The following is a 71,482-nucleotide window of genomic DNA, read 5'->3' on the forward strand; positions in this document are numbered from 1 at the left end:
TGGGAATAAACCTAACCAAAGAGGTAAGGGATCTGTACTCGAGGAACTACAGAACACTCATGAAAGAAATTGAAGAAGACACAAAAAGATGGAAAAGCATTCCATGCTCATGGATCGGAAGAATAAACATTGTTAAAATGTCTATACTGCCTAGAGCAATCTATACTTTCCATGCCATCCTGATCAAAATTTCACCAGAATTTTTCATAGGTCTAGAACAAACAATCCTAAAATTTGTATGGAACCAGAAGGGACCCCGAATTGCTAAGGAAATGCTGAAAAAGAGAAACAAAACTGGGGGCATCACGTTGCCTGATTTCAAGCTTTACTACAAAGCCGTGATCACCAAGACAGCATGGTACTGGCACAAAAACAGACACATAGACCAGTGGCACAGAGTAGAGAGCCCAGATATGGACCCGCAACTTTATGGTCAAATAATCTTTGACAACGCAGGAAAAAATTTCCCATGGAGAAAAGACAGTCCCTTCCTCTTAATCTCACAAAACAAACAGGGTTTTCAGGGGGAAGGGGATAGGGAGAGGGTGGTTGGGTTATGGACATTGGGTAGGGTATATGCTATGGTGAGTGCTGTGAAGTGTGTAAGCCTGACGATTCACAGACCTGTACCCCTGGAGCTAATAATACATTATTTGTTAAAAAAAAATTTTTTAAGATAGTCTCTTCAATAAATGGTGTTGGGAAAATTGGACAGCTATGTATAGAACAATGAAACTTGACCATTCTCTTACACCATACACAAAGATAAACTCGAAATGGACAAAAGACCTCAACGTGAGACAGGAATCTATCGAAATCCTACAGGAAAACATAGGGAGTAACTTTTTCCACATCGCCCATAGCAACTTCTTTCAAGATATGTCTCCAAAGCAAAGGAAACAAAAGTGAAAATGAACTTTTGGGATTTTGTCAAGATCAAAAGCTTCTGCACAGCAAAGGAAAGAGTCAACAAAACAAAGAGGCAAGCCACAGAACAGGAGAAGATATTAGCAAATGACATTACAGACAAAGGGCTGATATCCAAGATCTATAAAGAACTCCTCAAACTTAACACTCAAAAAACAGATAATCACGTCAAAAAAATGGGCAGAAGGGGTGCCTGGGTGGCTCAGTGGGTTAGGCCTCTGTCTTCGGCTCAGGTCATGATCTCGGAATCCTGGGATCGAGCCCCACATTGGGCTCTCTGCTCAGCAGGAAGCCTGCTTCCTCCCTCTCTCTCTGCCTGCCTCTCTGCCTGCTTCTGATCTCTGTCTGTCAAAATAATAAATAAAATCTTTTAAAAAAAATGGGCAGAAGACATGAACAGACACTTCTCAAAAGAGGACACACAAACGGCTAACAGACACATGAAAAAATTTTCATCATCATTAGCCATCAGGGAGATTCAAATCAAAACCACATTGAGATACCACCTTACACCAGTTAGAATGGCCAAAATTAACAAGACAGTAAACAACAAGTGTTGGGGAGGATGTGGAGAAAGAGGAACCCTCTTACACTGTTGGGGGGAATGCAAGTTGGTGTAGCCACTTTGGAAAACAGTGTGCAGATTCCTCAAGAAATTAAAAATAGAGCTTCCCTATGGCCCTGCAATTGCACTACTGGATATTTACCCCAAAGATACAGATGCAGTGAAAAGAATGGCCATCTGTACCCCAATGTTCATAGCAGCAATGGCTACAGTCACCAAACTGTGGAAAGAGCTGAGATCCCCTTCAACAGATGGAGGGATAAACAAGATGTGGCCCATATATATAATGAAATATTACTCAGCCATCAGAAAGGATGAATACCCAACTTTTGCATCAGCATGGATGGGACTAGTTAATTATCAGATGGTTTCACTTATTGGGGGAACATAAGGAATGGCATGGAGGACATTGGGTGAAGGAAGGGAAAAATCAAGGAGGAGAATCAGAGGGGGAGATGAACCATGAGAGACTCATGGCTCCAAGAAACAAACTGAGGGTTTTAGACAGAAGAAGGTGGGGGGAACCTGGTGATGGGTATTAAGGAGGGCACATATTGCATGGAGAACTGGGTGGAGAACAAAAACAATGAATCATGGAACACTATATCAAAAAGTAATGATGTGCTATATGGTGACTAACATAACTTAATTTAAAAAAAGAAAAGAAAACAAAGGAAACAAAATTAGTATCTTGAAGAGATATCTATACTCCCATGTTCATTACAACATTATTCTCAGTAGCAAACATGGAAACAACCTAAGGGTCCATCAATGGATGAATGGATACAGATGTGATCATATACATATATATATTTGCATGCAATGGAATATATGCCATGAGAAAGGAGATCCTGCCATTTGGGAAAAGGATCTCCACTTAGCAGGGAATCTGCTTGTCCCTCTTCCTCATCCCCCCATCCAGGCTAGTGCACTCAAGTGAACTTGCTCGCTTGCTCTCTCTCAAATAAATAAATAAAATCTTTTTTTTTTTAAATTCTACCTCTGAAACTAGTTTTTAAAATGTGTTTTCTATTGGGAATCAGGAGTGATTCAACATCAAAATTCAACTTCCCACATTTACAAAATAATGGAGAAACTCAGATGATTGCCTTAATAGATTAATAAAATATACAAAATAAAATTCAACATCCTGTAATGATTTTTTAAAACTATTAAACTGGATTAAAAGCTCTTTTTTTAAAGTGAAGTATTTTAGTATGTATACAACTGATGGTGATGGTTTTATTTTTTTTAATATTTTATTTATTTGACAGACAGAGATCACAAGTAGGCAGAGAGGCAGGCAGAGAGAGAGGAGGAAGCAGGCTCCCCGCTGAGCAGAGAGCCCGATGTGGGGCTCGATCCCAGAACCCTGGGATCATGACCTGAGCCGAAGGCAGAGGCTTTAACCCGCTGAGCCACCCAGGCGCCCCAAATGGATTAAAAGCTCTTAAAAGAAAGTTTTCTTAATCAGATGAGGGGCACATTAATATTTAATGATTAAAAAGTTAAGGGACTCCATGGAAGGGAGAACAGCAAATACACAGCTGCTCAAGGAGTTAAATAGAACAATCTTCCACATTAGTCCATCTGATAGTTAACCCAATCACCCAGAACACTACTTACTCTTGTTATAGCCACATTTCTTGGGGTCCCAACTAAATTATCACTATGGTGCAGGTGGCCTCTGTTGACCATATATCAGGAAGTCAAAGGAGACCTTTCAATGGCCAATGTGGCAGGCAGAAATAATAAAAGCCAACCTCCTCTGGGCAAAAGGAAGTTTTCCCTCACATTTTTCATGTGTGTACTTTTGGAAAATGGAGGGCTAGCCATGAATGCAGAGGATGTGACTTTTCTGGAGAGTTAAGAAAGAAAAATTAGAATGGGAAAGCAGCAATTTGTGGTTATACTCTCCAGAGAATCAGAAGTGATTAAGATTTTTGTTATCAAAATGACCTGTGAGCAATGGATCTCTTAGAAAAAAATCTCCCCAAAACAAATGCTGAAAAAGGAGTGTAAGTAGTTGGGGAGCCTAGATGGCTCAGTCAGTTAAGCATGTGCCTTTAGTTCAGGTCATGATCTCAGGATCCTGGGATGGAGCCCCTTGTTGGGCTCCCTGCTCAGTGGGGAGTCTGCTTCCCCCTCTGGCTCTCTGCCACTCATGCTCTCTATCTTACTCTCCCTCTGTCTCTCTCTAATAAAATAAAATCTTAAATAAAAAAGGAGTGTGTGACCCCAGGAAACACTAGTAGAGTGGGAAAGACAGGGACAGGGAGTAAGCCAGTATGGGTCATTGCTCTGGGCAACTGGGGCTCAATTCCACTGTACAACTTGCCAGAGTGTTGTTCTACTTGAGGTGCAAGGGAGGGAGAGGCAAACGATCCAGGGTATTCACACCTGTCATTGGCTAAGGGGAAGTATTAGCTCCCTGGAGCTTCCAGTTGTCGGGCATGCTTGGGCCAAAAGAAAGCAGTCATGGGGAGAATCATCAGTGATTGAAGTCGGAAGGATATGGGGCAAGGAGGGTGCTGGTACATTCTGCTACCAGGGCAGTGTGGAGTCCATGTTTTTCTATTTCATGTAACAGATCTGCAGATGTCCCCCTGGATTGATGTGAGTAGGTAGATAAATCTGAGCAAGCATCTGCACAAAATAATGGGCTTTTGCCACTCTGTCCTTAGTCACACTGGGTAAACTGAGGCAATTTAGTAACTCATTTACCTCTTCCAAAACTTCCTCACCTCCCAAAGGTAGGGCCAGTCATGCCTCCCTGCTGTCAGAGCACTTGCACACATTTTCTGCCATTCCATATCATTGGTATCTGTCCCATTTCCTGTATGTCCAGAACAGGTGCCACTTGGCTTCCACCATCTTTCACCTGAAGGACTGAGCTGCTGTTTCTTGGCTCAACAGTGAAAACTGCCAAAGCACTACAATTAATCTATGCATCCCTTCAACAAGTATTTATTGAGCATTGTCTTGGTTTGGGTTTCCCCAAAGGCACTCTGGACAAGAGCTTAGATCTAAGTAGTTTATTTGGGAAAGGGGGTCAAGGAAGAAGAAAAAGTCAACCCAAGGGGCTGGACATGACTGAGCTGGTTACCACTGTGGGAAACTCAGGCTCAATCCAATTCTCATGAAGCATGGAAGGCTGAAGCATTCAACCCCAATTAGTCAAGGGTTAACTTCCCTGAACTTCCAGATTATGTCTGCTCCCAGGGCTACCAGAGAAAGTTCTAAGGTAAGCTCTACAGTGGACAGCAAAGAGCTACTTAAGGTGACAGCATTCGTGGGAACTCTCCTCCACCACCGGAGAGTTGAAGTCAGAAGTGGACTGAGGGAATAAGGTAAAAATAGTGTCTGCTACAGGTACCTACCACATGCCAGGCAGAGTGCTAGGCGCTACCCATGCAACAACCATCAGGACAAACCACTTCCTCACTTCCATGGAATTCACCTTTCAGCTAAGGTATAAGGAATATACCAAAGTACGAATGAGCAAATAAATAATGATGGGTTTGAAAAGTACTATTAAGTAAATTTAAAAAAAAAAGATTATCGGGGGAGGGGGACAGAACCACTCTAGATAAAATGTTTTGATGACATTTGAGTTGAGTCTTAAAGGAGGAGAAAGAATCTATGTCTCAGTCCATTGGGACTCCTATATGACAAAAATATCATACAATAGGTGGTTTATAAATAGCAAACATGTATTTCCCACTGTTCTGGGGGCTTGGAAAGCTAAGATAAAGGCACTGGCAGATCCGGTTTCTAAGGGCTGGCTTCCTCAGAGGGCTGCCTTCTGGCTGTAACTGCACATTACAGAAGGGGCAAGGGAACTCTCTGGAGTCTCTTTCATAAAGGCATTAATCACATTCATCTCCCAAAAGCCCTAATACTATCACCTTCCAGGTTTATGATATGAACATATAAATTTGGGGAGTATACAAATATTCATACCATAGCAGTTTACTAAGCAAAGACCTGGGGTAAGAGCTTTCCAAGCAGTGAATGGCATATACAAAAGCGCATGTCAGTAAAATTGACAAATTCTAGAAATTCTAGGAGTGAAATATGGTGAAGGTGATGTTATGGGTGAGGTGGACAGAACCAAGGTCATCACGGTTTCGTGAACAGAAATTTCAAAATAATAGAATAAATGTAAATTTAAACTGTATGTGAGATAGAATTTTTCAAACAGTGGGTTGGCACAGATACAAAGGTTTGTAATGATTCCACTGGGGAAAAGTGGGGAAACCCACACTCCCATATATTATTGTGGGTATGTAAGTACAATCTCTAAGAAGCAATTTAGCCACATGTACCTTAATATTTAAAAGAAAAGGGGAAAGGAGGACATAGTCCTTACCATACCAATTCTAAAAATTTTTCCTATAGATATACCCACACATGCACACAAAAATAGTCCTCTAGGATCCTTGTAGCATTATTCATGACAGCAAGCACCTGGAACAAGGGACCATATGTGCTAACTGCTGTATAAACAACCAAGTCTCAGCAGTTTGACCTGGTAAAGAAGGGCAGAGCCCAAGCAGGTGCTCATGGTGATGACATGCCCCGCTCCAACTCCTGGTCTATGTATGTTGTCCCTATGTCCTGTCTGGTTAGCACCGACTCACTTTCAAAAGTGCCACCATCTCGACCACAGACCTAAGAGCACCATGTGCTTCTGGAATCCACTAAGGGCCCTCCCAGGGTCTCCCCCTTCCCCTGCCCCACACCACCTCGAGATGGGGGGGTTCCGAACCAGCTCCAGAGGAGGCACACACTTGGCTCGTTGGCCAGACGCTGTCACATGGGCAGCTCAGCCGCCAGGGAAGCTGGGAAGGCAGCTCCAGCACTGGGCTGAGCAAAAGGGGACTGACTAAGCAGACATCTGGCTGACCCTTCCACCACGATCCTTAAATAAACCGGGAGCCTGCGTGGATGCCTAACCGAACTCAGGAGCTCCAGCCAACCTTGGCAGCACCTGGGAAGTTAGGAAAATGGGGGTCAAGAACAGGAGAGATTCATCGAACTGCCTGTCGATGAATTGCATTTTCTGTCATGTACGACCTTCAAAAGAGAAGGCGGTGGGGTGGGGGGGGCTTTAGGTGTGGAGGGACCCAAGTTAAATTCAAAATTTCCTCAGGCTGGTCAAGGTCAAGGTTGTGAGGTTATGGCGGTAACTCCTTGGCCAGCACCACAGCCTGCCCTGCCGCCCAGAGGAACCCCTGCGAGCTGGGACAGGAGCCGAATCCGGCCGGCGAGGGCCGGACTGGCGCTCTGGAGGCCAGACGGGCCAAGACCCCGGCCAGGGCTGACACTAGGCAAACCTATTCTGATGGGAACCGCAACACCTACCGGCCAGAACACCCGGCCGCGTCTGCGCAGCGGGGCCCACCCCACCCCGACGGTCCGCCGCGCCTGCGCGCTGGGCCCCCAACTGCCCGCTCCGCCCGGCCGGTGACGCGACGCGCACGTGGGCGGGACTCCTGCTCCCGGGATCCGCCGGATCGCGGCCTGTGGGCGGAGGCCTCGGTAACGCCGGCCGCGAGCGAGAGCTGAGAATCTTACTCAGGCGCCCGCGCGCTCCCGGTAAACAGAACCTCCCTCGGTGGTAAGGCAGAGGGGACCCTGCCGGGTAAGGGCGGTCCGGGGACGCGCGTGGGGCTGGCGGAGTCCGCAGGGCCCGAGTAGTTGCACGTGGGCAGCCCGGCGTACTGCGCGCTGCAGGAGGGGGCCCGAGTGGAAGAGGGTCGGGGTCTTGGAGATCTAGACCCACACACCTGTCAGCTCCTTGGTCTCTAGCAGCGGCTCCAGCAGGCGGACTCAGGGTCATTCGCACACGGGTTTTCCCTCTTGCTGCCTTCCTGCCCTGGCTCCATTAGAACCCAGAACTCTGGGTTCGGCTGACCTGTGAGGGAAGCGATCCGTGTTCTGGATACTGGATGGGCCAGACAGCAAGGGTCTCTACCCCAAGGAAGCCTGGAGCTGCTGCGTTCATTCTTTCAGCGTTTGCTGACCCGCTTCCCAGCTCTGTGCCAGCTGCAGGAGATCCAACAGGGAAAGGACTGGCGAGGCCCCTTCCCGCCTGGGCCTCACAGCCCGGTTGGAAAGCCCAGGTAACAGGCAAGACCATGCCATTCTGACACTACTGCAGATGGGAGGACAGTAACTGACATTGCTGCGGTGACCAGAAGAGCTCAAGGCGGTTCTGCCTGAGCTGAGGCAGGAGCCAACAGTGCTCCAGGCTACCAGAAAGAGAGAGAAGGAGAAAGACACCGTGAGGTGGATGGAGCTGGACACCGGGCTCGACTCCCTTCAGTGGAAATCCTTGAGTCAGGAAAATGAAAGAGGAGGGAGAGATGGACAGGGGACCATGGAAGGAAAGAAGGGTGGCCGTTATCTTAAGTTCAGCTCAGAGCCATAGAATGGTTTTAAGGGTTGGGGAAAGCCTAACTTGTTTTTGTTGATTATGATGAGCACAGTGCTCCATATCCCAGGCGTCCATCCAACAGAATCAGACACCCAGAAGTGTCTGGGTAGCTCCACTTGTCCCTCCAGACACGTGCATTCCAGGATCATGCATACCAAGCCATACATTGTACATCCTTCAAGATCTTGTGGTGGTCCTAGCCCGTAGTCCTCCACCCCCCTCCCCACCCCCCACCCACCCACCCACCCCGTGAGGGAATCTGAAACTCTAGAAGGGAGATTCTTGGGGATAGGTAGATAGCAGCTGTGATTACAAGGGCTTTCTGACCCACTGTGCAAGAGCCATGATGGGTGGGGAATTCGGTTTTGTCTGGGGAGGTTCTCCTGTTGGTGTTACCAATACCTTAACAAGGTTCGTGGGGGGTAGGGTAGTGGGGGGCATAGCAGTATAAATCCAGAAATTGTTTTCTGTACCCCCATTCCTTCACTCGTGAGCATCAATTGGCTAATATGATGTGTGTCTCTCTCCCTTGTGGAACCTAATATGAAAAATCAGAGGTGGATAACCATGTAAAGAGATCTGGAAGAGCTTCCCTGCCCACTGTGTCTTGTGGAAAGGAAACAACCAGTGGTGTTAACAGGGCTGACTCATGTATGTATACTTTTTTTCAGAAAAGGAGAGAGAAGTCAGTTTAAACCTCCAGGAGAATAAGTAGTGGTTTGTTAATGTCGTTAAATTTTGGATAGGTTTTTAGCATATGTGGAAGTCATTTGTACACATGGCTCTTTTGTGTGCTTTAAAGGAAAACCTTGAAGAAACTGGCTAACAGATTGTGTGGCCACTGATCCATATCAGATAAAGCTTATATTTCTGAGAGCTCACCTGCCTTCCCCAGCTCCTAGAAAGCTAGCTGAGGGATGGGGCAGGCACCTGCCTCCGGTACCACTGTTCCACACCCAAATTCTCTCTGACCCCGACCTCCATCTGACAGAGGGTAGCCCGGGACAGGAGCCAGATGAGTACAAGGTTTGCTGAGCCAAACCTGTTTGCCTTTGTGCACCTTACATCATGCCCCACCCTACTCCCAACCTACTCCTTATTCCCCACCTGGCTTACCCTTCCTTATGGCCTTGTTCTAGACTCTCTCTCTCTTTTAAAGGACAAAACTAAAGCTGGGTCGTTTTCTTGAGTGGACCTCTAGAAAGGACCTGATTGACACATTTATGCTATGGTGTTAGTGGTGCCCATGGAAATGCAGTTTGCTCCTCTGGAAATTGTCTTAGAGTGCTTAATATTGCTGAACACCTTAACCCAACGGAGTGAAGCTGGCTTTTAGGTTTGCACCTCCACAACATGGAGGTGCCTTTGGGCCAGGCTGTTCCAGGCTCTGTGCTCCCTTAAATGTTTTCTGTTTGGACTCTGTTTATGTCGGGCTGAGCTTGTTGGTGTGTAACTGTAATGATTATATGCATGTAATTTCATGTGAGTATTTTTTGGTTGTCTAAAATAGAGTCTTAATGTTAATAGGGAAAGTGAAATGATGGAGCACATTTGATTTGGAGACAGAAGCCACAAAGTCTTGTCTGTGCCTCACCACATGCCAGCCGTGTGATTCCAGGCAAGTCTGTTTACAGATACTCCCTGGGTCTTGGCACTGTTATATGGAAATAAGTTGTCGTCTGTTGTGTGGTGTAAGTGCTGGCTTTGTGGGTCTCTGGCAACAGGATATAGCATATGTAAAGGGTATCTTTTTAGTGGGTAGACAAGTTAATTTATTTATTTTAAAAGATTTTATTTTTTTATTTATTAGAGACAGAGCATGAGAGGGGGAAAGGTCAGAGGGAGAAACAGGCTCCCCGTGGAGCTGGGAGCCCGATGTGGGGGGCAATCTCAGGACTCTGGGATCATGACCTGAGCCCAGTTGCTTAACCAACTGAGCACCCAGGCGCCCGTGGGTAGACAAGTTTAATAAAGAGCAACCTTTGCCTCAAAATTTGTTTTACCACCTATTAATCTGATCATGTAGGTCATGGTTCTTAGACTAACATAGGACATAATAAAAGTTGATTATGTAAAAGGGTCTTATACCGGTGCTGCACTGGCAGAGGAACAGGAGAGCAAGGAAAAAAAAAAGAAAAAGAAGAAGGATCTTTTAAAACATTGTCAGGTTATAAGATGTTAGTATTACTTTTGTGTCCTTATTGTTCATCCTTAGAAATAGCTGCTTTAGAACATTGTCTGTAAATATTTTTTGTTTAATGATCTCTTAGCAATGGAAAACTCTGGGTTACAGTAACCTAATGAAAGGAGGCCTGTGAGAAGTTTAGTTGTAGGGTGAGTGCTGGCTGCTTGGGAACAGGCATTCCCCAGGTCACATTTCAGCCTCTGCTCGTTCCTGGGTCTTCTTTTTCTCATTGATGTCTTCACTCCTGATCTTAGCTAACATCCTCTTGATGCAGATCATTCCCTAGGTCCCAACCCCAAACCTGCTGTCTCACAAGGGTCAGTTCCATTTCTGACCAATGTCCTGCTGTCATTTCAGATTTAACATATTGAAAACCTGGTCACAATCGTCTCCTGCCCAAATAGCCCCTTCCTAAATGGCCTACTTCTGTTGGTGGCCATCATCTGGGTCCTGAAGCATTGTTGATGGCTCCATCAGCTAGACTCTCCGAGAGCCTTCTTCACCAGCAAGTATTGACTGAATGGGTGCGGCTCTGGCCTTGTTTTGGGGTTGGAAGACCCAGGACGAGTGGGCTGGTCCCTGTTTCTAGAGAGGTACTCTAACCAGGGGAAAGAACGGCAAAATGAACAACTCCACATTCTGTTTACTCAGGGACACTGAAAAGCCCAAGAGAAAAGCCTCTAGCTGCCAAGGTTCAGAGTGGCAGTAAGCATCTTGGGTAGATTTTGTAGGAGTATGGAGAAAGGACCAAAGGAACAGATCTTTAAAAAAAAAGAAAAAATGCTGAAGGTAGAAAGAATCACATTAGGACATGACCTGCTGCTGTTGTTGAGAGAGTGAGGTGAGGCAGGATTGAAACTTTAAACATTTGATGCAATAAGCAGGCCCAGCCCTCTTCCTTCTCCCCCCACCACTGCCTTTAGTCCTGTGCCCACAGAACTCATTTTTGTTACCTGTCTGGCCTCAGAGTCATTAAAGGATTTTTTTTTCTTGTGAAAATATATATAACATAAAATTTACCCTTTCAGCTATTTTAAGTTTATAGTTAGTGGCATTCATTACATTTACATTGTTGTGCCCATCATAGCTATTCATCTCCAGAACTTTTTCATCATTTCAAACTGAGTCTATGCACTCATTAAACATTCCCTACCCTACCCCAGCCCCTGGAACCACTATTCTACACTCTGTCTCTGAATTAGACTACTCTAGATAATTGATGTAAGTGGACTATTAGTTCAGTTGTGACTGACTTATTTCATTTAGCATTGTGTCTTCAAGGTTCATCCATGTTGTAGCGTGTGTCAGTTTCCTTCCTTTTTAAGGCTGAATAATAATCCATTTTGTATGTACACTACATTTTCTTTATCCATTCATCTATCAGTGGATTTTTGGGCTGTTTCCATTTCTTGGCTATTGGGAATAATGTGGCAGTGAACATGGGTATGCAAGTTATCTCTTCAAGACCCTGCTTTCAATTCGTTTTCTGATACATACCCAGAAATAAGATTGTTGGATCTATATGGTGATTCTATTTTTAGTTTTTGGGGAACATCTGTACTATTCTCCACAGTGGTTCAACCATTTTATAATCCCACAGAGGGGGACATCTAGGTGTCTTGGTCAGTTAAGCATCTGCCATGGGCTCAGATCATGATCCCAGAGTCCTGGGATCAAGCCTGGCATTGTGCTCCTTGCTCAGCAGGAAGCCTGTTTCTCCCTCTCCCTCTGCCTGCCACTCCCCTTCTCTCACTGCTTATATGCACACACTCTCTGTCAAATAAATAAAATCTTTAAAAAATATATATAATCCCACAGAGGTTCTGATTTCTCCATCACCTTTCCAACACTTTAGTAGCTATCCTAATGGGTGTGAGATGATACGTCATTGTGGTTTTCACATCTAATGATTAGTGCTGTTGAGCATCTTTTCATATGCTTGTTCATCATTTATGTATCTTTTCCTTTTAAAGATTTTATTTACTTATTTATTTGACTGAGAGAGATCACAAATAGGCAGAGAGGCAGGCAGAGAGAGAAAAGCAGAGAGCCCGATATGGGGCTCAATCCCAGGACCCTGGGATCATGACCCGAGCCGAAGGCAGAGGCTTTAACCCACTGAGCCACCCAGGCGCCCCGGTCATTTATGTATCTTTAAAGAGGTGTGTATCCAGATGCTTTGCATGCATTCATGCTATGAATTAAGTTCAGTTTTTTTGTTGTCAAGTTTTAGTTCTCTATATTCCAGATATTAATCTCTGAGCAGATATGATTTGCAAATATGTCCTCCTATCCTGTGGCTTGCCTTTTCTCTCTGTGGTTAGTGCCCATTGATGCGTAGTTTTTTTAATTGTCACATTTGTCTTTTTGCTTTTGCTGTCCTGTTTTTGTTTCTGGTACTTATCCAAGAAATCATTGCCAAATTCAATGCTACAAAGCTTTTCTACTATATTTTCTTCTAGGAGTGTATATAGTTTTAGGTTTTATACTTAGATCTTCAATCCATTTTGGGTTAGTTTCTGCATATGCTGTAAGGTAAGGATCCAACTTCAGTCCTTTTTAGGTGCATATCCAGTTTTGCCAGTACCATTTGTTAAGGAGACTGTCCTTTCCCCTATTAATGGTCTTGGTACCCTTGTCAAAGATCATTTTATCATGTATGTGAAGGTTTATTTCTGGAGTTTCTGTTCTGTTCCATTTGTTTTTGTGTCTGTCTTTATACCACTACCACAAGTTGTTTATTAGTGTGGCTTTATAGTATGTTTTGAAATCAGGAAGTATGAGGCTTCCAACTTTGTTCTTTTTCAGGATTGTTTTGTGATTTGGGGTCCCTTGAGATTCCTTGTATCTCCTATGAATTTTAGGATTATTTTCCCTGTCTCTACAAAAAAAAAAAAATCATTTGGATTTTTATGGGGATTGCATTGAATCTGTGGACCACTATAGGTAGTTTTGATACCTTTATCAATATTAAGTCTTCTCATCCATGAACACAGGATATCTATTTATTTGACTCTTAATTTTCTTTCAGCTATGTTTTGTAGTGGTCAGGGTACAAGGCTTTCACTTCCTTGGTTAACTTTATTTTTAAGTATTTTATCCTTTTTGATGCTATTGTAAATAGAATTGTTTTCTTCCTTTTCAAATTGTTCACTATAAAGGATAGAAACAACTGATTTTTGTGTGTTGATATTATGTACTATTGAAATTATAAGTTCTAACAGTTATTTTCCTTCCCTGTGGAATCTTTAGGGCTTTCTGCATATAAGATCATGTAATCTATGAACAGGTAGTTTTACTTCTTCCTTCCCAATTTGGATGGCTTTTATTTCTTTTTCTTTCCTAATTGATTTGGCTAGAACTTCCAGTACTATGTTGAATGGAAGCGTTGGAAACAGACATTCTTTCTTGGTCCTGATTTTAAAGTAAAAGAGTTTTCAGTCTTTCACCACTGAGTATGATATTAGCTGTTGGATTTTCATATATGGTAGGTAGTTTATTATGTTGAGGTAGTTTCCTCCTATTCCTTTTTATTGGTTGTGTTCATTATGGAAAGGTATCAGGTTTTATTAAATGCTTTTTCTGCATCAATTGAGATGATCATATTGATTTTCCCCTTTATTCTGGGTGGTTTTTTTAAAGATTTTATTTTTACTTATTTATTTGAGAGAGAGAGTGTGTGTGTGTGTGTGTGAGAGAGAGAGAGAGAGAGAGAGAGAGCTGGAGAACAAGCAGAGGGAGACAGACAGGCAGACTCTGTGCTCAGCACAGAGTCCAGTGGGGCAGATCTCATGACCCCAAGATCATGACCTGAGTTGAAATCAAAAGTTGGACACTTAACCGACTGAGCCACTGAGGGCGCCCTCCCCCCTTTATTCTGTTAATGTGATATATTTGCCTTGATGGATTTTCAAATCTTGAACCATCCTTTATTCCAGGAAAAAATCCCACTTGGTCCCTTTGCTCTGTGGCTGAATTCAGTTTGCTGCCTTTTTTTTTTTTTTTTTTTTTTTTTGAGGATTTTTACATCACTATTCACAAGGAATGATGGTCTGTATCTTTTTGTAGTGTCTTTGTCTGGCTTTGGTATTAGGATAATGCTGGCCTCATAGAATGAGTTAAGAAGTGGTCCCTTCTCTTCATTTTTTGGGAAGATTTTGGAATTGTTCTTGAAATGTTTGGTAAAATAAGATGTGACCAACAAATCAGTATTCATTTGGGCCAGGGCTTTTCTTTGTTGGGAGATTTTTGAATACTGATTTGGTCTCCTTACTAGTTATGTGTCTTTAGATTTTTATTTCTTCGTAATTCATCTTGGTAGATTATATGTTTCTAGGAATTTGTTTATTTCATGTAGATTATCCAATTTATTAGTCTACAATGATTCATAATACTCTCATAAGCATTTTAATTCTATAAAATCAGTAGTAATGTTCCCTCTTTCATTTCTGATTTTAGTTATAATTTGAGTCTTCTCTCTTTATTCCTTAGTCAAGATAGCTAAAGCTTTCAGTTATGGTGATCTTTTCAAAGAACCAACTCTTGGTTTCATGGATATTTCTTTGTTGTTTTTCGATCCTCTATTTATCCTGCTTTAATTTTTATTGTTTCTTTTCTTCTAGCTTTGTGTTTAATTAATTCTTTTGGGGGGCACCTGTGTGGCTAAGCATGCAACTGAGCTTAACCATCCAACTGATGGTTAAGCATACAACTATTGATTTCTACTCAAGTCTTCATCTCAGGATCCTAAGTTCAAGCCCTGTATTGGGCTCCATGCTGGATGTGGACGCTACTTAAAAAAAATAAATAAAAATTAAAAATGTTTAAAAATAAGTGTGTGGGTGGGGGGGATGGGGTAACTTAGTAATGGCCATTAAGGAGGGCCTCTGATGTGATGAGCATGGGATGTTATATGCAACTGATAAATTACTGAACATTACATTTGAAACTAATGATGTACTGTGTTGGCTAATTTAATTTAAATTTTTAAAAAATGTTTAAAAATAAATAAGTTGTTCTTTTTCTAGTTTCTTAAGGTATACAGTTAGGTCGTTGGTTTGAAATCTTCTCTTTTAATGTAAGCATTTACAGGTATAATTTTCCCTATTGGTACTGCTTTAACTGCATTCCATAAGTTTTGTTATGTTGTGTTTTCATTTTCATTTGTCACAAGATACTTCCTGATTTCCCTTTTGATTTCTTTTATGACCCATTGGTTGTTTTAAGAGTGTGGTATTTAGGGGCACCTGGGTGGCTCATTTGGTTAAGTCTGCCTTTGGCTCAGGTCATGATCTCAGGGTCCTGGAGTCAAGCCCTGCATTGGGCTCCCTGCTCAACAGGGGAGTCTGTTTCTCTCTTTGCCCCATGCTCTCTCTCTTATCCTATCTCACATAGATCATTTCACTCTTGTTCTATCACAAATAAATAAAATGGTTTTTTAAAAAAGAGTGTGGTGTTTAGTTTCCAGGTATTTGGGAATTTTCTAGCTTTCCTTTTCCTGTTAACGTCTAGTTTCATTCCATTGTGATCAGAATATATACTTTGTGATCTTTTAAAATATATATCCTTGATGAACAAGGATGCAAAAATTCTCACCAAAATACTAGCCAATAGGATCCAACAGTACATTAAAAGGATTATTCACCACAACTAAGAGAGTTTTATTCCTGGGCTGCAAGGTTGGTTCAACATCCACAAATCAATCAATGTGATACAATACATTAATAAAGAACAAGTACCATATGATACTCTCAATAGATGCTGAAAAGCATTTGACAAAGTACAGCATCCTTTCATGATCAAAGCTCTTCAAAGTGTAGGGATAGAGGGTACATACCTTAATATCATAAAAGCCATCTATGAAAAACCCACAGTGAATATTATTCTCAATGGGGAAAAACTGAGAGCTTTTCCCCTAAGGTCAGGAACACAGCAGGGATATCCACTATCACCACTGCTATTCAACATAGTACTAGAAGTCCTAGCCTCAGCAATCAGACAAAAAGAAATTAAAGGCATGCGAATCAGCAAAGAAGTCAAACTTTCACTCTTTGCAGATGATATGATACTTTATTCTACATAAAACCCAAAAGACTCCACTCCAAAACTGCTAGAACTCATATAGGAATTCAGTAAAATGTCAGGATATAAAATCAATGCACAGAAATCAGTTGCATTTCTATACACCAACAAGACAGAAGAAAGAAAGTAAGGAGTCGATCCCATTTACAATTGCACCCAAAACCATAAGATACCTAGGAATAAACCTAACCAAAGAGGCAAAGAATCTATACTCAGGAAACTGTCAAGTACTCATGAAAGAAATTGAGGAAGACACAAAGAAATGGAAAAACGTTCTATGATCACGGATTGGAAGAACAAATATTGTGAAAATGTCTATGCTACCTAAAGCAATCTACACATTTAACACAATCTCTATCAAAATACCATCAATTTTTTTTCAAAGAAATGGAGCAAATAATGCTAAAATTTATATGGAACCAGAAAAGACCCCAAGTAGCCAGAGGAATGTTGAAAAAGAAAAACAAGTTGGTGGTATCACAATTCCAGACTTCAAGCCCTATTACAAAACTGTGATCAAGACAGTATGGTACTGGCACAAAAATAGACACATAGATCAGTGGAACAGAATAGAGAGCCCAGAAATAGACCCTCAACTCTATGGTCAACTAATCTTCGACAAAGCAGGAAAAATGCCCAATGGAAAAAAGACAGTCTCTTCAACAAATGATGTTGGGAAAATTGGACAGTCACATGCAGAAGAATGAAACTGGACCATTTCCTTACACCATACACAAAAATAGACTAAAATGGTTGAAAGACCTCATTGTGAGACAGGAATTCATCAAAATCCTTGAGGAGAACACAGCCAGCAATCTCTTCGACCTCAGCTACAGCAACTTCTTCCTAGAAACTTCGCCAAAGGCAAGGAAAGCAAGGCAAAAATGAACTATTAGGACTTCATCAAGATCAAAACCTTTTGCACAGCAAAGGAAACAGTCAACAAAACCAAAAGACAACTGACAGAATGGGAGAAGATACTCACAAATGACATATCAGATAAAGGGCTAGTATCCAAAATCTATAAAGAGCTTAGCAAACTCAACACCCAAAGAACAAATAATCCAATCAAGAAATGGGCAGAAAATATGAATAGACATTTCTGCAAAGAAGACATCCAAGTGGCCAACAGACACATGAAAAAGTGCTCTGCATTACTCAGCATCAGGGAAATACAAATCAAAACCACAATGAGATACCACCTCACACCAGTCAGAATGACTACAATTAACAAGTCAGGAAATGACAGATGCTGGTGAGGATGCGGAGAAAGGGGAACCCTCCTACACTGTTGGTGGAATGCAAGCTGGTGCAGGCACTGTGGAAAACAGTATGGAGTTTCCTCAAAAAGTTGAAAATAGAGCTACCCAATGACCCAGCAATGGCACTACTGGGTATTTACCCTAAATATACAAATGTCGTGATCCAAAGGGACACATGCACCCGAATGTTTATAGCAGCAATGTCCACAATCTCCAAACTATGGAAAGAGCCTAGGTGTTCAGCAACTGATGAATGGATAAAGAATATGTGGTATATATATACCATGGAATACTATGTAGCCATCAAAAGAAATGGGATCTTGGGGCGCCTGGGTGGCTCAGTGGGTTAAAGCCTCTGCCTTTGGCTCAGGTCATGATCCCAGGGTCCTGGGATTGAGCCCTGCATTGGGCTCTCTACTCAGCAGGGAGCCTACTTTCCTTCCTCTCTCTCTCTCTCTCTCTGCCTGCCTCTCTGCCTACTTGTGATCTCTGTCTGTCAAATAAGTAAATAAAATCTTAAAAAAAAAAAAAGAAATGAAATCTTGTCATTTGCAATAACTAGAGGGTATTGTGCTGAGTGAAATAAGTCAATCAGAGGAAGACAATTATCATGATCTCTGATGTGAGGAATTTGAGAGGCAGGGCAGGGGGCTGTCGGGGGTAGGGAAGGAAAAAATGAAGATGGGAGGGAGACAAACCATAAGAGACTCTTAATCTCATGAAACAAACTGGGTTGCTGGGGAGTGGAGAGGTAGGGATTGGGATTAGGTGACTGGGTTATTGGCATTGGGGAGGGCATGTGCTATGGTGAGTGCTGTGAAATGTGTAAGCCTGATGATTCACAGACCTGTACCCCTGGAGCAAATAATACATTATATGTTAATTAAAAATATATATTGAGACATGTTCTTTAGCCTGTCATTGGGGTACAGATGGCCCTTCTTTTCACTACATCTGTATCTTTGGGGTATATACCCAATAGTGCAATGAGCATGGAATGTTTTTCCATTTCTTTGTGTCCTCCTCAATTTCTTCCGTAAGTGTTCTATAGTTTTCAGAGTATAAGTCCTTTCTTCTTTCATTAGGTTTATTCCCAAGTATCTTACAGTTTTTGGTGCAATTAGAATTTGGATCAAGTCCTTAATTTCTCTTTGTTCTGTCTCATTGTTAGTCTATAGAAATGCAGCTGATTTGCTGAATTCCTGTATGAGTTATAGCAATTCTTGGTTAGAGTCTTTTGGGTTTTCCACATAGAATATCATGTCATCTGCAAAGAGCGAGAGTTTGACTTCTTTTCCAATTTGGATGCGTTTTGTTTCTTTTTATTTATGATTGCTGAGCCTAGGACTTCTAGCACTATGTTGAACAACAGTAGTTGAGAGTGGGCATCACTGTCATGTTCCTGACTTCAGGGGAAAGGCTCTCAGTTTTTCCCCATTGAGAATGATATTCTCTGTGGGCTTTTCATAAGTGGCTTTTATGATATTGAAGTATATTTCCTTTATCACTGTGGAGAGTTTTAAGAAAGGATGCTGTATTTTGTTTTGTTTTGTTTTTTGTTTTTTTAAAGATCTTTTTTATTTATTTATTTGACAGACAGAGATCACAAGTAGGCAGAGCAGCAGACACAGAGAGAGGAAGGGAAGCAGGCTCCATCGGGCTCGATCCCAGGACCCTGGAATCATGACCTGAGCCGAAGGCAGAGGCTTTAACCCACTGAGCCACCCAGGCGCACCAGGATGCTGTATTTTATCAAATGCTTTTTCTGCATCAATTGAGAGGATCGTATGGGTCTTATCCTTTCTTTTATTGTGATGTATCTTGATTGATTTGCGGATGTTGAACCACCTTGCAGCCCAGGAATAAATCTTACTTGGTTGCGGTGAACAGTCTTTTTGTGTGTGTGTGTGTGTGTGTGTGTGTGTGTGAACATTTCTTCTTAATGTAGTTGGATCTTTTTTTTATAATTTTTTTTATTTTTTTATAAACATATAATGTATTATTAGCCCCAGGGGTGCAGGTCTGTGAATCGCCAGGTTTACACACTTCATAGCACTCACCATAGCACATACCCTCCCCATGTCTATAACCTCACCACTCTCTCCCTGTATTGTTGGATCTTAATGTATTGTTGGATCCTATTGCCTAGTATCTTGGTGAGAATTTTTGCATCCATGTTTATCAGGGATATTGATCTGTTATGTGCCTTTCTTTCAACATGGCACTTTCCTGTCTCCTTACCTCTAGGAGTGTCCACTCCACTTGCCACAACTAACAGGAGTCAGGGATGGACACGGGTGGACATTCCCCAAGGGTAGGGGATCCCTGAGAATCAAGTACCCCACTTCTTGTCCTTTGAAGCCTCAGGTTGTCAGCATATAATCCTTTAATAGCCATATTCCAGTGTTTTCTCTCCAAACTTTGAAGCATGATGTCTTACACCAGAAGCTGCTAAGAAAGCCCAAACAAATGCATTCATTTGGGGGCACAGGGGGCATTGAGCCAAAGACAGTGGTGCTGAGTTAGTTTTGTTTTTTTTTTTTAAAGATTTTATTTATTTATTTGACAGACACAGATCACAGAGAAGCAGGCAGAGAGAGAGGAGGAAGCAGGCTCCCTGCTGAGCAGAGAGCCTGATGTGGGGCTCGATCCCAGGACCCTGGGATCATGACCTGAGCCGAAGGCAGAGGCTTTAACCCACTGAGCCACCCAGGTGCCCTGAGTTAGTTCTTTTGATACTCAGGTAGGATTTTCATAAGCTTGGAAAGCACACAGGCATTATTTCCTCCTTGGCAGAGTGTAGTACCTGAGTGAAAAGAGACATCTGTGAAACTTACAGGAAAATGAGCTGCGTTTCTCAGACATGGCTGGGGCTCTCTGTAGTTCCCAAGGGATGAGACTTTAAGCCTTCTAAGAATTGAATATCTGTATAGAAGAGGAAGTGAGAATTGAAAAAATGGATTGGACATGTGTTTGTGTACCTTGAAAAGTTTGGGGACACCATTTACATGTGGCTTTTTAAAGTGGCAACAAGTCCAAAAGCCAATAGTCTGGAACATTATTGGCTGGGGACCAGGCTCAGGCCTTAGAGCCAACAGTTGTGGGTCTGCCCCAAGTCAGACCCTCCGGGACCTGCTACCTCAAACAGGTTTTCTAGTCTTTGTAAACTCCAGTTTCTGTTCTCTTCTGTAAATTGGGCTCATACCTCTGGAAGCACTTTGAGGACTGAATGAAACTTCTGATTCCAGGGGGAAAATGCAGACCAGTTTCTGGCTGAACGTTTTGTCCCTAAGCACAGGGACTTCTGACTTGCCCCAGAAGCTTGTATCCTAACATGTCTTTCCTGCCTTCCCTTCAGCAGCTGCAGCACAGTCCTCAGCAGACAGAGAAATGAGAAAAATACCAAATAATGGGAACCTGAAGATGACAAAGGTGGCGTACCCCCTGGGGCTGTTCATATGCCTGTTCATCTATGTCGCCTACATCAAGTGGCACTGGGCCTCTGCCACCCAGGCCTTCTTTAGCATCACTGAGGTGGCATCAGGGGCCCGGAGGGGCCACCAGGCTCACAGTGCCCCAGGGACAGCTGCACATGGTCATGAAGTTTTCTACGGCATCATGTTTGATGCAGGAAGCACTGGAACCCGTGTCCACATCTTCCAGTTCAACCGGCAGCCTGGAGGTATGCTGGGTAGAGTGCCTTGGCCTCTCACTGCTAGGATCTCTTCACTCACAGCAGAGCTCTTGGCATCTCTTTCACTTACAGCACAGTGGTTAGGCTGGATGCCCTGCCTCGGACTCGCCTGGAAGTTTGTCAAAAATACAGGTTCCCAGAGAGGCTGGTTCAGGTGTGGGTTGGGGCCCAGGAATCTAAGTTTCCCAGGACTCCCTGACTGTCCTTACTCACAGTAGCTTCTGGTGACTACCTGAAGGCATCTGAGATCCCTGAGGGTGTTGGGTGGCCTGTCCAATCCCAGCATTCAGCAGCAGATCAGGTGGCCAGGATCGTGACTTAGGCCAGAAGCTGCATTGAGAGAGTTTAAGGCAGGAAGTTGCCCCTGACTTGGGCTAGTATGAGGCAGAGTCTGGGAAAGTCATGAACTAGCAAGGACCTGGGACCTAGGCTGACACGGTGCAGCCCAGTGGGTCCAGTCAGAGTGACAGATGAGAGTGACCTCAGCAGTGAGAAGGGAGCTGGAGCCTGAGCCCCATTATAACCCAAGGATGGGGGTCCGCAGGCTTCTGGCACTGGGGTGGAGGGAGTTTATGTGTGTTCTCCCCGTAGCTGCTTCTGTGGGGAGATCCAGTCCACTGTCCAGCTCCGTACTCTGTCCTTTCTCCCTTTGATCTCCTTTCCTGTCACCTCTTGTACCCTCCTGATCTGAGAGTCACCCTCTAGCTTCTAGCCAGTGAGTGTTTTCCCCCTGACTGCTCAGTAGGTCCATCGGCCACAGCTGGTTCTTTGCTGACCCTCAATACCTTTTGAGTGGACACTGTTCTGGGCATTTAACAGAGCTGGTGGCAACAGACACTGTTAGTAGCTCTCTCCAGAGCTGTCATGTTTTACTTTTCATCTGCTTTATCTTTTAACTCAGTTCAGTAGTTAAGTTTTTATCTGCCAGACCTACCTACCTCCAAAAATGGTTTTTAAGCTTTTAAGACAACTTGTCAGCATGTAATCCTTTAATAGCCATAGTCCAGTGTTTTATCTCTAAAGAGACCTCCTTTCAAAAAGTTCTGTCCCTGATTTTTCCTCCTGGGTCTTCATGTCCAAATTCAGGCCAACATCCCTTGGCCACCAGTGTTCCTATAAACAGTCCCTGCTGTGTGCACATGAATCCAGGGCCTTCATAATTTAGGACAACTGTTTTTTTAAACGAAGAGAAAAAAAATTTTCTTTAGAACCTACTACACCCATCCCAGGATAGAAAAATAACTTTTATATTTGCAGTTTAGAATCATCTGCCCTGTAACAAGAATTAACAAGATTAACAAGAATGTAACAAGAATTAACCACATTAAAATTCTTGTTGTAACAAGAATTAACCGTATTAAAATTCAGCAGTTTAGATGGATATAGTTTTATACGTAAATCATACCTCAGTAAAGTTGGGTTTTTTTTAAAAGTTCTGACCAAAGCATCAGGTAGAATGCTTATTTTGTTTATCTGGGCTAAAGAGGCAGTTTTCCAGTCACTTTGGAATTGGTCTGATTTCAGACATTTGCCTTTAAAAAGGGTGGCTAGCCATAATTGTATATATTCATATATTCATATATATGTTCACACTTGTACTTTTTTTTAAACATCTTTTCCTCTTAGAAACTCCCACTTTGACCCATGAGACATTCAAAGCACTGAAGCCAGGTCTTTCTGCTTATGCTGATGATGTTGAAAAGGTAATGATTTTCTCGCAGGTCTATTTGTTCTTCAAATTTGTTTTCCAACTTGGCAGTTTGTTAAAGCCAACTCCCTTTCTTTTGAGTGCGTTATCTTTGCAGAGGAAAGCGTCTGTGATGGTGCTGCCCTGAGACATTTCATGCTATTTAGGATAGTCAGATGGGGGAAACTGGTACAGTGCATGGGGCCAAAAGAGGACCATTACCCCTACCCCACCACCTTCCCCCACACTCCGGCTTCCCGGGCCCTTCCCCCAACCACCAGGCATGCCATCCAGAAGTCTTGGTGCAGTTCAAAAACACAAAGGCTACAAACTGACAAAAAAGCAGTGTTTTGAGGGTTTAATTGTTTTTGTTCCAGTTCCTCCAACTGAAGATGACAAAAGTTGACAAAAAAAATTGAACTTAAAATGTGTTTTGCAAAAATCCTCAAAACCAAATAAGTGTAAAAGTGATTTACTTAAACTGTCCAATAATGATTTTTGTAAATTTGTAACTTTTATACTTCTGAACTCCTTAAAGCTTACAGCTGCACTAATACAGGACACCTGTATTTCTGCTGATGAAATGGACTGGGTAGTAACATAGCTACAAGTTCCTTTTGAGTCAAGTATGTCTTCAAAGCTAATACATCAGGGCGCCTGAGTGGCTCAGTTCAGGGCATGATCCTGGGGTCCTGGGTTCAAGCCTCATGTCAGGCTCCCCACTCAGTGGGGAGCCTACTTCTCCCTCTGACTCTGCCCCTGCTTGTACTCTCTTTTTCAAATAAATAAATAAAATCTTACCAAAAAAAAGGTAGTACACATTCTTGCGCACAGGTCCATCTTGATCTCAGACAGTAAATTCATAGGCCTGCTTTCCTGTGGCTTGGTTAAAAAACAAGTTGAAAACAAAAATCAAAATGAGTGATGTTAGAGTAACTATAATATTACACATGAGTAAATTGGGTAGCTTTAGAATAAACTCATAAGGTTTTTAAAACCTTAGTTGTTTTAGGCAATGCACATTCAAGTGGGACATATTTCACAGCTTCACAGGGCAGGTGGTGAGAGTGCTCCTCCTGCTCCAGTCTTCCCTAGGAGGGCTGGTGATCCTGGTTTCTTATGTCTTTCAAGGGCTTGTTGACATACCTATAAGCAAATTCATCTGTATTCTTCCCCTTCCCGTGTTTATTTCACATGCACAATAGAATGGCATTCATGTTGTCACATACTTACTTTTGTCACTCAACAATATAACATAGAGAGTATTTACTATCAGGATGAAAAGAGCTTCCTTGATTTTTCTGGCAATGATATTGCAGTGTGTACGGGCACATTGAATTTATGGGAACCGGTCCTCCCCTGAAGGACATTCAGATAATGTCTGAGAAAGGCTACAGTTTGTCACCTTATTGAACTTCATTACCCACATATATAAGGGCATCAATCTCAGATGAATTCATAGAATGAGATTTCTGAGTAAGAGGAATGTACCCTTTCTACTTGGGCAGGCATTGCCAAATTGTTCCCTCAGCTTTGTAGCTGTTGGTAATATCAGTAAGTACTTTACCAAAGTTGTTTTCCCACCTTTGCACTGACACAGGGCCTTAGCCAATTTTGGATCTCAAGCATTCTGGCAGGTATTGATGATTCCTTTGGGGTTTTCAGCACCATGAGGAACCCCAGGATTCATTCATGATGTCCAGAGGAGTCACAGCTCATCTGAGATTGTCTGGTGAGGGTTGGTGATGGGGCTAGGCAGGGTTTTGGTTGCCAGAGTTTAGAATAGCAGGACCCTCTTATGTGTCTTCACCTCACCATGTGCCACTGCCAGGAGTGTTGCTTTGTACTCGCCTGGTCCCTATACCCCTCACACTCACGAGCACCACTTGAGTCATTTTCTGCCAATTTGGAAAGTTGGAAGAGGATGTGTTTGTAAGTTAATAAAGCCAAAAGGGTTGGAGGAGCATCTGTGACCCTGTATGCTGAGCTTTGACAGACCCTACTTTTACCACATTCACAGAGCACTTCAGGAATTCAGGAATTACTGGATGTTGCTAAACAGGATGTTCCTTTTGACTTCTGGAAGGCCACCCCCTTGGTCCTCAAGGCCACAGCTGGTTTACGTCTGTTACCAGGAGAAAAGGCTCAAAAGTTACTGCAAAAGGTAATTTCACCCATTTTCCCCAGTGGGGGGAGGAGGGGGTGGATAGCTTAAGATAACTGAAAACACCAGATACTCAGCCAGTGTCTGAGCAGTCAAATGGGCTATGTAGAAGCTTCCTGAAGAGGAAAACACATCAAAATGTTAACAGCATCACCTTTAGCTGTTCCTGTTTTCTATAATGAACCTTGTTATGTAATAACAGTAACTTTGTTTTAAGTATGTGTTGAGGCCTTTTGAAGGGCTTCTACCCATGCAGAGACTAGATCCTTGTAGAGGGCTATAGAGGCCTGAGTTCCTGACACTTCATTTCCAGGCTGCATGTTCTCGTAGTAACTGCCAGTTCTTCTCTTGGTCTGATCCACAGATGTAACTGCTGAGGAGGCCTTTACCCTTCCCCTGCCAGGATCTGACTCTCACATGGCCTAGATTGCCCCCAAGCCTAGCGGCAGCCCTGCAAAAAAACCATGAACCCTGTTTCTTACAAGTGCCTGGACAGTTCTTGTTGTCAGGCCCATTAGGGAAACTGCTTTTCATCCTTAGTACTGTTTCTAAACTATGCAGCTGCTAAATGATGAAATGTTGTACATTGGTCAGGGTCCCTTGTAAAAGTTACCTTTACATGCTCAAGTCTGATTGTAGGTCACAGGTGTAGTTGGGATGTGCAGATGTACTGAAGTTTCTGTGTGTCAGTACTTGCTAAAAAATGGGGAAGGAAGTGCACCCAAATGCTGCTGTTCACTGCCTTTACCTCCTGGCTACAGGGCCATCTCCTGGGTCCCAGGCTGAGCTCTGCTTTGAGGAGCTTCTGGAGCCTCATCTCCAGTCCAAAGCAGGGCAGTGTTTGGGGGCCTAGCAGGCTCAAGGTGCCCCTGAGCTCTTCTAGCCCAGAGTGGCTTTAAAACAGGATTCTTCAAACAAGCGTTGGAGAGGATGTGGAGAAAGGGGAACCCCTTACACTGTTGGTGGGAATGAAAGTTGGTGCAGCCACTTTGGAAAACTATAGAGATTCCTCAAAATATTAAAAATAGAGTTACCCTATGACCTGGCACTTGCACTACTGGGTATTTACCCCAGAGATACAGATGTAGTGAAAAGAAGGGCCATATGCACCCCGATGTTCACAGCAACCATGTCCACAATAGCCAAACTGTGGAAAGAACCAAGATGCCCTTCAACAGATGTTGGATAAAGAAGCTTTGGTCCATATATACAATGGAATATTACTCAGCCATCAGAAAGAGTGAATACCTGACTTTTGTATCAACATGGATGGGACTGGGGGAGATTATGCTGAGTGAAATAAGTCAAGCAGAGAAAGTCACTTATCATATGGTTTCACTTGTGGAGCATAAAGAATAACATGGAGGACATTAGGAGAAGGAGAGGAAAAGTGAAGGGGGAAAATCGGAGGGGGAGACGAACTATGAGAGACTGTGGACTCTGAGAAACAGAGTTGTAGAGGGAAGAGGGGTGGAGGGATGGGTGAGCCTGGTGGTGGGTATTATGGAGGGCACATATTGCATGGAGCACTGGGTGTGTGCATAAACAATGAATCTTGGAACACTGCTAATGATGTATGGTGACTAACATAACACAATAAAAAAATTTTAAAAAGAAGGTTTTCTTCAGGGTAGCATCTGCCTCCACCAGTCTAGGCAGTAGATAAGGATATCACTTGCAGAGGATTCAAGAAATTTAAAATAAAACATGAATTTTATTACTTCACAGCACCAGCTGACACCCTCTACTGTTTTGTCATGACCTGCTGAAAGCACGGTGTAATTGGGAACTTTGAGTTTTGACTGTAAAGGATAACGGCATGTCTCCCTTTGCATCTAGGTGAAAGAAGTGTTTAAGGCATCGCCCTTCCTTGTAGGAGATGACTGTGTTTCCATCATGAACGGAACGGATGAAGGTAGGGTCTCCAGAAGCTCTCTGTGCAACGAGGCTGTCCTGGGAGACAGGCTGTGTGCAGGGCTGCTGTGGGAGCTTTCTCCCACATTGGCAAGCAAGAACCAAAGTGACAGTCCCATTGTATTCACAGTGTCACTGTCTTCAGAGGATCTCTGGGGGGCCAGTATTAGAGACAGATTCTTCTCTCAACGAGCTCCAAACCTGGCACAGATGAAGTTCCTGAAAACAAATCATCTTTTCAGCTTTAAGAGCACTTAGAGAGAATCCCCAGATTTTAGAAGTTTGCTGTTGTATTGTTAATGCTGAGATAGAGACCGTCAGGTTCTTCATCAGCTCCTGATTTTAAAATATGACCAGGGGAGAGGGAGAGCAAAATTCTCTTTCCAAAAAGAGGAAGTTCATAATAAAGAATAGGAGGGAGAGATGTGACATTTGGCCGAGTATTGTAGTGTTGTAGTATGGCATCTTCTGGAACAGTCTGCCAGAAGCTGCTGGGTGACTTGATGACCACTGCCTCTTCCTGTAGCTGATCTGGAGGCTGAGGAGTGAGGGGCACTCACTTTGAGCTCCTGGAATCTCAAAGTGGTCATTTGAGTGCATGTGTTGTTTACAGCCATCTGAGGTGATTCATATGCTGTCTATGACCCTCTCTTGTAGGCGTTTCAGCGTGGATCACTGTCAACTTCCTAACAGGTACATTCTTCCTCCCTCTCCCTGAAGCAGACAGTCCACAGATGCCATTCTTGATGGCAGAGGTCTCATTTCTACTCTTTCAAATAATCCCTTGGGTTTCTGGAGTGGTACTGGCTCGAAGTAGGGCATTAGGTTGGGTGAGGGCTCATCAGGGCGAATATCAAGCTTCCAGATAAAAATGCTGGGGAAAGGAGCTTTGTAGGCCTGGATTTCTCCAGCATAGCTCCTGCTTCCTGTAACCGCTTCGGCCAGGGGCCCTGTCCTCTCATTTCTAAGGGAAGTCATGAAGAAAACCTGTCATGCTTTCAGTTATTCAATGTGGTGGGAATGCTCTTCACTTTAAAATTGAATTCCTCTTCTGTAGGTAGAAGAGGGAACAGAAATATCTGTTCTTGAAACAAAATGACAAGGAATCATTTTTCTTAGATTATTCTCAGTATAGGTTGCTTTTGTACCTTTATGGTAATTATGGCAAAGACTATTGTGTGTGAGATGCATGTGTGAAAAAGAAAGAAGCTTTGTAACAGAATTTGCCCCTTGGGGATGGAAAGCCATGTTAAAGGACACATTAGGAGCACAGTGCTGGGGGAAGGAATGCCTCTGGGCATGAAGGGACCTGATGGAAGTCAGTGTCCCTGGGGGTGAGCAGTAGATAAGGCAGGCCCCGATTGATTCTCTGCTGAAGGTCAGTATTGTTTTACATTGTTCAAATTAAAGCCACAGCTGGCAGAGCCACATTCATGTCCCTTCAACATGTGCATCCTTCCATGGAGATTGTTAAATACCCACAGTTGTTTGTCTGTTTTTCTTTCCACTGTGGGGCTTGGCTCTCAAACTAGCTGTACTTTTTCACCTGTTCTCATCTATTTACTATGTGACAGTGCTGTGTCGGTTTCTACTCACTCTGCTCCAGGCAGTTTGAAAACCCCAGGAAGGAGCAGTGTGGGCATGCTGGATTTAGGCGGAGGATCTACTCAGATCACCTTCCTTCCAAGAGTTGAGGTAACCAGCCCTTGCTGCTCCACTGTGGCCCCCACCCTCCAAAAGCCACCTGCCACCAGGAGTTGCAGTCCCTCAGGGAAGGCCCATTAACCTGGTGCCTCTGGGCCTGTGCATTCAGTTTCTGTCCTGAAGGCCAGATTCATTCACAATTAATGCTCCTTCACTTGATTTTAATTCTGTCTGGGGGAGAAATGGAAAGTTGATCTTCAGTGTGATGATAAATTGGGTACTACCTAGAACCCTCAGGGCCAGCCACAGGATGTGTGATATCCCCTTTTCCCCCAGGACAAGCCAGAGAGGGGGCCATTACTTAGTCTGACTCCTAGAAGGGGAGAGAGCCTCAAGCCCTGTGGGATGAGACATTGTAATGGAGATGAAAATGCTTCTAGTCTGGACTGTCTGCTGCTCTAACCACAGTGCATTCCTCACCCACCACTTTCTTATTATTATTTTTAATTTACAGTGGAAGCACACTTAAATTTATTCACAGTTGTCTTGGTTGGGCCATATTTGTCAGAATGGTAAATGCTAGTTAGGAGGAGGAAAAACATCTTTTCATTTTGGTCATTTTATTTTTCATTGCTTGTTCAAACTCTTTCACAATATGTGACTTAATGAAAAACTAATTTAATTGAATACCTCTATAAATACCCTGGTATTTTCAAAAGAAAGACCAGCAGGAAGGATAATAACCTTCATGTTCTTCTTCAGGACACCCTCCAGACCTCCCCGCCTGGCTACCTGACGTCACTCCAGATGTTTAATCGGACCTACAAGCTCTATTCTTACAGGTTTGTTTGGGAGTTGGGGGAAGAGGGAGAGGCTGCCCATCCAGGATTATCGCTCAGTCAGCCCTGTGCTGTGACCCAGAGCACCTGGAAATCCCACTGCTGGAGGCTCTCCCTCTAGCACTTCCTCCTCCCTTGCTGTTCCTTTCTCCTCCTGCCTTCTCCCCACTTCATTTTTTAGTTCACCTACAGCAAAATCCCATTTCTTTTTTTGTGTGTTTATTTTGTTCTGCTTTGGAGGAAGTTTCTAAAAGGTGGGGAAGAGCCCATGGATTGTGCAGGAATTTTCTTGGCCATTTGTTAACCACATGGCACCTTCCGTCGATTCTTGGTGTAAAGCATATGCACTCCATAAAGATCAGGGCACATCTGTGTCATTCACTGGCATCTGAGGCTCCTAGGCAAGCTCCTGTTAAGTAACAGGCTTTCATTTGTTGATCTGAATGCCCTAACCTCCATAAAGGCTTCTAGAAGCAGAAAGTCTGCTGCCTCGCCACAGGTTTCCTCCCTTTCCCACTTGTTTTGGATTTAGGCCAGGTGAACTGGAAGCAGGATTGAAGATGTTACCCAGCGGTTGCTGTGGCAGGCCAGCCCCTCACCCAGAATTTTCTTTCCACAGCTACCTGGGGCTCGGTTTGATGTCGGCGCGGCTGGCGATTCTGGGTGGCATAGAGGGGAAACCTGGTGAGTGCAATGAGAGTTGAGAGTCCTCCTTGCTCAGCAGGCTTGAGGAACCCTTCAGGAAATGTGCCCCTGCCCTCCATCATCACAGCAGCCCACTGGACCCTGCTTCGCAGGACTAGGGGAGCCCAGGAGGGATCTGTGGGGAAGAATGCACCCCACATCTTGTCAGTGGGCACTATGAGAGTGAGAAATGGTCATGTGTTTTACTTGTGTATGTATGCTGTTATTTTTTAAAAGGAAGAGATGCTGGAGAATTCATTTCTCAGACACTGAGCTGTGGGCATTTAGCCACCAAGTAACTGTTTAGTCATCCCCTGTGTTTGGAGTGGACTGGTTTTTAAGCATCTGAAGGGAATTTTATTCTTTATGACAGTACAGCAGGGACCATGAGCAGGTGATTCTGGGGCTGCTGCTGTGGAGCTGGGGAGACTTTTCCCCTCATTCACAGAGATTCTAGTGTTATGTGGATGTCCCTCCATCTTCTCTTGCTCTGTAAAGGATCATTAAACATGAACTTGGCCCTTCCTACAGACATGGCATTGAACTGGAGATGGAGTCTATGTCAGGTCAGGATGTTTCCTCCCAGGCCTTCTGTGATCATTCCTGACTGGCCTGGCTGAGGAGAAGCCTGGTGCTGGCCAACAGGTACATAAACTCTAAGGAGGCCTTAGGGGATCACTGTGTCCCAGTTTGGGAAGAGGGGAATGTTGCTCCAAGGGTGGTATGGCCTGTCTTTCCTGACGACATCGATCAGGGCCTGAAGACCTTGACCCATGCCTCTGATCCAGATGTGTACCTGTGGGCCCATACATATGCTCCAGCCACATGCCTCTTCTTGCCCCACACCTGCTCCCCTCCACAGGCCTACCACTTCTCTGCACTTCTTCCAAGGGCCTGGTTGTTCTGACTGGAATTTTTGTTTTTCACATACATCTTATTTCAAATCCTGGTGTTTAACCTCATTATGGTATTCCTCTGTTGCAAAGCAAAAACATTTCCATGTCTCAGAAACACTTGTAACTTTCATTTTGTGGCCAGAAAACACCTATTTAGCCAGCAGGAAGAAGGCAGTTACCCATTTGCTTGTTGAGGGCTAGCCTTAAACCCATCAACTACATGAAGTGCCTACCTGGGACACATAGGGCTGTAACACCTGCCAAGAAGGGTGCGGACAGCTCCTTGCCCCAGAGGAAGCATCTCCCTATTGTATTATCTGTTGTTGCACAGCAAGTACACACTAAACTGAGTGGTCAAAACCAGCAAATAGCAATCATTTTATTATAGTATCTTGTGATTGCACAGGCTTGAGCTGGGATGTGCCTCTCCTGGGATCCCTAGAGTCTTGTGTGATGACAGCTGGGGTGGCTGCATGAATGTCTTTCACCTCAGTGTTCCCCCCTGTGGCGTCCCCCAGCAGAACAGCCTGCGCTTCTCTGGCAGCTCAGGAAGGAAGACTGGCCTGAAATCATATGCCATCATAGCTTGCACATTCTGCTAGTGAAAGCAGGCCCCAGCCAGAATCAAGGGCAGGCATAGGAACTTACTTAGCATGCACATCCTTGAGGGGAGGCATCATGAGGCCGACCTTAGAGGTCAACCACCATATGCCCTTTGTTATTTGTGGGGCCCCAGATGTTGTGTTGTGGGGCAGCACAGATATATGGCATGGTGGCATTGTCCTGGCCCTGCCAGGTTTCTAACAGCCTCATTCATCTATAAAATCAGGTAGTGTTTGCTTCCCTTCTATTAGGGTGGTTGTGACGGTTGACTGAATGGCACTTGGCCCAGTGCCTAGAACCCTGAAGCGCCTCAGAGCATGTAAGCTAGAGACTATGTCTAGAATGATGAGGCTTTGCAGCAGCTTCTGTGATAGAGAAAGGCTTGCATACCCTAGTTGACCTGGAATGCTTACACAGGTCAGGTCTCATCTGGCAAAAAGGAAGAATGTTCCTTTGGCCCTCCCAGTGCCTTCATTACTAGTATTGGGGAGGAAGAATTTTTCTTCTGCCTTTCAAGATTCTTTTGGCATGTCTACCAATTAAAATCACATGAGACAGATTAATGGGAGAAAATTTTAATTATGTATATACAAGAGCCCTATAAGAATATGACATCCAAGGACAGGTCAGGCAATTGAGGCTTATGTGCCATCCTGAACTAGGGAATAGGATAGGGGTCTGGAGCTTTAAAGGGGAGGAGGATAATTCACAGGACAATAAGAAGAATGGACGTTTGGTCATTAGATGTTTACCCTTGCATACAGAAATCATTCTTAAAAGCTTATGTTTGTTAACAGCTCTCTTTCTGGGCCAGACCCCCTATCTAAATTCTTTTAGATAGTTAAGAGAAGGGTAAAAGTTTTTCTTGAATGTGCTGGGTCTAGATTGTCTTTAGCTCAGAATAGTCCACATGCCAAAGTGGCACAGTTTGGGGTAATGTATTTTACTTCCTCTCAGTCCTGTCTTTGAAATTTCCCTAGGAAGTTTCACAGTCCAAAAGTCAAGCTGCTAGATTGCTTCATCTCACTGAACCAGGCTCTTAGTCCCAATAATAAATGGGTTCAGTTAGACAGTTGTATCTCATTTCAGGAGGCAGTGATGCAGGTGGGCTCCCAAGTTAGGCCTGTGGTACAAGAAATCAGGTATTTAATAAAAGGCATTTCCATGGAAATAAATCGTGGTTAATGATTGGAACACATAATCCCAGTTTTTGCATTCTGAAGGCATCCAGTTGACAAAGATTTCTAGATCTCCGGCTTGAAGCACCTTCAGACAAAGTGAGGGCAGGCAGCAGCAAACTGATAGGTTTTCCTGTTGCAGTTTCAGTGTCTTTGGTAATCTTTCGGAGTGGTCCACATAGCAGGAGGCATGAAGATTATCTCTTCTTGAGCTGTTGTGGTGATTTCTCTGAAGTTGTTATCAGAGCATCTAGCCTAGGTTGCATGACTTTGAAAAAAGGGCAGTGTTAGTTCTCAGTGATTCCAAGTCAGAGGGGTGAGAGAAAAACTGGAAATATTATTTTGGAGAGTTACAGCCAAATATTGGAGGAAGGTAGAATAAGGAGGATCCAGTCCAACTTTCAGGCAGAAAGGAAAACCTCAAAGACAGCAGGAGTAGAATCTAATACCCACAAGTGTATACTAGGGTTTCTACTGAAACATAATTTTTCTTTCTACAGTCTACTGAAGATAACAACAGTAAGACTAATTTGTTTGCAATTAGTGTCTAGTGTCAATAAATTTGGTTTGATTACTTGTATAAGTGCAGTAAGAATAGGGACTGGCCATTTAGGCTTTTTTTTTTTTTTTTTTTTCATTTAGGCTCTTTTAATCCTCTTTGCTGGAACTTTTCATAAGGAGTCTCAGATTGAAGTTCTTAAAAACCTCTTAAAACCAGAAAGACAATCCTTGGCCATCAGACTTAACCTGCCATACCTTTAGATTTGGGTTAATCCCTTTCTTCTGGAGATCCCAAAAATTTCATGGGCTTCTGTGCCTGCCAGGAAAGGACCTTGTTTACTCACCTGGTAAAAATGCTGTGAATCTTGCAAGTAAGGTACCAGGCTAATTTTTCCAGGGGCTTCATTGGCTTCATAAAGTCACCCTTAGTTCCGTAAAGCTATCTGGTCATATCTGAATTTCACTTATCCTTCTCAAATAAGACATTCCAGTCAAAACCTTGGTAATATAACCGGCATTTGCAGTTGTGCTCTGGAGACACAAGGAGAATAGATTCCTCCTGAAGTTATGCATATAACTATATTGCCATGAAAATAAGAATACTCACTGTTTCCAAATTGTGGAAGGATCAGGTAGAGAGAAAAAGCAATTGTTTCATCTTTGTTCACAAAGGTATATCTTACCAAATTGTTGATAGCTTAGGAAAAGAGTAAAAGGTTTCCTTCAATCTGGAAAAATAAAAAAGAACAGGCAGTGTTTCAAACAAAAACTCATAAACATTATAATCCTCCTCCTCCATTTATTCAGTTCCATATGAGTAGTAGTTGTTCTCCTTAAATCCAGTTTTCCCTTTAGTTCTGGAAATTCTTACCCAGCCCAGTTTTATGGCCTTTAAGGTTATAAGAAACCTGGAGGTTTCTGACAAGTTTTGACAAGTTCACTTGTCAAAAGTCCTTCTTAAATCTCCTTGAAGGGATGTGCTTTTGCAGGAACACTTTTACCCAGAATCATAGTGATACAGTAACTGTAATTGACAAAAGACTTAAGATGCCCATTATTAAAGATATAATGAGAGTTCATTGTAGCAGAATTGACAAGTCTGGTTATTTCTGTGGTGTGCAATATTTTAAGGTAATAGAATTATGACTGATAACGTTATACCAGGGCATATCAGAATTTTAGGAATTTCGTAAAATTTCTATAATTATTATGTTAATAACATTTACCTGTACATTATTTTTTTTAAAGATTTTATTTATTTATTTGACAGAGAGAGAGAACACAAGTAGGCAGAGCAACTGGCAGAGAGAGAGGGGGAAGCAGGCTCCCTGCTGAGCAGAGAACCCAATGTGGGGCTCGATCCCAGGACCCTGAGATCATGACCTGGGCCAAAGGCAGAGGCTTAACCCACTGAGCCACCCAGGCGTCCCATACCTGTATATTATAACCTAAGAAGGCTTACCATCCCTTATTTGACATGCCTACCAGGTAATTCAACATACCAGATAAACTCAGTGTAACATCTCTTTTTGTAAACAGAGAGCACATATTTTTTTATTATTATTATGTTATGTTGGTCACCATACAGTACATCTTTAGTTTTGGATATAGTGTTCTAAGACTCATTTTTTAGGTGTAACACCCAGTGCTCCATGCCCTCCTTAATACCCACCACCAGGCTCACCCAACACCCCACCCCCTCCCTTCCAAAACCCTCAGTTTGTTTCTCAGAGTCCACAGTCTCTCATGGTTCGTCTCCCTCCTCCAATTTCCCCCAATTCACTTTTCTTTTCCTTCTTCTAATGTCCTCCATTATATTCCCTATGCTCCACAGGTAAGTGAAATCATATGATAATTGACTTTCTCTGCTTGACTTACTTCACTCAGCATAATCTCCTCTGGTCCCACCCACGTTGATACAAAAGTTGGGTATTCATCCTTTCTGATGGAGGCATAATATTCCATTGTATATATGGACTATATCTTCTTTATCCATTTGTCTGTATCACAGTTTGGTGTGATATCCAAGATCTATAAAGATCTCAAACTTAACACCCAAAAAAACAGATAATCACATCAAAAATGGGCAGAAGACATGAGCAGACACTTCTCCAAAGAAGACATACAAATGGCTAACAGACACATGAAAAAATGTTCATCATCATTAGCCATCAGGGAAATTCAAATCAAAACCACGATTTTTGGTATGTTCTAGGGGCCCTCTTGAAAATCTCAAACTGAGTTTAAGGCCATAAAAGACTTCATTTAGAATGATGTTGGAAATTTGTCAAAAATACCACAAGATTTGGACACTTGACTAAATAGGTTAACAGATCATTATGAAGCATTACTTATCTCTTTAACCAAAGTGACAAAGGATTTTAAGGGCAAATACAGAACATTACGTAGTTGTGAGCAAAACTGATCAAAGACTTGATAAAACATGGAAAATTATTTTGATAAAATATAATCTGCTTTTTGAAGACTGGTTACTTAGAAGGTGACAAAAAGCCTTTCACAGTCTTAGCAGGCCAGTAGTCCCAGAAAACTGTCCTTTCAGCAGGTGAAAGAACATTTAGTTTTGGTCTTGTATTAGTACACTACTGATTTTAAAGCTTCGTTTTATAACCGTTAAAATAAAGTCATTCAGTTTTAGCCACCTGAACCACACAAGGTAACATTTTCTCTGTCTTTCTAGCTTTCCATTTAATCTGTCTTTATTTTCCTGTTTCCCATCTGAAAATAACCAGTTTTACCTAGGACAAATTTACTTTCCCTTATTTTCCCTTAACAAAAAAATGCCTCTTCATACCTCATACCTCTTCTTACCAAAAACACATCTTACTTTCCTTGCATACAGAGTTGTTTCTCTTATATTATTTCTAGTAATTTTAGTTACATATATTAATTAGAATTAACCCTTAGAAACCTTGACTAAGAAGTAAGCAGTAGTGAACTGTCACACCAGCATTATTTACAATGGCAAACTTATGAATACATTTAATAATTTCTAGAGATGTATGCTAACTTATGACCCAAATACCTTTTAGTTCTTCTCTAAAAGGAATACTGTATAAATCTTTGTTCAGCGGTTAAAAGTGTGTAAATCTATGTTTGGTGCTTTATTTAGAAATGGTATGGATATTCAGTTAATTTAACTTAATTTATCATTTCGTAAAAGTTTAAAGCTTCAGCTTACCTGAAAGATTTAGGGAAACTATTTTTAAGTACACACACCATAAAAGATAATTATTGATAAAAAGTTCACCTAAAAACCTTTTATACTACTTATATATATTTACTTGTTCTTAACAACTGTGTTTAGACTGCTTCATGAGACACAAAGTAAGCCATCAGCCCAAGCTATGTTTCTTGCTGACAATTTTTTTTTTAAGATTTTATTTATTTATTTGACAGAGATCACAAGTAAGCAGAGAGGCAGGCGGAGTTGGGGGGGGAAGCAGGCTCCCTGTTGAGCAGAGAGCCCAATGTGGGGCTTGATCCCAGGACCCTGGGATCATGACCTAAGCCGAAGGCAGAGACTTTAACTCACTGAGCCATCCAGGTGCCCCTTGCTGACAAATTTTTGTAAGAGATAGCATGAACTCGTAGTAAACCAAGTTTACTTTAGTAAACCAAGCTAGAATAAAAGTATTATATTCCATACTGATTAACTTCTGAAGATATTCCTTTTTTAATCAACCAACTTAAACTAGTTTTTATTTACTAAAGGTTAATACTAGATCACATGAATTTGAAAAACATTTGGGTTAGTTTTCTTTTTTAAAGATCTTATTTTTATTTATTTATTTTTTTAAAGTAAACTCTATGTCCAACATAGGACTTGAACCCATGAACCCAAGATCAAGAGTTACAGGCTCTACCAGGTGAACCTGCCAAAGGTCCCTAGTTTCTGTTATATTCCTGAGAATTCAATTGATATAAGGCACTTAATTTCTCTAAATCAATTAAGTAGAGCTTTTTTACAAATTAATTTTGTTGACATGGAAGATTACACCCAACTTCAGTACATATGTATAGAATACATAAACATACAGACACATGCAAACTGAGACTTTACAGCTTCCATACACTTAAAATTTCCCATGAGCCCAAGTTCCAAATGATAATTCCCTCTTTTGTTTTTCTTCTGGTAAGAATTATCTCCTTGAGGTTGGGTGAGCCTGGTGGTAGGTATTATGGAGGCATGTAGTGCATGGAACACTGGGTGTGGTACATAAACAATGAATTCTGGAACACTGAAAAGAAATTAAATAAAAATTAAAAAAAAAAAAGATTTACCTGCCCTATATATTAATTAAGAAAAATAATTACCTCCCTGAATTTTGTACTTTAACTTTTATATCTCAGAGGCACAAGGAAAAATGCACGTTACAGGTCTTTTAAGATAAATCGTGGTCAGGGGGAGTATTGGAACAGGTGAACTTTGAGCTGCCTCTAGAGCTATATATTTAGTTTTGCAGAGATTTGTAAGATGAGCACAATTGCTCTCAATTCCTGTAAAGAATAGGGTTGCAGCCTAAATGGCATCATAGATTGATCTACCCATCCAACCACATTGTCCTCAGTATTTTTTTTTTTATCAGAGAGCTATGGAATGTTTTAGTAAATCTTTTTACAGAGGCGTCAGGAGGTTTTTCTTTCCTTCTGGATACATAGTTTCATTTTAGCTTAGTGGGGGGAGACCTAAAAAATCTTATCAGGCTCTGAATATCAGCTTCCAGTCTGGCCAGTCTCCAACCACAGAGCTATTGAAACAACTCTTTCAAATATCTTGTCATTTTTCAGTTGGGACAAACAGCAGATGTTTTCCGGGACTAATGGAGTATGCCTTTATAAAGTCCGTTTACAGCATTTTAACAAAGGCCTCCTTTCTGAGTGCACATTTCAACCTTAGACCTTTACCTTAGAACGAAAAGCCTCTGTATTAACCCCTCACATGAGCCTTCAGCTGATCCTTTGTAGGAAGGCCAAGGAGAAATGCTAGTCATCTGTTTCCTCAAGTGGGGTGGTGTTGGTTCCAGGGGACCATCCGGTTTGTCTGATAACTACAATATAATGATAATCTCATGGGTGGGAAGAACACCCCTTTGCAGCCAAACAAGGTCCCTATGAGTGGGGTTGTGATGGATATCAATCAATCAATTAAGTTTAATTCAACTTAAAGTTTAATTTGGTAGGGTCCTTAAAAGTCAAGGCTTTTAAGGGCTTTATAATTTTAAAAATATGCTTTTGTCTAGGGGACATGAATTATTTGGATGGGATATAGCTGCAAAGGACCTTGCACAGAAGGCTTGAAGCTGGCAGAGCCTGACTATAGAGCCCTGCAAAATGAGCTTTCTGTATAAAGCTTATTACTATTATCTACCTTAGGTGCTTCTGTTAAATTTGTTCTCTGACTTTTAGTATTTACATGAATTACCTGTATTCCCTGGGCTTAGAGATCAAGCCAGAATGCTCTCTGTATATCTTATAGGAAAAGGGAGGCTAAAATAAGTAGCTGGGTGTTTAAGGGATTTTCTGGGGAAGGTGGGAGAGTTTGGGAGTTAGAATATGCTGAGGAGACAGGGCCAGATTTTAAAAAGGGAAATTTATGGTAGACAGGGACTTTAATTTTTGTTCTAAGTCTAATTTCTCTTCTCCCCTCCTCCATCTTATTAAGTGAGTCCCTAAAGCTTAGCTATTACATTTCTTTGTGTCTATTTTTTTTAACTTGGTTTTTCCGTAGGTACCAATAAGATAATTACTTAGGACAAGAGCTCTCGAAAGTATTTTTCTTTCTCTCAAATATTATCAATTCAAAAGATCCATTGTCTAGCCATTGCCGTTGGTAAGCAGGATCTTATATTATTCTCTAGTGACACAAACCAATAAGCCTTTTTATGGCTTAACCATGAATATAAGAGGTGTCCCAAAAGACGGTACCAAAAAATGCAGCCCTTTTAAGATCCAGAAAGTTTACTCCCATAAAGAGTCTAAGTTGGTAAAGCCCTTTGTTGTTACAGGCAGTAAGAATGGTGTAGTGAAAACACTGTCTCCAGTTTCCTGTGAGAACATGAGGCACCTCTACTCATAGATCTGTGAATCTGTGACACCAGGCAGGTACTACTAGAATGGGACCTTTCCAGCACTACCAAAAAGCAGTGAGGATGAGATGGCAGAAACCCCTTATGGACCAGAAGCCCTGTAACAAACTCTCCTGAGAGCTCTAACAGTCTGACAGAAAGTGCTGCTTGTGACTTAAAGTCTCAGAACCCCAGGCTACTCAACTGGCCACCAAGGTGCATGTGATATGTGCAGAGAGAACATTCTCACTGGTCATAAGGACAAGCTCTCAAGACATGAACAGGATGAAAGGAAAACCCCTCATAGGCACATTAACAGCTTGAGCTGAACCTTTGATGTCTCAGAGCCAAATTGTACCAAAGAGGGATGTGCTGCTGGGTTGGAAATTGTGAGGTATTTTACAGAGTTCCTTGCATGGAAATTTTCTTGAGTTTGACTGGTGACCTAGCATCAACCTAGCCAGTAGTGTGACTAACTCATCCTAACACAGGAGTCTTTGGGTTAGGTAGGGAGTGCTCTAACAGCTTTTAAGTTCTCAACCCATGCCCACTAGTTTTGCAACTTTGGCTTCCAAGCTCTTCGTTAGTAACTGCATTCACCTTGTGTGCACATTGACCCACAGCAACATTTGTCTATACTGGCCTGGTGAGAACTGTGAACTTACCAGTCTGTGAGTCCAGCTTGTACAGCAGGCTTATAGGGCCCAGGCCTGCATCCTACCTTGTGGTTTTCATTCTGACAAATGACACAACAGACAAGAGCAAAAAAAAAAAAAAAAAAAAAAAAGCAGTTACCATCTCCAGGAAGAAACACATGAAAAAAAAGTTAAGAATACTCATAATACATCTTTACTGGTCACTATACCCAAGGAACTGGTTCCACAAATATTTTCTCCTACTAATCTAAACTTAGAAATTGGGGGGGAAAGATTCTCACCACTTGCTTCAGCTAGATCCTGCAGGCAGAGATCCAGGAGCCTGATGTGGTAATAAGAATTCTTACCTTCTGCTGCACCTGTCAGAGGTCCCAGGCTCTCCCCGCTGCCACAGCCCTTGAACAGGCAATATGTGGCCAGTGAAGTTTCTCCTGGCTAGCTCATCAACTACAGGGGAGGAAAGATTTTTCTCCTGCCCTAGGTTCTTTTGGTTAGTCTATTAATTAAATTGACATAAGGCAGATTAATAGAAAAGCAAGTTTATATATGTACGGGAGCCCCAGAAGAAAATGACACCCAAGGACAAGTTGGGCAATTGAAGCTGTGTGTCATCTTGAGCTAGGGAATAGGCTAGGGGCCGGGGGCTTTAAAGGAAGGAGGGGGATTCACAGAACAAAAGAAGAACAGATGTTTGGTCATTAGATGTTTGCCTTTCCATACAGTGGTCATTTTGATAAAAATTTATCTCTAGTAATACTTCTCTTTCTGGGCCAGACCCCCTACTTAAATTCTTTAAGGTAGTTAAGGGAGAAGTAAAAACCTCCCCTTCACTAGAATACAGACCTCCTCCCAGCAGAATCCACATCCCAGTCTTCCTGTGGTAATGTGCCTTTCTTCTTTATCTGTTTATTTCAGCTGAGGATGGAAAGGAGTTGGTCAGCCCTTGTTTGTCTCCAGGTTTCACAGGAGAGTGGGAACATGCTGAAATAACATACAGAATTTCAGGACAGAAGGCAGGTAAGGTGGAGTTCTCATTTGTCATTGGTGTGTAAGGGTTAAGAATGGCAGCCTGTCCTCTATCCCATACCTTCCAGATACCTCTGAGAACCAGGGAGGCTGTTGTCAGATGACCTCATTCACAGACAAGCCCATACTTGTCCAGGAAATGAAAGTAGCTCTGTGAACCGTCAGGGTTGCAGGAGGCCCTTGCCAGAACACGCCGGGAACCACTGGCAAAGGGTCTCTCTGCACAACACTCCCTTCTCTGTTGCCACATGCTTTCTTTCAAAAGGCTGCATTTCCTAACAAGCCTCCAGTGAGGAAGGACCTGAGCATTCTGCCGCTCTAAGACAAATGGTCAAGTTGGGGCTATTGGCCCAGTAGCAACATGAGCTCATCTCTGAATTGAGGGAGAAACAGCTTCTCCTTCAGCGAAATCACCTGTCACCTCAGACTGCCTGGTGAGCACAGGAGAGGCTGCTCCAGGCTGTGTAGCCCATGGCCTGTGACAGTGGGTGTGCTGTCCCACCAGCCTGGCCCCTCTCACCCCATGTGGGTGGTCTTTGTTGCCCTGTGCTCCTTCAGTGGTGCTAATAGAAACATTCAAATACTGTTTCCAAGCTGGACACATTGGGCAAGAATTTTGTCTGCCTTTGGTGACAGAGCTATTTTTACCCACATTTCTGGCACCAAATGTGTGTGGTTTTCCCCCAAACCAGCCAATTCTCCACCCATGAATAATTCTATTCCCACTTTCCCTGGAGTTAATGCAGACCACAGAGGTTAAGGGCTCAGTCTCACCAAGGCTCCCCCTACACACCCTCCACTTCAAATGCAAATCGCAGGTCCTAGGCCGCCTGTATTTCTGACCAGCTAAATACAAATTGGGGGTTCCCACAACACCCCCAAATAATTTGCCAAAATAGCTCACAGAACTCAGGAAGGCACTTTACTTATTATCACTATTTTATTATAAAAGATACAACTCTGGAACAGCCAAATGGAAGAGATGCATAGAGCAAGGTGTTGGGGAAGGGGTGCAGAACCTCCACATGCTCTCTAGGAGCACTACTTCCCAGCCCCTCGATGTGTTCACTACCCAGGAGGCTCATGGGACCCATCCTTTAGGGTTCTGGGAAGCTTCACTACACAGATGTTAATTAAATCACTGGCTGCTGGTTTACCTCAATCCCCAACCCCCTACCCTCCCTGGAGGTTTGGGGGTGGGGCTGAAAGTTTCAAGCTTCTAATCACATGGCTGGCTCCTCTGACAGCTAGCATCCATCCTGAAGCCACCTGGGACCCACCAACAAGTGTGCACTCATTCACATAAACTCAGGTATACTTGAAAAAGAGGCTCATAGTGAATAATGGAAGAGGCTCATCTCATCCCCATCACGCAGGAAATTCCAAGGGTTTTGAAAGCTCTGTATCCAGAACCAGGAACAAAGACCAGATATTTGTTTCTTATTATCTGGTGACCATGGAGTTCACTCTGACTCAGCCAGCCACTCATGCACGTGATAGCATCAGATCCTGCAGCAGCCCCTGGCACCAAGCTGATACTCCAGTGTGAGGAGTTATTAAAACACATGAGGAAGTAACTTGTAGGAAAAAAGGGAGGAGGGCTGAAGAGAAGATTGCAGTTTTCAATATGATAGCCAGGGAAGGCTACCTGGGTGGTATTTGAGCCAAAACATGGGGAGCTGGGGAATGGGCCACATGGATCTAAAGCAGCACTTTTCCAGACCAGAGGAGCAGCGTATGCAAAGGCCCTGGAGTGGCTGCTGTGTTTAAGGAAAGGGAGAGGTTGTATGGCTGTCCTGATACGGGAGTGTGGAGAGAAATAAGGCCCAACAGGCAAGGGCATGGGGAGAACTGGCTGGAGCTGCCTTGAGGCTGTGGGCAGGTCTGCTAGTGGAGATGGGAAGCTGATTCTAGGGGTGGGTAGTAGGATACTGACATCTGTTTACCTCTGGGGCTCTCTGTTGTCCTTCTTCCAATCAGGGGTTCAATGATCTCAGCTATGTGATTGACAAGCTGTCTGTTAGGCCTCTGTTTTCTCATCTGTGACATAAGGAGGTTGTAGGCCGCACCTCCAAAGTGACTGATGGGACAGAGTAAAGCCCTGCATGTTTAGAGCTCAGCAAGGGCCAGCAGAAAATAAACAGTGTGAACCTGAACCCACTGGGCTAATGTCAGGACAGCTGCCTGTGCCCAGCTGGAGGCTGGTGTCCTCCAGGGTTGAGGGCCATGCTATCTCTAGCGACCTTCACACTTTGGGTTTCTCTCCCTTGACCTGAGCCTGCAGTGCCATGGCTCCTGTAAGGTTCCTGTTGGCATGGGTGGTGTTGATGAGCACCCACACCCAGGTGTCATGCGGGCTTCTTGTCCCACTTCACCCTCCAGGTCCAGGTCTCAAGTCATTGGGAAGGGCCTCGGGGGTTGTGTGGCCCAGGCGCTGAGCCCCCTAACCATTGTCTTTGTGCTTTTCTTTCGCCCCAGCAGTGAACCTCCATGAGCTGTGTGCCAGCAGAGTATCGGAAATCCTTCGAAACAAAGTGCACAGAACGGAAGAAGTGAAAGATGTGGATTTTTATGCTTTTTCCTACTATTACGACCTTGCTGCAAATGTAGGCCTCATAGGTAAGGGTAGGGCTGAGGTGTAGATTCTCTGGACAGAGGGCCTACAGCAAAGAGTAATCATGTTATCAGTTACTCTCACAGTAACAGAAATAGAGGAGTGTCTTGTCATCCATATAGGAAGTGGTAAGCTCCCTTTTTATAAATAAATCAGGTCTTTGAGCCACTTAGTAAAGTTACATTGTCAGTGCAGGAACAGTTAATTGCTGTCAAGTTGTTCTGCTCTAAGGCAGAACTGACCTACCTATGTAACTGACCCTTAGTCGTTCCTGCCTGGCCCCAGGTTTCTGGCTGAGGGAGCCCTTTGTGACATGGTCATGTGGCCATCTTTCCCATATAGCACCCAGGCTGGCATGGGGAGGGGTCAGCGCACTCCACAGACCACCCTTAGGATCTTATGGGCACTGTGGTATCTCAAGGCTCACTGAGCCACCTACTGCTCGGGCCCAGTATGCAACGCATCCAGCCAGGAGTGGGTAGTCCAGGTATAAGGTGACCTTGTCACGCCTTGCTTGGGCCCGGGTCTCTCTGGCACAGAGCAAGGTCCCTGGGGTGCCTCCCAGTAGCTGGTCCCGTAGCTACTTGATCTGTTGGTCCTGAGGGCCCCTGTGGGCTTCCCACAACTGGAGCAGCAGTTCGTTGATCTGTACTCTCCTGGCTGTGCCACCAGCTATGGACATCACAATGCTCAGGGTCTACTACATGCAAACCTGGCCTGCAGTGTATTGGGGGCTCCACCTTTTCAGGCTAGCTCAAAAGGACCTCTCCACAAGTATCACATCATCAATTTGGGGCCCCTCACCTTGCCTTTAGATTGCCCTTCCATTAAGGGACTGACAGTATCCCAGAATGACCTCAGGAGGTGCTGGGCTGTTCAGAAAGCTCTTCCAACTCCTTTTTGTGGTCACACATGGCTCTGAAAGAGCTGCTTGGGTCTGTTTTAAGAAATGGAATCCATCTTCAGAGATGACATTTGCTGACTGAGCAAATGCCCAAAGTCAAGGAAAAGTCAGCTCACTGAGAAGCTGCCTCATACAAAATGTAAATGTGTGGGACAGCTCGAGAACCCTCTATCAAATGTAGAGGTTTTCACGTGCATTGAAGTAACAGTTGCCATTCGTAAGATTTGGGGGGACACAGCTTTCATGCCTACTTCCCTGGGAATGTCACAGAGGCCTAGGGCCACTCTCTTCTTGAGAGCCCTATAAAGGCTCTGCCCATTTGATCTAAGACCTGACAAACCACTTCTTGGCTTTTTTTTAATAGAACTTTTTCCCCCACATTCAGAAAATTGATACCCAGAATACCGTTGCTGAACTCAGGGCCACAGCTCATGGAAACATGTCTGATTCTGTGCTTTTGTTTTTTTAACTTAAAATGAAGAGATTTCTCAGTCTGTGGGGCCCAGGGCTCCTGGTGACCTTCCTGTGAGGGACCCTCAAAGACCCGTGACTGCTAATCATCCCCTTGTGGTCTTGCACAGAACAATTGCCCACCCCCAGCCCCATCACCTCAGACACATGACCAGTGCATGTGGGGCTGCTGCCCTGCTTATACCCAGGCTTGCAGCCAGCCTGGACTCTCCACCCATGTCATCCTCTCACGGGTGCCAGCCTCAGGGCCTTGGTGGCATCTCTGGTCCAGGGATGCTGGTGCAGACCAGGTGCTTGGTCTTGTCCAACAGATGCGGAAAAGGGAGGCAGCCTCGTCGTAGGAGACTTTGATATCGCGGCCAAGTATGGTGAGTAGCGGTTTCCCTGCCGGCTGAGAAAGGCCAGGGTGGGAGGCAGGAACCCTGCCCCACCATGTGGCAGGTGCAGCTTGGTACTTGTGAGGCAGTACTGGAAGTTCCAGGTTTGGTTCCTGATTCAGCCAGCCTAACACACGTTAGGGGGGGTGCTTGCGGGGTCACTGTCCTGTGGGCCCAGACCATAGGTCTGCCTCATCCTATGTGGCCACAGCAGGGGGAGGGGGAGCCTCAGTGTCCTTCACTCTGAAAGTGCTTAGTTCTAGTCCTAGGGTTGTTAGGTTGTCACTTTTTCTGACATCTCTTCACTGTAGCTCAGGTGATCGTCACAGGGATTTCCCCTGAAAGTGTCCCAGCAAATTCACAATTGTCACAGCAGACCCAGCTTGTGGGGGGTGAAGAGCTCTTCCCCTTGAATTTACAGGTGGCTGACCCCCTTCCTCTCCTTTGTCCATCACAATCCAGCCGGATGGGGTATGACATGAAGGCTGGCTGTAAATATTCTGCTCTTCAGTGCTGTTCCCAATTACAGATCAAAAGAGTTAAACTTTATTTGTTTCTCTATAGAAAGTCCTTTCTCCCCCACTCTCCCCAAGTGGCTTTTTTTTTAAGCTTTCTTATCACTTATGGGTTTATCCCATGGACACCTGGTATCCATGACTCTTCAACAGGAAGAGGTTCTGAGCGGAATTTTGGGAAATCTGTTGAATAAGAATAGAATGTTCTGAGACAGTTTTGTTTGTGTTTACATTCCCCAGAAAGCCCAGATTCACACCTGGAAAAGGTGTCCAGAGTCACAGGTGCAGAGCTCTGCCCTGTGAGACTGTGGCCTTCAGCTCATGACACTAAAACAAGACATACAAGTCCTTCTTGGTCTTGGAGGCCAGGCCCAGTGGAGGCTGGTTCACCTTGATATCCTACCTTTTGGTGTACTCTTGGTGAATCAACTTCTTGCTATAGGCTGTAATCTTGTCTAAACCAGTGAGGACCTGGGGCCAGCACAGAGCCTAGCATAGGGTGGGCACCTGGAGTGTGTAGAGCCAGTCTGCCCAAGCCCTGCCCCCCCTGCCCCCACCTGGAATCTGGGAAAGGGCTCTCTCACCCCCAGTGTGCCGGACGGCAGAGACGCGGCTGCAGGGCAACCCCTTTCTGTGCATGGACCTCACCTACATCAGCCTGCTGCTCCAAGAGTTTGGCTTCCCAGAGAACAAAGTGCTGAAGGTAAGGACTGTCTCTAGATTTCCCCTTTTGCCCTTTATGGCCAGAAGGGCTGGGGGTACTGCTTCCAGCCTCCCAACCATGCCCACTTTGCCCCTCCCTTTGTGTTTTCAAGCTGACTCGGAAAATCAACAATGTTGAGACCAGCTGGGCTCTGGGGGCCATTTTTCATTACATCGACTCCCTGAGCAGACAGAAGAGTCCAGCCTTGTAGCGGCCAAGCTGCCCTGGCCAACCTCACAGAAGTGGCTGCGTCTCCATGAGAACAGACCTTCATGAGAATAGACCTTTGTGGAACCCCTTGACATGTTGGGAGGAAGCTGCTACTCTCCCTTTGGCCTTGCAGAGTTGCCCCTGGACAGGCAGAGGGCTGTAGTGTGACCCAGGCCCAGTGTCTCTTGCCTTGGCTCCAGGTGGACAGTGAACCAGGTAGGGCAAAGGGCACATGCCGAGGCCAGGGTGATGCAGCCACACCATCCCCAACCTGTCCCTCTCTGCAGGATGGAGTGGTTGTAACGTGTTTCTGTGTTAAGAGTCTTGTTTTATCTCCCTGCCCCTGTCTGGTCCCTCCCTGCATGCCCAGGACAGACCTTCACCACCTCTCCAGAGACTCGGTGGGAAGGTTGTACAGGCTCCCTGGCTGCTCTCAGGGAGGGCCGGGTGGCAACTACCATGCCCTCTGGGACAGGAGTTCTGTCAGACTTGAATGTGTTTGCCTCCTCCTTGGATGTGGATGTGTGAGGTCATCCAGAGGTCTGTTTTTTCAGGTTCTTGGATGGCTTGGAGCTCATAAGAGTTGGCCCTGTGAATGGGAAGAGGGGCTGGGGGAAATACCTCTCGTGTGCCCCAGCCCTACAGAGGAGGTCTGAATGTGAGCGTGAACTGCTTGCAATATTTATGGCTGTGCTGTGTGAGTGATGTCTCCATCGTGTGGTGCTGAGTGTTTGTGTAGCAACTGTGTTCTGAGCCCCAGTGGATGTATCGCTACCGTGAGCCATTTGCAGCTGAGCAGTGTTGAAGACACATACCAGTCCCCTGTGGGTCAGGCAGGCTGCAGTCCCTGGAGCTGCCTTCTGGCTGTGCTGGGGTGCGGGGCCATGCCCATCCACAGGACACTGGGAGCTCCACAGGGCACTGGCCCAGACTCTACATTGGGGTGCAAGATCTGTGAGATCTGGCCCCCTGGATCACAGTCGTTCCTGCGGTACATGTATGGTATGTGGAATAAGCTAAACATTATGTGTTCCACTCAAAATAAAGGGTTTACAAGGGTTTCTGGCCTGGCGACTCCTCTCAGTGAGTGTCAGCAGTGTTCATCTACCCCAGCACTGGTGGGAAAGCCCCTGAGGTCCCTGTTTACTGTAGCTGGAACAAAGAACTGCCCAGGCTGGGTGACAGGTGGCACATTAGATCTCCTCAGTGTGCCTTTTGAGGAGACAACCACAAGACACATGGCGGCCACCCTCAGGCACTCCTGTGTCCCCGTGGTGGCAGGCTCTTTGGAGGCCCAGGCTGTTCCAGGGGAGCTGCTCATCTTCCCAACAGAGCTCCCCCCCTCCCTAGGCCGGCGACCTGCAGCACCTGCTACACGGTGTGTTCCATGCGAACCTGGCTCTAATCTGGGACAGATGGAAAGGGGTTGCATGCCAGGAAAAGACTGGGCAGGAGCACAGGGTCTGGCCCCTTGACCACCCAGAGCCACAGCAGGACCATGATGGACATGACTCCCGAATGAGCCCACAAGTGGAGGCTCGTCGGGAAAAGGGTTCTGCAGAATGCTGCGAAGGTTGGTTTAACTCCTCACCTCTAAAAGCCCTTTGTCCCCAGTCCCCACAAGCAGAGGCAGGGAGGAGTCCAAGCCTAAAACCTTCTTTGATGTTGAAGAAGTGCTGTGCCCACAGGACGTGCCAGGGGAGCAATTCTCCCCTTTTCTGAGGGTCCTAATCTGGTGGTCTGATCATCACTGCCCCAATTCCAGAAGACTGGAGAGAAACACCCCCCCACCCTGCACAAAAACCACTGACAAAATAAGGCTAACCACCCTCTGCCCAGTGATTTCCCCAAAACTTAAACCCTGGGGCAGAGGTCCAGAGGTGTACATGTGACATGAGCAGAAGAAAACAAAGCAGGAAAGGTGCTTCCCCTAAATAAAAAGCCACCTTTGGGCTACGAATCCTTCCCTTGACAAGGACAGGAAAATCCAGCCTCCAGCACCTCATCACCCCTGCCTGGGTCTCCCCAGCCTTTCCTTCCATAGTATCTAACAGTTTTAAATATTTACAGAACTCCAGAGGCCAGGAATCAAATATGCATGAAGGTAAAAGTGAAAATTGATTTGGTCCATTTCTAGGTTAGTGATCTCACATCTGAAAAAATGGAAACAACTGGAAGTCTCCCAAAAGATCACCAAATAAGTCCTGGAATATTTTTAGGCCCAGCAAAGTATGCAAGTCATTTTGCTCTGTCTTTTGTGATTATAAGGTAGGCTCTTGTTTTTTAAAAATGTATCTATATAACACATATCCAAACATATAAAGGATGCAAACTAGGGGTACGGTAAGGATGTCATCACCTCTGGTGTGCCCCACCTCACAGAAAACATGTGCATCTGTGTGCTCAGATCTTCCTGGCACACCGCACACACTACCTCCTGCCCACATGTCCTGCACCTTCCTGGTCTCAGAACAGCTGCATTATCAGTGCACGCTGAGTTGCCTCTGTCTTGCAGTGGTTAGTGGCAGTCCTACATCTGGCTGACAGAACCCCATGGCATCAGGTGGTTTCTAGTCCCACATCCCTGTGCATGACCCTTCTGACATTGCCAGATCCAAGGGCTGAAGTGTTTTAAATTATGGCTGTGTTGTCAGTTTTCCCTTCAGTTCCACTGGCAGCTTCTGTGCCAGCTTCCTGAGTCGTCCTCACCAATAAAGCTACAGCCAACACCGTTAACTCTACCTTACTGGAGGGTAGAAAATAACTGGTAATTTTACTGTGCACTGACCTAATTCATTTTTTTTAAGATTTTGCTTATTTGTCAGAGAGAAGGGGGCAGAGAGAGTGAGAGAGGCAGGCAGAGGGAGAAGCAGGCTCCCCACTGCACAAGGATCCTGATGTGGGACTCAATCCCAGCACCCTGGGATCATGACCTGAACTGAAGGCAGACGTTTAACTGACTGAGCCACCCATAATTCATCTTGTTTGTATGTCCAAGAGCATTTCCTTTTCAATGAAACATCCATCCTTGTCCCATACCAATTTTTCTGAGAGACTGTGGTCATTCTCTTACTGGTTTTCGATTTTTATATATTAAGGATATTAACCATTGGGATAGAAGTGTTGCAAATTTTTCCTCATTTTGTTATTACGTTTTTACTATATGGTGTTTTCTTCAAGGCACAGTTTTACTATTTTTATGTATTTATATTTTTATACAACTTTATTACAATGACTTCCAGGTTTTGTGTCATAATTAGAAAGGCTTCTCCACTGAGATAGTTGTAAAAGTCAACAAAACAGTGTTGCAGTGGGTTTTTTTTTATTACCTTAACTTCCAATGCATGCTTATGAACACCCTCAGGCACAGCAACTCATTGTTTCAAGGCAGATTTGATTTTTGGAACCATTTCAGGGTTACTGGAAGGCAAATGTGATATTCAAACTGGGATAATACCATTTTTGGATAAAATCAAGTCTGGTTATAAAGTACTGAGGCTCTTTCAGAAGTGTGCGGAATCCTAGCAGTGTCAGGAACAGTCTCCCCAGGAAGCCATACTACACATGCAGTATAGTAAGGTTGTTTTCATGACTTGTTTGGAGAGCATGAAGCGTGAGGAACGACTGAAGCCCCTGGGAGAGTCAGTTCATGCTCATGGAGGAAAAACCCCCTCCTCCTCTGCTGCCCACTCAGTCCTCTGCGCTCCATACCTCCCTCTGACACTAGTTATTCAGGGTCTACCCCAGGCGCAGCAGGGCTGTGACACCAACTGGGTGGCCTGACCCTGTCTACCTGCAGTTGGTGCAGACCACACGGGTACCCCCACCCCCACTTCAGGCTCTAGGCACAAATCCAGCTTGCCACCTGTGCTTCTTAACTAGCTGGCTCTAAGTCCATGGTTTCCATGACCCCTTTCTCAGATTCTATAGTTGGTAAAGAGGCTCACAGAATTCAGAAGAAAAATTTACTTACTATTGTTGATTTACTACAGAGGATACAGATGAACAGTTCGGTGGAAGAGACACGGGGCAGGACATGGAGGCAGGAGTCTGGAGCTTCCATGTCCTCTCTGGGCATGCCACCCTCTTAGCACCTATATGTGTTAATTAAGCCAGAATCGGGGAGCCTGCAGGCCCTGCCCTGCTGGGAAGAGCATGCAACTAGTAATCTCAGGGTTGTAAATTCCAGCCCCCCATTGGGTGTAGGGGTTACTTAAAATCTTAGAACAAAAACCAGAAGCTCTCCAAACCCCTACTTGGGATTTTTATAGAGGTTTTATTATGTGGGCTTGATTAAATATTAAATTGGCTGTTGGTGATAAGGCCAATCTCCAGCCCTTCTTCCCTCCCAGAAGTCAGGGATAGGAGAGGCTGAAAATTCCATCCTGCTTTTTGTTGTTGTTGTTAAGATATATTTATTTATTTTAGAGAAAGAGAGTGGGTGAGGGAGGCAGAGGGAGAGAATCTACAAGCAGACTCCCCACTGAGCATGGAGCTGGACACTGGACTTGATCTCACAACCCATGAGATCGTGATCTGAGCTGAAACCAAGAGTTGGACACTCAACTGACTGAGACACCCAGGCGCTCCTGAAAGTGCCAACCTTCTGATTACATGGTTGCTTTCCCTTGGCAACTATCCCCCACACTTTGTTCCCCAGAGGCTCTCCATAAATCACCTCATTAACATAAATTCAGATGTGGTTGAATGAGCTGTGTTGAATAGAACCTGGGACAAAAGACCCAAGTATTATAACAAAGATGCTCCCATTATTCTTAATGCTTAACCCCAAGGGTTTGGGGAGCTGTGAGCTAGGAGCAGGAATGAAGGCCAAATCTGTTTCCTGTTACAAATCACGTGTGCAGTCCTGGAAAGAGGCTTTAGGATAGGTGGGACCCTGACAGCATCTTCATTACTATGAGGATTGTGAGACCCTGGCCTTGCCTGTGTTGCTGCAGAGGCCAGAGCTCAGACACGTGGGCACAAGTTACAGGGAAGCGTTTCAGATTTCTGTCTAACAAGGAAAGATGTCCTAAAAGACAGGGTCTCAGTCGTGTGCATCGCTGCCCTGTCAGCACGCAAGGGTGCTCAAAAAGGGATTCCTGCCCAGATAAGAGGTCGGAATCAGGCACCAGCAAGGCCTCTTCACACCCAAGATCTTTGGATTCACCTAGAAAATGATCTTGAACATCATGACCAGGTAAGCGTACTTGCATGTAATGTCCCTGAATTTGAATTGAAATAATGACAGTGGCCTTTGTTGTGGAGTGCTTACTATGCGTCAGGTATGAGTGATTGCATTGTTGTGGCACCCATGAGCAGGTACTGATCAGGGGGCTCCAAGGAACTCAAGGTTAGTGAGGAGTGAATGGCGCCACTCAGACCCAGATCTGGAGGCTTCCAAACCAGTGTGCCACATTGCATGCAAAGTCAAAGGTGTTAAAAGAGGAATTCTTCCTCCTCACATCAGGCCTTGCACAAAGCTGTTTATCAAAAGCAGGTCTCCCTGCTAAAGAATCAATTATCACTGTAATAATTTGCTTTGTAATATTTAGAAACGTAGTTATACAGTCAAAAGAAATTAAAACTAACTGGGCCTAAGTGTCCTTTTATCATTTTGACAGCCTGATCCTACTTTTCTGTGTTATTGATTGGTGGATAAAGGTTTCCGCCTAAGAGCTTAAGTGCAGCTCTGTAAATCTGCATGTCGGTCTCCGGATTTACATAGTGCAGAGCAGACATCCCCCTATATGGTGTCCTGCCTTGAGAAGCCGCTCAAGGTCAGAAGAGCGCCAGAGTCACGTTTATGGTGTGACTGCCCCAGAGGGCAGTGGGATGGCTCCAAACAGCTTCCACGGTGTGAGGTGCTGAAAAAAGCACCCTCGCGGTTTCCCAGATCCATTTGGAGGTCAGCTAAGGTTTTGCAAGTAAAAATGCCAAAGTTTAGAAGGCCACAGGGCTTGTCCTAAAGCAACAAGAAGTGGGAATGTAAACCAGGGTTTTCAGCTTGCTGGGGATGAAGAGATTTTAAGGACTCTCTATACACTGGAACATTATTTGCCAGTAAAAGTGAGTGAAGTACTGACATCTGCTGCATCGTGGATGAAACTTTAAAACATTAGGCTAGTCAGTGAAAGAAGCCAGACACAGAGATCTCATGTTACATGATTCTGTATACAATGTCCAGAACAGGCAACTCGATAGTACAGCAAGCAGATTGGTGGTTGCCTGGAGCTGGGGTGAGGGGGAGAGAATCGGAGGTAGCTGCTGAGTGGTCTGGATACAGGGTTTTGGGGAGGTGATAGGAAGGTTCTAAACGATTATCTTGGTGGGTGTGCACGTTTGCAGATATACTAAAGACCACTGATCATGCACTTTAAATGGGTGACTTTGTGGTGTATAAATTTTATCTTAATACAGCACTTTAAGAAATGAGGACTGGAAAAAAAAAAAGAAATGAGGACTGGAGGGGCAACTGGGTGGCTCAGTCAGTTGAGCATCCAACTCATAATTTTCAGGTCATGGTCTCAGGGTTGTGAGATCAAGCCCTGTATAGGGCTCCATGCTGGGTGTGTAATCCTGCTTGGGTTTCTCTCTTTCCCTCTTTCGCTCTACTCTTCCATAGCCATCTCTCCCCTTCTCTAAAAAATAAACTATAAAAATAAATTAAAAATGGAGATGGGAACTCCAAAAGGGCAAAAACCTAAAACAGCAGGTTTCCCCTAAGTGGGTATAACTGACATGTAACAATATGTGAGTTTCTGGTGTGCAACATAATGGTGTCATATTTGTACACATTGCAAAATGATCACACTAAGTCTAGTTATGATCTGTCACCATACATAGCTAGAATTTTTAAAACATTTTTTTCTTGTGATGAGGACTTTTAAGATTTATTCTCAGCGACTTTCAAATAAACAATACAGTATTATTAACTATAGTCACCATGTTGTATATGACATCCCCAGGATCTGATTATTTTGTAATTTTTTGACCATCCTCTTCCATTTTGCCCACCCCATGCCCCCTGCCTCTGACAACCACATATCCGTTTTCTGTATCTGTGGGCTTGGGCTTCTTTTTTTGTTTGTTTCTGGTTTTTTGTTGTTGTTTGTTTTTAGATTCTACATATAAGTGAGATCATACAGTATTTGTCTTTCTTTGTCTTACTTCACTTGGCATAATGCCCTCAAGGTCCATCCACATTGTCACAGTGACAAGAGTCCATGCTTTTATGGCTGAATAATATTCCATTAGAAGATACACACAGACACATACACCACACACACCACATCTTCTTTATCCATTCATCCATTGATGAACACTTTAGTTCGTTGCCATCTCTTGTCTATTGTAAATAATGCAGTGAATATGGGGGTGTATATATCTTTTTGAGTTAATGTCGATGTTTTATTCAGTATAAAGTAGAATTGCTGGATCATCTGGTAGTTTTATTTTTAACTTTTTAAGGAACCTCCATACTGTTTTCCACACTGGCTGCACCAGTTTGTATTCCTACCAACAGTGCACAGGGGTTCTTTTTTCTCCACATTCTCTCCTAAACTCACTATTTCTTCTCTTTTTGACAACAGCCATTCTGACAGGTGTGAGGTGATATCTCATTGTGGTTTTGATTTGCATTTTCCTGATGATGAGTGATGTTGAGCACCTTTTTATGTGTCTGTTGGGCATCTGGATGTCTTTGGGAAAACGTCAATTCAGATCCTCTGCTCATCTTTTAATTGGATTATTTCTTTTTTGCTATTGACTTGTAAGATTTCTTTATATATTTTGGATATTAGCCCCTTATCAGATATGATTCACAAATACTTTCTCTCGTTCAGTAGGTTGCCTTTTTGTGGTGTTGATGATTCCCTTTGCTGTGCAAAAGCTTTTGGAAAACCCGTACACAGAAAATTATAAGGCATTGGTGACAGAAATCGAAGAAAACACAAATAAATGGAAAGGTATTCCATGTTTATGGGTCAAAAGAATTAATATTGTTAAAATGTACATACATCCAAATCAATGTACAGATTCAATGCAATACCTATCAAAATTCCTCACAGAAAAAACAATCCTCATTAGTATGGAAACACGAAAGATCCCAAAAAATCAAAGTAATCTTGGGAAAGAAGAACAAAGTTAAAGTACAAAGCCCTGATTTCAAACTATTACAAAGCTGTAATAATCAAAACAGTGTGGTGATGTGGTTTGAAGTGGTGGGGTTCAGAGCGAACGGCCAAAAAAAAATTCTTGAGACATCTTCAGTGCAAAATGGTGGTTTTATTAAAGCACAAGAACAGGACCCCTGGGCAGGAAGGACTGCTCTGGGGTCATGAGCAGTGGTTGATTATATACTTTCAAGTTGGGAGATGGTTAGGAATAGCACAAGCCTCCAAGGTATTTGGAAATACCTTGGTATTTGGTATTTCCAAACTCCAAGGTATTTGGAAACAAGGTTTCCAGGATCCTGAGGGGGCTAGTTATTGTTAGGAAAAAGTCATTTATTATTGTTTAGTAAACCCTCAGTCATGAGACCCTTCAGATGGTATCAGTGGGCCATATGCTTGGAGAGGATGATTGCTAACATGTATCTTGGGGGGGGGGTGGGTTTAGAGATAAAGGAGGTTTCCAAAGGAATGTATATGTTAAAGTAGACTTATAGGATCCTGGGGGGTGGGGGGTCAAGCTAAGATTGCTTTTTCCTTTAACATCAACATCAAAGCAGCTGAGCTCCCAGAGGAAGGTCACTCTACCTGTTTCAAGGATTTGTCAATGGGCTGTGAGTAGGAAGGAAATTTAATTGATTCTTTTGCCTCTGTTTCACACATGATATGGTACTGACACAAAAACAGACACAAAGATCAATGGAACAGGATAGAGAGCCCAGAAATAAACCCACAATTATATGGTCAATTAATCTATGACAAAGGAAACAAGAATATACAGTGGAGAAAAGACAGTCTCTTCAATAAATGCTATTGGGGTAACTGGACAGCCACACGCAAAAGAATGAAAGTAGACCGTTTTCTTTCACCATACACAAAAATTAACTCAAAAGACCCGAGACCATAAAACTCCCAGGAGAAACTAGGTGGTCAGCAACTTGGCATTAGCCTTAGCCATGATCTTATGGACCTGATTCCAAAAGCAAAGGCAACAAAAGCAAAGTAAACAAGTGGGGGCTACATCAAACTCAAAGCCTTCTGCGGAACAAAGGGAATCAAAATGGAAAGGCAACCCTGAGACTTTTTCCAGTCTCATGGACACCCCTTGAACCTGTGAGCTATGAGAAAATCCCATCCCTGGGGAGGGATCAGGTCTGCTCCTTCCTGTTGAACCCCTGGGTCCTGTAAGTTCTGAGCTCCTGGGGAGGAGCTCTCTATTGCCTACTGAATAATGGAAGGTTGAAAGAAAACAGGAGAATTGGAAACCCCTGAGAATAGGGACATGGACCTTCCCTTCCTACCCTCCAGATTTCCTAGTGGAGCTAATAATCCTCTTGTTTACTCAGTGGGAGTGCCTGGCCAGGACTCCACCCAAGCCAAACTGTGAGGTTAAACTGTCAGCACAGCAAATAGGTTTTCTTCAAGAAGGCTTCCTTCACTTCCCTCTTGCATGGAGCCTTCACAGTTGACTCAGAGATCATCTGGAATTCCTCTGCAGAAAATGGATCTTAGAAGGAATTTGGTACTGCTTCCTACAGGCCTGGATTTGCAAAAGGCTGCCTGTGTTTGGAACTGAAGATTGTTTTAGCTTTTACTACTAGTGAATTTTTTAAGACTATTTTTGCTGAGGTATTTTCATATAGTAGGGTGTACAGATCTTAACTATACAGTTCAAACGGATTTGGCAAACACACGAGGCACATACCCCTATTCTGTTGGCCCAGAAAGTCCCGAGACAGCCCCTCACCCTTGGCCCCTGGTAACTACAGTTCTGATTTCCATCACAGCACCATACTTTTGCCAGTTCTGGAACTTCATATGAACGGAATCCTACAGTATGTGCTCTTTCGTATGTCTGGCTTTCGGCTCAGCATGTGTGTGGGTGAGTGTGGGTGAAGTATCAACATGCGGGTCAGCAGTTTATTCATTTTTATTGTTGAGTAGGAGTCCATTATTTCCATATACTCCACCTGTTTCCTCTTCTTCCTGTTGACAGTCACCTGTGCTGTTTCCCGTTTGGGGCTTTAATGATAAGACTTCTGTGAACATTTTTGCACAAGTTGGTTTGTGGACATGTTTTTATTTCTTTTGAATGAATACAAGCATACTTCATTTTATTGTGCAAAGCAAACTTTACTGAACTTCACAGGTAATATTTTTTGGTTTTGTTTTGTTTTTTACAAATTGAAGGGTTGCGACAACCCTGCATTGAGAAAATCTGTTGGTACAATTTTTCCAACAGCATTTGCTAACTCTGTGTCTCTATATCACATTTTGGTAATTCTTGAAATAATTCAGACTTTTTTCATTATTATCAAATTTGTTAGGGTGCTCTGTGATCAGTGATTCTGAGTCACTGACAGCTCCGATAATGACTCTGATTTTTTAATTACATGCGTTTTTTTAGACATAATACTTAATAGACTATAGTGTAAGCATAACTTTTTTATTTAAGATTTTCTTTATTTATTGGACAGAGAGAGAGACAGCAAGAGAGGAAGCACAAGCAGGAGGAGTAAGAGAGGGAGAAGCAGGCTTCCTGCTGAGCAGGGAGCCTGGTGCAGGGCTCGATCCCAGGACCTTGGGATCATGACGTGAGCTGAAGGCAGATGCTTAATGACTGAGCCGCCCAGGATCCCTAAGCATAACTTTTTTTTTTTTTAAGATTTATTTATTTGAGGGAGAGAGCATCCATAAGCGGGAAGGGCAGAGGATGAAGGAGAATCTCAAGCAGACTCTGCAATGAGCCCAGAGCCCAATGCGGGGCTCAATCTCACAACTGTGAGACCATGAACTGAGTGGAAACCAAGAGTTGGACGCTTAACTGATTGCACCGCCCAGGCGCCCCTGTGAGCATAACTCTTTTTTTTAATATTTCATTTGTATATTTGAGAGAGAGCATGAGCAGGGGAAGGGCCAGAGGGAGAAGCAGACTCCCCACTGTACAGGGAGCCCCATGTGGGCCTCAGTCCCAGGACAGCCCCCAGGATCATGATCTGAGCTGAAGGCAGATGCTTAACCAACTGATGGAGCCACCTAGGTGTCCAAGCATAACTTTTATATGCATTTTATTTGCACTGGGAAACCAAACAATTCATTTGACTTGTCTTATTGCAGTATTCGCTTTATTGTGGTCTAGAACCAAACCCACAGTATCTTTGAGGTATGCCTGAACCTACAAGTGGAATGGTTGGGTCATATGGTAAGTAAGTGTATGTTTAATTGTAAGAACCTGCCAAACCATTTTCCAGTGTGAATTACCATTTACACTCCCACTAGCAGTGCTTCACATCCTCACCCACACTCGGTACTTTCACCAGTCATTTTAATGCTAACCATTCTAGCAGGTGAGTTCTGGTACCCCGCAGTGGTTTGACCATATATTTCCTTGATGTGATATGATGAATTTTAAAGAAGCCTCAAAGGTGCCTGGTTGGCTCATTTGGTTAAGCAACTGCCTTCAGCTCAGGTCATGATCCCGGAGTCCTGGGATCAGGTGCCTCAGGCTCCCAGCTCCATGGGGAGTCTGCTCCCCTCTCATGCTCACTCGCTCACTCTCTCAAGTAAATAAATAAAAATCTTTAAAAAAAATAAAGAAGGTTCAAGAGTCCTGCCAGGGCCAGCTGCCTCTTCCACCCCCCAATCCACCTTGGCTGCCATGCTGCACGCAGATCCACTGGGAACTACTTTATTCAGTGTCCACTTGTGGAGCCCACACGTGTGAGGCAGTGCTGGGGACACACTCCAGGTTGGGGGCAGCAACCTCTTTCTGTTAAGGGCAGATAGTAAATACTTCAGGCTCTGCAGCCATGTGGCCTCTGTCCTGTTTGCTCAGCTCTGCTGTGGAAGTGTGAAAGCAGCCTTAGACAAAATGTGAAAGAATGGCTGCAGCTGTGTTCCAGCCAAACTTGATTTACAGATGCTGGAATTTGAATTTCATGTCATGTCCATATATCGAGAATTAGATTTCTTTTGATTTTTTGGTCATTTTTGTCATTTAAAAACATAAAAGGTATTCCTAGCTTGAGGGCCATGTAAGGGCTGAGGACCTGCCCTAGGTTAAGCAGAAGTGGCCGGTTCAGGTGCAGCCCTAAGTCAGGCAGGAGCTTCACCGAGGGCCCAGTACCCATCAGGGAGAGTGGCGACATCCCACTCCTCCAGGAAGGGACTCCATGAGATCAAGGGGCTGGGCCTCCTGCTCAGGGAAAGGCTGAAAGGGGCAGTGGTGCAAGAACCAGAAGGAGAAGGCCTGTAAAGTCTGACTGTGTGTTCCTCACAGGCCCTCACAGCAACACGGGCAGCCCTGTGCTCCATAGTTCTGGGGCTCCTCCCCACCCTCACCTAGTTCTGACACTCCCGCTCCTGCTTGCTTCCTTTGGAATCAGATACGTCAGAATGCCCACCCACTGCAGTCAGGTGCCCCCCATCCCCTACCTGCACATCAGATCCCCCTCTGGGCCAGCCCCATGCCTGCCCAGAGGCCTGCCAGGGAGTGGCTGAGACTGGCTTCGGAATCTTGCCCAGTTGGGGTTGCGGTTTATAAGAACATTGTTGGGCTCAACCTTCCCCTGAAGGAGTGTTCAATTCTGCAGCCTGTGTAGGACAGTTCTGGGGAGTGCCTGGGAGGAAAGGGAACACATTAGGAAGCTACAACAGGAATCCCAGCAGGAGGACTTAAAGAGCAACCGAGGATGGGTGAAAGGAGTCTAGACCCGCAGAGAACAAGGTGGCTAGAGGCCCCAGATTTCTTGGAGGACCAGTTCCTGAGACAGCCCTTGGGAGCTTGGGGAGAAGATGTCCACGGCCCTTTGTGGTGTTGGCACCTGATCTAGAAGTAGGCAGAAAGCCACTGGCCTAAAAAAGGATCTGGAGCCCCATTGGTCTGTTGGTTGTGGAGGGAGGAAATAGGATAAGCTGGGGAGGAAGATGGTGGAAGGCCAGGGGCTGCACAGTATGAACCCCCAGGCCCTGCCCCCAGTCTGTGGTGTTCACCATGCCCACAGATGCTCTCCACATGGGACTGGCTCCTAGTGTGCACAAGGTGAACTTTTGCACTTATTCACACCATACTGCAATAGTTTTCCCAGACCCCACAGACTCACGTCATCCCCAGTGGTATCTACCCCTCAAACTCAACCACCAATCTTAAGGCTGATGTCCTAGAGAATTGTCTGTCCTAGAACATCATGTAAATGGAATCTTACTGGATGTGCTCTACTGCCAGTGCTCTCACCCAGCATTATTCGCCCCTGTTCCTGGCTGGAGCTGATCATTCTCGCCACTGTAGACTATTCAGCTGAGGAATATGCTGCAATGTATTTATCCAGTGTTAATGGATATTTGCATGGTTTCCAGTTTGAACTATTTTGATTAGGGCTGTTACAAACATTTTTGTGGATGCCTTTGGGTCGGCATAAGTATTCTTTTTTTTTTTTTTTTAAGATTTTATTTGTTTATTTGACAGAGAGATACAGAGTACAAGTAGGCAGCGGGACAGGCAGATGGAGAGGGAGAAGCCTGCCAAGCAGGAAGCCCAATGCAGGGCTTGATCCCAAGACCCAAGATCCCAAGACCCTGGGATCATGACCTGAGCCTAAGGCAGCTGCTCAACCCAACTGAGCCACCCAGGCACCCCATTTCTGTTGGGTATTTTCTTTGGACTAAAATAGCTTGTTCCAAGGCAGGTGTTTGTTTAACTTTCAGGAAAACTACCAGGACACCTAGCAGGCTCAGTTGGAAGAGCAATGTGACTCGATCTTGGGGTCATGAGTTCAAGCCCCACTTGAACTACACTTGGGTGTAGAGATTACATAAATAAATAAACTTAAAAAAAAGGAATACTGCCAGTTTTTCAACATACCAACCTGTAAGTGTTCTTACTGATACAGAAACTACAGAGGCCAAGATGAGATCAGGGTCAGTGGGAGCAGGGCCGAGCCAGGGACTCAGCCTTGCGGAACACCAGCAGTGATGTTAATGGGTGTGGACCTGAGTTGCTGGTAAGAGTAAGCAAGGGGTTGGTCCTCAAGCCCAGGGTCTGCAGGCAGGAACTAGGTAACCCTGGCTTTGGGTAGGAGGAGGAGCAAGAGGAGAGGGGTGCTGAGACATTGTCATGGCATGGAGGGAAGGACAGATGCCAGCAGGAGTGTGGACCATAGGTCCAGACCTCATCCTCAGCTCTGCATATTGAAAAATTCAGCTAGTTCATTCATCCAGGGGTCAGGAGATGGCAGGAAATCGTCATATAGCAAGTTGTAGGAGATGCCAGTTAAGAAACAATTTGATGGGCATGCCTGAGTGGCTCGGTCAGTTGGGTGTCTGACTCTTGATTTCAGCTCAGATCTTGATCTCAGGATCGTGAGTTCAAACCCTGTGTTGGAAGAAAAAAAAAAGAAAGAAAACAATTTGATGTATTTATGGTGTGGCATACACCCATCCCCCAAAAGGCACTGGTTGTCCCTAACAGCTCCAGGTAAGCTCACTCAGAGTCACAGCACAGTCTGGAAATTCCAAGTCAGCAGAGATAGGTGGATGTAATGGAGGGACACTTCCAACCAGCCCAGCCACCCTGAGGAATTGCTCTTCCTCCCTGCTCAGGACAGTGGCAGGGAGTGTGGGAAATCATGATTCTTCAAAACCCCTTTCTACTAATTTCTATCGTTAAAAACTCTGAGCTGTGATTATCCTGTAAGGCCTCAACTCCTAAGGTGTGCTCCCAGAACATGGGGGCTTGTTTGAAATGCAGACTGCAGCCACACCCCATACCTGCTGAATCAGAACCCCCCCCTTTTTTTTTTAAAGTGAGCTCCATGGCAAGCATGGAGCCCCGTGCAAGGCTTGAACTTACAACCCTGAGATCAAGACCTGAGCTGGTATCAAGAGTCAGATGCTTAACTGACTGAGCCACCCAGGTGCCCCCAGCACCTGCCTTCTGACACTCTTGTGTACCTCCCAGGAAGCAGGGGCCAGGGGCCTGCTATAACTGTTACCCAGGTGAAGCAGGCCTCCTGGGGGCATGCCTCCTCCACCTGACAATGAGTCCACCAGACTCAAGGAGGTTTGAGGAATGAATAATGGAGCCCTTTACCTTGTCCTCTTATGGAATTTTCACACAGCTTCTCTCACAGAAAGCATCCTAAAATTCCCCTTGGGCTGGACCCCGGTCTCCTGCCAGCCCCCTTCTTTGTGTCTTCTGTGGGTGTGGAGCAGATGCACAGCCTGAGCTGTGCACAGCAGGTGTTAGGAGTGCCAGAGACTTTGGGAAGTTCCTGTGCCAGGGGAGCAGGTGCCACAGACCAGGCGCCTCCTCGTGCAGCCTGAGGAGCACAGGCCCCACTCAGGCCCACCTCGAGTCTAGCTCCTCCCCACCCTCCCCCTGGGCTGTGCATGGATTCACAAAGACACTTGTTTTCCAGGGTGACTTCCACAGGTAGCTGTTACCCCTCATTTTACATTAATTCAGGCTGTGCTGAGCCAGACTTCCTCACTGTGAGCTTAAATATTCTCTGCAAAGACAGGCAGTGCAAAAACCAGGCCTGCCTGTGTACTAGAACCTTCCTCTCCATGCGTTCCCAGGAGGTCTGTGCTAAGGGACAGGAGTGATACTGAGGACCCTGAACATCTAAGGGCTGATTTCCTCCTGGGGGTCTGACCTTGAATGAACAGGAGTTGGGGGGTGCAGTTGTGCATGTCAGACTCTCCTCACCCCTGGCCCTTCTACCCTGGCCCCATGGGTGAACTGCTGTCCCCCAGCTTACTCCGGTACAGCAGGAAGCCCATCCAGTATTCAATTCCAGGCTAATCTTAAAACTGCAAGGGCTTGTCCAGTTCAACTCTACCCAAGTTGGGGAATGTTTCTGGCTTGGAGGACACCAGGGCAATGGCCCTGGAGTGTAACCAGCTTCCTGTCATTAGCATGTTCACCACCCTGTCCCTTGCCAGCCCCTTGCCAGCCCCTGTCTGTGTCACCTTCCCTTCCAGGGGAGAGGGGCTTCCGGGTAAGGGGGACCTCCTAAACTGACTCTTGCTGGCTTTAGACACTACCTCACAATCACTTAAGAAGTAGCAGATCTTAGGACCAGACAGCTACATGCAAAAGAATGAAATTCTTTTTTATACCACACACAAAACTAAATTTAAAATGGATTAAAGACGCTGGCACCTGGGTGGCTCAGTCAGTTGAACGTTCTTTTTTTTTTTTTTAAGATTTTATTTATTTATCTGAGAGAGACAGAGAGAGCACAAGTATGGGGAGCTGCAGAGACAAAAGGATAAGTAGACTCCCCACTGAGCAAGGACCCTGAAGGGGGCTTGATCCCAGGACCCTGAGATCATGACCTGAACCAAAGTCAGATGCTTAACTGACTGAGCCACCCAGGTGCCCCATAGATTTCTTTTTGACATCAATGTGTTACAATACATTAATGTCATTATGAGTATCTGTTACATACCCCAGTGAAGGGAGATCCCCAATTCTGCAATATCATTCTAGCTGATGGTCTTATTTCTACTGAGGTTTACAATTATGGACCTCTCAAAAATAATGCATTTATTGTTTGTCTCCCGTTTCCTGAAAGGCCAGGTCTGTGTTCATTTGCAATACTTAATTAACCCTCACAGATTGGCTGGGGTGTTGCTGGGGTCCCAGGCAGTCTCCTTCACTCTCTTTTTTTAAATTAAATTTTATTTTTTCAGTGTTCCAAGATTCATTGTTTATGCAGCACATCCAGTGCTCCATGCAATATGTGCTCTCCTTAATACCCACCACGGGGCTCTCCCAACCCCTCACCCTCCTCCCCTCTAAAACCCTCAGTTTGTTTCTCAGAGTGCCAGGCAGTCTTTACCCTTAGCTTGTATAGTCCCAACAAGGCTGGCAGAGCTTCCAAGTCACTCACTTAACCAACATTTATTGGACCTTTGTGATCAATGAAACACTCAAGAAGTTGAAGCAGACCGCAAGGGTCCGTTTTCCACACCCAATTTCTTCAAACTCCAGCAGCATTTCATTCCACACACAAGACATCTTTTGTCTGTTTTCAAGGCAGAGAACTAGCTATAGACAGTCTGAAATACCTGTTTTAAAGAACTTTAAAGGTAATCTATCTTCTGCAATACAGAACAGCTCACTACAAAAGTAATTGAACCCAGGGGTGCCTGGGTGGCTCAGCTGGTTAATCATCTGCATTCAACTCAGGTCATGATCAATCGATCAGGTCCTGGGATCAAGCCCTGCACTGGGCTCCTTGCTCGGTAGGGAGCCTGCTTTTCCCCCTGCCTGCCGTTCCCCCTGCTTGTGCTTGCCCCCCCCCCCCGCCACTTGCTCTATGTCAAATAAATAAATGTTTTTTAGAAAAGTAACTGAACCTGGATCAATATCCATCACTTCTTAGTAAATTAGTATTTAAAATGTTCTCCTAAAAATAGAGAACTGGACTGTTACAAGGTGGCCTGACTGGCCTCATAATCCTCTCCCATTAGGAGAGGAGGTGCTCTGGCCCAGTCATAGCTGAGACCAGACTGCCAAAAAAACAGTCCTTTCCTTGGAGGGGCAAAGCTGAGCCCACTTTCTTTCCATTTTATCTGTTCAGAAGCCAGATTCTTCATCAAGCCTGACCTGGCTCCCCACCTCCAGTCTGAATGTACCCCTTGGTTGTCTTGGGGAGGAATAAATCTTTTCTGCTACCTATCTCAAGTTCTCCATGTGGGGCCCTATAAATTTGGCTGGCCAAAGACAGATTAACAAGAGAAGAACAAACATAAGCTTATTAGCATGTGCATCACACAAACACCCATGAGTACCCAGAAACGAGCAACTCAAAGTGGTGGTTAGAACTTGAGTTTAAATATCATTCTAGACTAAAACAACAGAGAGGGTTTGGGGGTCCTAGCTAGGGAGGCAAGTTATGGGAAGGTGACCAGAAATATGGTAAATGAAAGTTGTTTAGTAATGTTTTATAGTCACACCTGTTAGGAGCAGAAAGATTTCTAGGAATGGAAGTGCCCTTTTAAATGTAAATTTCCTCTACAAAGGGAAAATTTGCACCCTATTTTTAGAGTTTTCCTGCTTTTGCTCTTTTCTCAGAAGCCTTTAGCTCAAAATAGTCTATAGGCTAAAGAGGCATTTTGGGGCTGGCATATTCTGGTACCCCTCAGCTGCCCTCTTTGCTCCACCTGCACTGGACTTGCTGTTCTGTGAACTGTCCAGGTGGGTGCCTACCTCAGGACCTCTGTAGTTCCTTCTCCCCCAGATTCTTTACTCATTAATATTTTTTTTGGTCTCAACTCAGATATCATCTCCTGGCTGCTTAATGTGCTTTTCTTCACAACACTTAAAACTATCTAAAAATTACTTATCTGAAAATGGCTGAGATGACCATGGGGTTCATTATCCATTCCAGTTATATTAGTGACCACCTGGAGAAATGCCAGCCTGCCTGCAATTTATTGCAGCCAGCCTGCAATAAATTCCACATTTATTGTCCCTCAAGAAGTATGCATATAGGAGAGTGTCCAGGTAAGAAGATTACTTTGGAAGTATCACACCAACAAAACTCCTGCATCTACTTTTATGACATCTTCTGCAGGCAAATTTGACCTCCATGTAAGTGGGGAATCTTTGCAGCCCGTCAGTGCGAAACCACCAAGTGCAAACCTGCAGTGGCACAAAATCGGGCTACTGATCCACCGCTGTGAAGTTAACTACAGGCAGTGGGACGTGGGCATCCAGGGAACAAAGGAAAAGAAAGGCAGGGGTCAGGGTGAAACTCCCATGAAGCAGAAGCTCAGAGCAGAGTAGAGCTGTATGCAAGGCGCCAGGTGCAGTTCCCTTGGGAAACCACCGCCAGCCCCCGTGTTAAGCAGATGTGGGAGTCTGTGTCCAGATACCCCTTACCTGGGGCTCCCACCTGGGTGGGATGGAGGAGCCTGCATCACATCACCCAGATCCTCGGCCAGAATGCGGTGTTTCCTTCTTCCTGAAGTAATCTGAAGGGCAAAGTGAGGGCCAGTGATTTAGGGAATCCGGTTTCTCAGTGAGTAAGCAGCGGTTGTTCCTCAGAGGGGTTGTTGTGACACTTCAGGGCGGCAGTGCCCCTGGGGAATGCTGTCTCCTGTTCCCCAGCCTTGAGTGTCAGCCCAGGCTGAGGGTCGCAGGCAGGCTGGCATTTATCAGTATGAGCAGTTTTACGTTAGTAGTTGCGTTTTCAGAGCCACTCCGCCTCCAGTTCGGGAGACTGAGCCCACCAGGCGTTGGTGGGTGCGTTTTTAACATGCACCGGTTTCCCTTCCCATTTCTCAGGCCTCGGCAGCACCCCAGCACCCAGGGCGCTCCCAGCTGGGGCAGCGCGGAACCCTGGCCGGGCGAGGGACGCCGGCCCCCAAATCCCGAAAGCCGCGAAAAACGAGAGTATTCCATCCCCACGTGGCCCTGGGGGCAGGCAGGGCGGGATCGACGCTCTTTCCGAGTCCTCCGGCTCCTCCAGTCTCCCCCGCTCCGGCCGGGCTTGGGCATCTTGGATCAGACCCGGCTCTTGGTTGGCGTGGATAAATCACTTCATCTTCCCCACCTGTGAAACAGCACGCCCCTGCCACCGTCCGAAGACTAAAGCCTGGATTCGGGACCCTGCGATGCCTCTCTGGAGGCCCCGCCCCTTGAGCCGCCCCGCGTCTCCTGAGGCCCCGACTCACCTAGCGTCCCGCCCCTATGCAGCCCCGCCCCTCCTCGCCTCTCAGCCCCGCCCCGGCACACCGCGCAGGCGCGGCCCATGCCAGCCGCCTCGCCGCAGTGCCCGGCGCCAGAGCCGCCGCAGCATCCTCGGTGTCCGCGAGTTCTCTCCGCTCTGCATCTTGTCTGCCTCCTCCTCGGCCGGCGCGATGGCGAAGCCGCTGACGGACAGCGAGAAGCGGAAGCAGATCAGTGTGCGAGGCATCGCGGGGCTGGGCGACGTGGCCGAGGTGCGGAAGAGCTTCAATCGGCACCTGCACTTCACGCTGGTCAAGGACCGCAACGTGGCCACGCCGCGCGACTACTACTTCGCGTTGGCGCACACCGTGCGGGACCACCTGGTGGGCCGCTGGATCCGCACGCAGCAGCACTACTACGAGCGCGACCCCAAGGTGAGGCCAGGGTCGCCTGTCCGGGGTCACTCCGCTCGTCCTGCCGCGGCCGCTGCCCCACCCCGGGAAAGGGCAGCCCTTTTGCCGGCTCTCGCATGCCGGGGGCCCCTGTGATGAGAGAGCAGAGTGACGCGCCTCTCCCTGAAAGACTCACGTAGGGCCTGTGCTTGCGGGGTGTCTTTAAGTTGACTACGGCCACCCCCTCTCCGTCTCCACAGGCCGTCGGTGATCCACGCACCGGGCTCTCTGCGGGGAGAATATTCTCGACGGGGGCACGTCTCTCCCACCGCTTTTCCCCGGTCAGCCAGCTTTGCACAGGCCTGGTCCGGGACTTCCCGCACCGTCACCCCGGGCGCAGAGCGGATTCAGGGGGTCAAGAGGTCGTCTAAGTAGGCAGATTAGGGTGTTGTCTACCCTGGGGTCCCCGGGGGGCCTGGCCTCCACATCCTCTGCTTGGCCCCGAGCCCACAGACCCTTAGCACGAAAAGCTCGGTCTTGAAGGGGTCCGCTGCTCCCCGCGACTGCTGAGCCCGGGAGTCCTGGCGGAATTTTCCAGTCTGTTTCTAGCCCGGAGCTTCCGCGACGGCTGCCCAGTCCGTGCTTCCTCCTCCACTGTCCCCGCCCCCCACCTTTTGTTTTTCTGCAGCAGAGTGTGAGAGAAGAGGGTACTGGAGCCAGGCCTGGGCAATTTTGTGTCGAAGGTGGGTGAGCTCAGTCATTTGCGGGGAATTGTGGGGCTTTTTTTGGCTAGGCGGTAACCAGAAGAAAATCGTTGAGGACGCCCGCTAGAGCAGCAGGGGTTAAGGAGCTCAGAGAAGGAGCCCTCCAAGAAAGCTCTGTCGTTAGGGGTTTCTGCACCTTCCTTGAAGAACGTTGTTGGGTTAAAGTTCACGGAGATTAAGTAATTAATCGCGGAGATTAATTAATTGTTACTTCTTGTATTTTGCAGAAATTTATGCTTATGGTAGAAAAAGATGAAATATGCCAAAGAAAAGTCACTGATGTGACTCCATTACTCTTAACCATATTAAAATAAACGTGTATGGATTTTCAGATCCTTTTCTATTAAGTATACATACACATTTTTAAAAGTATATTGCATATACAGTTTTGTGGTTTTTCTGTTGACATTTGTAGCTTTTTCAATAGCTTTCCAAGTTAGTAAATATGCTTCTCAAATACCATTGGTAGTTCGATGGGCCTATCATAGTCTTGGTCACCGGTCTGCTGCCAGTTTGGGGTTTTTCTTGCTCTTGACTGTAGAGAATATTGTCCTTTCTATGATTCTGAGGTAGAGCGACTGATGAGGAAAGGACACACTTGCAGGCCTGAAGCCAGTTTGCAAATACCCGATTTGCAGTATACACATGGGCAGTGCGTAGCTTTGTTGATAGTATTTTAGAGTATTTTCATGAGGCATTAAGAAATGTTTAATAAGTAGTAAGACTGAGATTGACTGCTTTTCCAAACTTACTCCGGGGCACTCTTTTTTTCTAAAATAGAGATGGTAAGAAGGACAGATTTGTTAGAATACCAAATGGGCTGCTTCACATTTAGCATGCAAGATAGCATAGAAAGAAGTGGCACCAAATGGGCAAAGTGGGTTTTTACAACAGGGGCTTAGGATGGCTTTGCCAGGGACACTAGCCAAGAGGCAGTGGCTGCCCCAGAACTCCCTGAGGATGTCAGAGCTCTGGTTTGCAACATCATTTTAGCTGTCAGTATAGCACTTGACAGGGGTACAGCTTTGCTTGCACATTCAAGGACATTTCCCTGGACCTGGGCCAGGACACACCCCAAAACCTTGCATTCCCGCTAGAGTGTTTATGTATAATTAGATCCTGAAAAGGACAGTGAGACTCAGGGATTACGGAAATGACCTTTAATGAACAGAATTAATTCCTCTAACAAAACGGCTTTCCCAGTCCTCAGTGAAAGGTCTGAGTTTTGATTGCCGTGGTGTATACAGATGGAAAGTTTTGTCTTTTAAAGAAACCACACAGCCTGTAAGTGGAAGGTTGTTTGCCTGTTCTGGATAGCAAGGCCATTTAAAACGGAAAATTTGAAGTTAAGTGCTTCAGTCTGGCTAATTCACGTTGAAAAACAAGCTCCTCCTCTCCTTTTTCTGCAGAAGTTACATGTTTGCTTCTAATGGACCAGATATAAGCTCCACAAAGGTCAGAGCCCGATGGGAGGTAGGCTTTCAGTAAAAATCCTACAGAGCTGCACCCAGCCTGGGAATGACCTCGGGGTCTTGTACCACTGCACTTCTGACTGGGGTAGCCAAATGATCTATCTTTAGTAATTTAAGTGCTTATACTTAATTTTTTGTCTTCCAGACAATTATGCAAGTTCTTATGATTATTGGAGGAAAAATTGGAAAACAGATAAGCCGAAAGGAAAACATTATTTTTAATCTCTCTGAACACATAGTAATAACATGGTAAATGCTATAAACATTTTGTATCCTACATCTTTTTTTCTACACTGGTAGCAACACCTTTTTATTATACAAAATAGTATAATGCTGTACCTATTGTTTCGGAACCCTTTTAGCCTTCTATTTTTGGCAATAGCAGAAACAAATGGAACTTGTGCTCAGAGAAAGATTTTTCAGGCAACTGGCCTGGTGAACCAGGTCAAAAAATCTGGCTAAAATTGAGAGGTGGGCACTTGATGGGAGGCAATACTTCGTTCTGAAGTTGATTCAAAGATTCTCCGAAGTAATGGCAAGGTCAGGAGTCTGGAATGAAACTCCAGAGCTGGAACTCCACTCTGAATTCAGGAATAGAAGAGAGCTGGATTGGGAGGGATGGCTTACATGATCCTAAGCTCCTTTTAGTCCTGGCTTTACCATTCCATCTGTGAGACCTTGGACTTGACTGGATTTCTTAATCTTGCTTGGCCTCAGATTTTTCATCTTTAAAATGGGGGAAGGGTGAAATGAGGTAATCCACTTCTCAGGTCCCTGCCATGCTAAAAAGTTGTGGGGCTTGTGTTTGCTTATAAAATGTTTCCATTTTATATTGACATTCTATCTCTATCCAAAAAGAATCAGAGAATGCTTAAGCAAGGCATGACATAGAAGGTTCAAAGTAATAGAGGACCTCAAAGAGAAGGTTGGGGCCACAGAGTAACAGTAGGGAAACAGGTTGCATTCAAAGTGCAGACATAAGTTCTGGCAACCAAAGCAAATGGCAGTTCATGTCCACTTATAGGAGTAATGGGATCTCTGTGATAATTGCTAGAGTGAGCAGGTGTGAGATATCTTCTGTGGGATTTTAAAGTAGGTAGTGTAGAATGCGGACAGCTGGCCTACTGTATCCCTGCAGTGGGTGGAAGAGCATGTTTACTAACGGCTCTTTCCCATAATTATGCTCACAGCATAGCTGTGATAGTAGATTAAGGAAAGACAGCTCCACCATGGGCCCAGACTGCAGTCTTAAATATTTCTAATAGGATAACCATAATGAATATGATTAATCTTATGGTTTGGCTGGACACAGGAGTTAAAGGAATATGATCTAGAGCAGTGTTTCTGCAGTCTTGGCTGCCCACAGCCTCCACTTACAAGATTTCCTTTTATTGATGGGACCAGCCACTGGGGTCTTTTTAACACACTCAGTTTTGATATGTTTCCACTTGTCTTGTGAAGTTGACCTTGTATCCCATGGGCAAGCTTCCCTGACACCAGATAGCTCAGTTATTTTCTCTTAAGCTAGAAGCTTGAGGATAGACAGATGTTTTGTGTTGCTGATTAACCTGACAGCTCGCCAAGTAGAAGACAGGGTTAAGCCGTCATTTTATGAGATTAAGAAGCCTCTCAGAGTATGTGCTATGATTTTTCGAAGAAGACGGTTTGGCTCTGCTCTTAAGAGCTGTGATGGCTTATTTACTATGTCACCTTTTCTGGGCCCCAGTGTCCAGAAATTTGATCCAATACTATTCTGGATGTTTCTGTGAAGTTTTTTTTTTAGATGAGATTAATATTAAAATCGGTGGATGCTTGAGTCATGCAGATTACCCTCTGTTGTGTAGGGTGGGCCTCATCTGATCAGTTGAAGACCTTAATAGAACAAAGACTGATAGCACCACCCTTGACCCCACCCCCCAGGCTCACCCCTCCCTAGCAGGAGGAGATTCTGCCTGCAGATTGAGGTTGGACTGCAAACACCATCCTCCCTCCCTCATCTGATTTTAGCCTCAGACCTCCACAACAGTGTGAGCCAATTCCTTAAAATAACTCTATATATATATTTTTCCTGTTGATTCTGTGTCTCTGGAGAGCTCTAATACCCAGATGCAATGGATGGCTGCAAGAACCCTTTGTATTTTTATGAAATACCATAACTGACCTTGCTTCTGAATT

The 71,482-nt window shown here is 44.8% G+C and overlaps 2 protein-coding genes across 8 annotated transcripts in view; both read left to right on the forward strand.

Annotated features, from left to right (window-relative positions):
• The first annotated feature begins 7,005 nt into the window (after positions 1 to 7,005).
• ENTPD6 (ectonucleoside triphosphate diphosphohydrolase 6) lies at positions 7,006 to 47,889 on the forward strand. Of its 7 annotated transcripts, none has more exons than XM_080814137.1 (15): positions 7,013 to 7,115; positions 9,462 to 9,552; positions 20,821 to 21,144; positions 22,783 to 22,859; positions 24,864 to 25,007; positions 26,847 to 26,922; positions 27,579 to 27,614; positions 28,528 to 28,616; positions 29,328 to 29,407; positions 30,024 to 30,088; positions 40,924 to 41,025; positions 43,513 to 43,653; positions 45,335 to 45,391; positions 46,506 to 46,618; positions 46,731 to 47,889. In XM_080814137.1, exons 3-15 carry the CDS (start codon positions 20,853 to 20,855, stop codon positions 46,827 to 46,829), a joined length of 1,371 nt encoding a protein of 456 aa, XP_080670263.1. In that variant the 5' UTR covers positions 7,013 to 7,115; positions 9,462 to 9,552; positions 20,821 to 20,852; the 3' UTR covers positions 46,830 to 47,889. The 7 variants fall into 7 exon arrangements, with proteins under 7 accessions (XP_080670260.1, XP_080670262.1, XP_080670263.1 ...); XM_080814139.1 differs by having other exon boundaries at positions 43,516 to 43,653; XM_080814138.1 differs by having other exon boundaries at positions 7,021 to 7,093.
• Positions 47,890 to 66,747: 18,858 nt separating this feature from the next.
• Positions 66,748 to 71,482, forward strand: part of PYGB (glycogen phosphorylase B) — a 57,637-nt gene continuing 52,902 nt past the window's right edge. The window contains exon 1 of the mRNA XM_080813922.1: positions 66,748 to 67,113. Within this exon, the coding sequence (XP_080670048.1) occupies positions 66,871 to 67,113 (243 nt within the window). The 5' untranslated portion in view covers positions 66,748 to 66,870. The remainder of the gene's footprint in view (positions 67,114 to 71,482) is intronic.

This window comes from Martes martes (genome assembly GCF_963455335.1).
Source record: "Martes martes genome assembly, chromosome: 9".
In the NCBI taxonomy this organism is placed as follows: Eukaryota; Metazoa; Chordata; class Mammalia; order Carnivora; family Mustelidae; genus Martes; species Martes martes.

Bases quoted from the DNA above. Each gene is read 5' to 3' on its own strand.
- ENTPD6 (XM_080814134.1), top strand. From the start codon at position 20,853: ATGAGAAAAATACCAAATAATGGGAACCTGAAGATGACAAAGGTGGCG. The intron at 21,145-22,782 runs GTATGCTGGGTA...TTTTCCTCTTAG, and splicing joins GTTCAACCGGCAGCCTGGAG to AAACTCCCACTTTGACCCAT. The intron at 30,089-40,923 runs GTGAGTGCAATG...TGTTTATTTCAG, and splicing joins TGGCATAGAGGGGAAACCTG to CTGAGGATGGAAAGGAGTTG.